This window comes from Callospermophilus lateralis, chromosome 5 (genome assembly GCF_048772815.1).
Source record: "Callospermophilus lateralis isolate mCalLat2 chromosome 5, mCalLat2.hap1, whole genome shotgun sequence".
NCBI lineage: Eukaryota > Metazoa > Chordata > Mammalia > Rodentia > Sciuridae > Callospermophilus > Callospermophilus lateralis.
In genome coordinates, this window is record NC_135309.1 from 39,041,386 (window position 1) to 39,113,474 (window position 72,089).

Below are 72,089 nucleotides of genomic sequence, written 5' to 3' on the forward strand. Positions count from 1 at the left end.
TTTTGATAAGATTTAAACCATTAAGAAAAGGATTGGTATTAAATGCCCATGGACACACATTCAAACACACTCTCCTTAGGTGAAAATCAAACTAGAGACTAGGAGCTATTTGCAATGTACATAACCAACAGAGGATTAATATGCCAAATATGAAATGCATCCTGCAGATCTTTTAGGAAAGTACAAACATCCTAATAAAATGGAAAAATATCTCAGTAGTTAATTCCAGAATAAATTTGAATGGACAATAAACAATGTGAAAAGACACTTGACTTTGCTCTTAATGAAATGCAAATTGAAATAACAATGAGAAAAAGTTTCATACCCATCTTATTAGCAAGGTTTTTTCCACCCTTTTTAAGGATAGGAACAAAATAACCTTCAGCAATGTAAAATATCTTCATGCTTTCGGACCCAGGATTCTACTCTGTGGTTAAGCCATCTAAGGAAACTCCAGCACACAGGTACAGGAACTATGTATAATAGTTTGCTGCCACATTGTTGAACAGGAAAAATATTAGACACAACACAGTGATTTATTCTTCAATAGTGATTAAACAGTGGTATGTTGATGCCATGAAATTCTATATAGCAATTAAAATGAATAAACTACAAAACCCTTCTGGCCCAGAGGAGAACCTTCTCAGGAGACCAATAACAGCCACTTTAACTTTTGCTCATTTCTTCACATTTATCCTCACTGCTATACATTTTAGTAGATTTGTGAAAGATTTTCATACTCAGAATCAAAGGAATTCATTTTAATTATGACTTGTCCAACCTACCAACTTCTTGGTTACAGACAATATTTCACATGATCCTGCATCATGACTAAAGTTCCCAGGTTTTTTTTTTTCTATTATGTATAACTGATGAAAAAAGTAGTGAAGCCTACTGAAGTTTTGTCCTGGACAATAAAAAACACTATTTGAGATTACACAGAAAGATAAAAGGAAAAGAAAAACTCTTGTTGAAAGATTTTCCAGGTACAAACTTTCCTTTCCAGGATCAGAGAGAATTGGTGATCATGCTAGACATTTCCTAAAAACAATCTTCACAAAGCAGTTGTGTTGGAACATTCTGCTATTGCAAAGGAAAAGTGAGTCTGGGTGTTCACATTCTCACTTACTGAGCTTACTTGAGGAGTAGGTCTCTAAGCGTAAGTCCAAATGGAGGAGATAATTGCATTCTTTCCACAAGACTGGTACCAATTTGTTTTAAGGCAGTCAGGATGTTTCTGTTCACAAGAAAAGACCTCAACTGTACTGGAAGAAGTTGAAAAGGACAAAGTCTTAAAAGACTTTTAACTTCATACTGTAGTTACTTATTATTTTAATTTATATGGAATAGACACTACGGCTTCTAGTCCTGGTCAAATACTGAGAGGGGTTTTGCCTGGTTTTGTTGCCTTGCATTGGCTCATAGAAAAAAACAGAATTGTTCCATTGATTACAGAACACATTCCGATTTTTCTGAAACTAATGATTGATAAAGCAAGTTGAGGTCCAGCAAAAGACTGTCTTTTTATTATGGTTGTGCCAGGTTCATTGAAAATATTACAACATAGCAGTAAGATTCAATGTGGTGGTTAGGAATTCATCCCAAGTATAGGCTGAATGAACGGCAGGCTGGAAACTGCCCAAGTCCAAAAGCATCTTTATTTCCTTAGTATCAAGATCTACTTCAGTGGTCTTGATCCTGAGATTTCAGAAACACTTCTCCTTTCTCCCCCTGCAGCTTTCTCAGGTACTTTCACTTCTTCAGATAACATGCTAGCCTGACATCTTGTAGTGGATTTTTTTTGCTAGGAATAATGGTGACCTGCTTGCACATGCTTGTTAGTGTGGGAATTGTTTCATGTGATACTTCTCAGTGATGACCTACGCCACCTTTTCCACAGTCTTGTGTTGGTGGATTCCTGGTAAAACAGCCAAAATAAGGCTTTAAAGAAGTCACTAACTGACTTGAAAATATGAAAATGACTGGTACATTGGTTTGACATTGGATAAAAAATTCAAGGAAACAATATTACAAAAAAAAGTCATATTTTTCCCCACTGTGATATGATCATAATACGGGGTTTACAGTGGGAGAGTACCTACCCTTCAAAAGTTGTTGATCCAAATTGGGAAGTTAAATGCTGACACTATTAGAGGTCAGAGAACAAGTCTTTCATGGGATTGCTTTATGCCACAAACTATGATGATGAACATTATATTACACAAACTCTTCCACATTTTTTTATGGCATGCTGGCGATGAAACTCAGGATCTTACAAATGCAAAGTAAGCACTCTACTACTGCAATACTACCCAATCCTCATCCTGTACTTTTCAGAAAACAGTACAAGCACCAGATCTTTTTCTAGAATATCTGATTTATTCTTCAAAACCTTTCCATATACTTTTTCTATTGGAGGCCATTTTGACTAGTACATATGATCTCATCAGTGAGGTATGTTTTAGTTTGCTTTTCAACACTGTGACCTAAAGGCTTTACAATAACAATTTTAGAGGAGGAAAAGTCCATTTGGTTCTAATAGTTTTAAAGGTTTCAGTCCATAGATGGCTGACTCCATTGCTCTGGGCCCCAGATAAGGCAGGACATCAAGGCAGAAAGGTCTATGGAGGAAAGCAGCTCAGAGTATGGCACCAGGAAGCAGAGTCAGCTCCCCTGACCACAGGCAAAATACAAACCCTGAGGGCACACCCCAAGTGACCCACTCCTCCAGTCACTCCCTACCTGCCTACAGGTACAGCCCAGTTAATCCCTATCATAGGATTAGTGCACCAATGAGGTTAAGGCTCTCATAATAAAATCATTTCACCTCTAAACTTTCTTGCATGGTCTCACACATAAATTTTTGGATGAAACCTAATATCTAAATAACAGATTATTTTTATTTTTTTCATCCTAGAAAAGAAGCAGTTCTTATAACTTTTCTGCCTTTTTGTTACCCTAAGTCAGGTGCCTAAGAAAAGCTAACCTCCATTAATATTGATTATTTTAATTATCATAATGGTTCTTTAAAAGAAATCCTAACTTTATGGATAATGTGAAAGTTAGAATTTGTAGTCCAATATTTTTGTCATTTGGATTGTGGTAGACTTTTGGTAAAACAAAAAAAAAAATGTGTAAGAGTAGGTAATAAGATTTTTAATGCTTTCATAAATATTTGACAAGTGAATTGCCTTACCAAATCAATAGATATATAATTTTTACACACTTAAGATATATATATATATATATATATATCAGTGGGGCTTTTTCTCACTTCTATTAACTTTTGAAGGTTTACAGCAGTTAAAGTATTTTTGCTTCTATGTATGAAGGTTAAAAAATAATTTTTTATAAAATATAAGAGCAACCAATTTCACCATCAAGTAAAAGTAAAAACTAGTTTTTTTTATAAAAATTAATCCAAAGTGACAATTAGGATACATTTAGATATGCTAATGAGTTTGTAAATGGGTGCTGTAGAGATTCTAACAGTCTACAAAAATCTGAATATAATGAGATATGTTATTCATTGCCAAGGCACAGAAGAGGAAAAAATTATCTGTTTAACTCCAGAACATGAGCAGAATCAATCTCATTTCACAGACAAAACGACAGAACAGGAACATGAGCTGATTGAGAGCATGCCACTCTTGGAATGATTTGCTAATAACTATAAAAAAATTGAAGCTATATTGGAAATTGTCACAGATAAGTCACAAGAAGTATCCTGATTTGTGAAGGGATTTGGTGGAATTGGAGATATCTTATGGAACCAAGTAGATTTCCAGGGAATGGAATACCAAGGAGGAGGTGATGAATTTTTTTGACCTTTGAACATTCAATGGATGTTCTATTGATTTTCATACATTGCCAGAAGTTCCAATAGAAAACTGATTGTTGTGTTGCTCAATATCTTTCAGGTAGCTGACAATTTGTGATCTCTGTGCACTAAGTCACTCTTCTCTTTCCTCTCTGCCATTTTTTGTTGTTATTTTGTGGATCTGGGAACTGAAACATTCCTCTTTTTTTTATCTCTAGAAGAGTAAAATGACTTTTAGAAATGTCTGTGTTTTTGAGGATTTTAAAGTATATGGTTAGCATATTTTTATTAAAATATTTCATTTTCCTAGGAACTACATAAATCAATCTATGCATACAATATCATATACAAATGTTTCATAGTAGTATTATTCATAATAGCCAAAGGTGGAAATAACAAATGTTCATCCATGGGTAAAGAAATGTGGTATATCTAGATAATCAAATATTTCTCAGGTACAAAAAGAATGATGTCCTAATATGTTCTATATTAACAATATGAAACTTGAAGTTATATTGTAAGAATCTATTTATGTGAAATGCTCAGGAAAATGAAATCAGTAGGCACAGAATTTTGAACCCTGACACAAATAAAAGATCACCAACTCCAATTTTAAATCAAATTAAAGCAAGCTTATATTTGTGTACACAAAGAGAGCTGATCAGCGGCTGTCTCTCCTAACATGAGCTAGGGATAAGCACCTCATCTTTCAGGGAACAAGGTTTTATAGCACAAAAAGTTGCAAAGGGAGTGTCTTGAGAACTTACAGATAACAGGATTTTGACTAGCATAATACAAAGGCAGATATTAGGTTAATGATCTACATGGCTTAACATTTCAAGGTAGGGAATAAATTTAGATCCCAACATCAGAATTTATGAGGCACCGCTGAGGTTTCAGAGCGGGTTGTTGTCTGGTCATCAGGAGCCAGGATTTATGAGGCATCAATAAAGTTTTAGAGAGGGTTGTTGTCTGGTCAGGGAAAGCCAGGCATGGGTGAGTGAAAGGCATGGGCAGGTTAGAAATTGCAGTAATTTATAGTAAAACAGAGAAACTTTTCATGACTTTGTGATGAATGCTTACCAATATTAAGATGGAATTAGGCTGGGTTCATCAAGAACATACCTGAAGTTGAAGTTGAGAATAAAGAATGATTGAAAATGTGAATTAAAGATATCATTTTTGGTAATGGAAATATTCTAAAATGATGAAAATGCAATTTTATGAATCCACTAGAGGTCATTTAATTGTACACTTAAATGTGTGAATTGTATGATAAGAATTATTGCAATAAATATGTGAAAGGTGGGGGCTATATGATAAGAATTATTGCAATAAAGATGTGAAAGGTGGGGTCTAAGGCTGTGGCTCAGTGATAGAATGCTCGCCTAGCACATTTGAGACCCTGGGTTTGATCCTCAGCACCACATAAAAATAAATAAATAAAATAAAGGTATTGTGTCCAACTACAACTAAAAAATTAAAATATTTTAAAAAATGGTGACTGTGATGGTGAAATTCCTAAAAAAAGATGTTAAAGGTGATTATATACCAATTAAATAGCAAACAAAACTATTGTATGAGGAAAATCCACCACTCTCATTTATTTGATGTACTCAACACTCCTCAGCCAATAGCATACCAGGATAATTTGGAGTGAACTTTTTAAAAAACATATATTCAGAAATGTTGATCTATCTTTCTCCTTTTAAAGAAATAATATAATACTATGTATATCATGAGGAACCTCTTTCCTCATTCACATCTGCGTGGAAAGTCTGGCACTACACGGGGTAACTGAGTAATGAAAAAATTTGCTTAAACCCTTTTTGACTTAGTGTCTCTTCTGAAGAATAATGATAATAGTGCTGTGCTTCTGTAATGTCCCCCGAATAATGATAATAGTGCTGTGCTTCTGTAATGTCCCCCAAAAGCCTGAGTGTTAAAGGCTTGGTCCCCTTCTTGGCACTATTGGGAGGTGATGGAACTTTAGTGGAAGGTTTTAGGTCATTTGAGGCATGCCCTTGAAGGAGCATGTGGGGTAATAGCCTCTTCCCCTATCTCTTTCATCCTAGCCATGAGGTGAATGCTCCCATACATGTTCCCTACATGATATTCTGCCTTGTCACAGGGCCAACAGAAAGGGGTCCACTAAACTATGGATTGAAACCTCCAGTACTGTAAACCAAAATAAGCCTTCTCTATTTATAAGTTGATTATCTTAGGTAGTTTGTTACAGAGAAAGAAAGCTGACTAACACGAATAGAACTAAAACATAGTGTCATTGCAAATATTAATCAGGATAATATGTACAGACAGAGTTCTTAAACTAATGTCATGCAAACTGTAAGAAATACATAGTTTTTGCTGTTATTTTTCTTTCCTGGGTCAGTTCATCAAAGAAGGCTTTCTCAATCCTTTTGGAAAGTAACACTTTCTTTCATAATTGTACATCCAAATAAATGGCATGTGTACTAATTATATGTAAAGTTGAACCCACTAAGACAATAATATTTTGAGTATTTTTTATGTTTTTCTTAACGGCTTTAAGCTCTCTGAATGGACAGAATATTGCACTTAAAATTGTGATTACAATTATTTCTGGGATATATGTACCTTGTTAAGTGTCAATTTCTTTGGAGTTGAGAATCATTTTTTGCATTTTTTTTCATGCAAAGAGAAGGTACTGAATAAATATTTGTGTTAGAGTAACACTAAGTCCATTGAATGAATGTCTACCACACACTAGGCACCTCATATACATTGTCATTCATCTACAGTGGAACAGGACAGATTACATTAACACATCTTAATGACAGGGAAACAAAGGCTCAAGCATGTTTTTTTTTTTCAAGTCATACAGCTAGTGACAGCAGAGTTGTTTTTCTCTAAATTGTATTATAATGCTTCAAGTAGATACAGGTAATTTTTAATGTTGACTTTTTGATTCCCATGGTTGATAGAACACTGTTCATTGATCAATAAATTTTTTAATAAATTGATGTTAATGCATGCTCTTTATAGATTTGATGTGAATAAAAACAGTTACAAAGAAACAAGAAATATTAATGCAGTAAATATTATTTGAGAAAAATAAATCATTCAACTTTCATCAAGGAAATCAATATTTAGTTGGACTTGTTATATACATAAATGAGACTATATGACCATCATATTAGGAGTCCAGAGAAGGAAGAGATATGAAGTGTGAATGTGATAGTTTCAATGAGACATGAAATTTGGCTTGATTGATAAAGGGTTGATAGGATTAGAATCAAAGTAGGTACAATCAGGGTTTCCTGCATGTGAGCCAAGTGAAAAGGTGTGTCCTGAGAATATGAATAAATCGGTTTGGTTTGGGATGAGTAGAAGGAATAGAGAGAGCTGAGGACTGAAAAGCAGATCTTAGAGAAAGTCAATTGACCTTAATTATCACATTGGGGCATGGAGGTCTCTAGGGCCTAATAAACAATACTCACTCCCCTGTTATTAAATAAGCCTTACCAATGCCCCAAATGAAGAATGGATGTGCCCAGGCTTAGGATCAACAGATGGTTCCATCCAGTCAGTTGGTCATAGTGAGTAAGTGAAGGTACAGTGGAAAGGAAACATGGTATCACAGTCTCTCCAGGACAGAACCTGAAATCCAAGTTTTCCTCCCCACAGATGAAGACAAGACCAAAATATAAGTTTCTTTTTTCGTGAATTGCAAGATTCCACCTGTCTTAAGAGGGTGTCATGTCACCTTTGAGGCCAGTAAAACTAAAGAAGGTAAACACAGTATTTTCTTTTCTGGAGCTCTGACTGAGTACCGACTGAGTAAGGTATTCTTCCTCCAGAGTAAACAAGACATTTTCCACTAGGTAATTCAAAATGAAATAACTGGTTTCTGAGAGAAAGACATGGGGACAGTACAGGGAAAACAAGGTGCTAGGGATCAGTCAGTCTCTAGATGAGTTCAATAGGATACTTTGGGTGGATATAGATGTTGGATATTGTGATTCTGCAGACCAGCCCATTCCCATTAGAACTGTGGGGATTAAAAAGCAGAACACAACTCAAAAGATCAAGAAAAGGACCAACCAATGTCAAGATCTCAGGAAGAGAGAGTCACAGTTTATGGGTCAGGAAAAGAAAAATATTTTTTTCCCTCAGATTTTTAAAATGGCTTTTATTTTTTAAAATATAATATGTGCATGGGATGGGTTGTGGCTTGGAAGCAGAACTCTCACCTAACATGAGGCACTGGGCTTGATCCTCAGCACCACATAAAAATAAAATAAAAGTATTGTGTCCACCCATAACTAAAAACAAATAAATATCAAAAATAATATAATATGTACATTACAGGAAAAATAAAAACACAAGAAAAGCACAAAGTCACCAATCACAAGCAACCTAGTTGGATGTGTCCCTGCAGATCATGCATCTACATACAATATCCGATTTTCAGTGATAGATTGTAGTGTGTATCATGATTTTCACACATCATGAATATTCACCAATTCAAAAATCCCAAAGGTACATAGGTATTTTAGGTATTTTTGATAACCAAGAATATACTACACCAACTCAATCTGTTACAAAAAAAATTGTAATTCTTTCTTGGGGACAAAAATTTCACTGAAGACAAAAATGGCAACAGTCCCTTAGATAGACATATTTGCAGAGTAACAACCAAAACAATGCAAGGAATAGAAAGATCTTTGACCCTGTAAGTATATAGTATTGGACTTCTCTTTTTGCACACCAGATTCCAAAAAAAAAAAAAAGGACCAGATCTCACAGAACCAAGACTACCTTCATGTCTCACTTTCGTAAATAAGATTGATACTCTAATCTGTTAAAAAAGAGTTATGCAGGTCAATGTAACGGGCATCAGGGGCTTAAATATTGAGTCCTTTCTCATTGTTCTAGGCACTAATTCTAAACATGAATAAAGGAAGACACAGCTCTGTTTCTTCAAAATGTGGCACAATAGGAGAATTTAAAAAAATAAACAAACTTAACATCAAACATGGTAATGTATACATGGGAAGATACAATGCCTCATATGATCCCATATCAAGGAGATTTCGTTCAGACCAGAGTGATCAAAGAATACCTCTAAGAGGATAGTTTCTCAGCACTATCAACATTTTGGGACCTGATGATTTTTGTATCAAGGGTGAGATATTTTGTGCATTGTACAGAAAAACTACTGGCTTCCACACACTCAGAAACTCAGTAGGCCTTGGCAAATATTCCCAAGGTGTAAAACCACTTCTAATTGAGAACTCCATCTTAGATGAAGTGACATGTAAGGTGTGCTTGAACAAAGTAGGACATAAAAGGTGTAACTATGGAAGTTTCTGTGGAATGCAAGCAAAGAGCATCTGGGGTGGAACTCTGAGAAGGAACCAAATCATGTAAGGATGCACATTGAAAGAAGAATATATGAAAGGGACTGAGAGATGGCCAGTGAAGGAGGAGGATATCCAGGACAGGGGAGAGGTTTTCTGTAGTAATGGTCAGTAGTCAACATGTAAAATTCTATGACCACAAAAAGACCTGAAAATTCCTATTGGGTTTTCCTACAAAAGAAGTTGAGTACAAAAGCCATACAGCTGTGAGTTGAGGCGTGAGGAGGAGACGTAGTGATAACACTGAGGGGATACAGGCTTTTAATTAAGACTTGGTTTCAGATTCTGTTTAATAGTCATGGATTATATGGCACCAAGGGGCTGTTGAGGAATGACCTTTGGTTTCCCTACTAACTTGAGAGGTCAAGGTTCTAATCTGTGCTTGCACTTGGTAAAATTCAGTGATCAATGTACATTATTGTCTTGTGCTGAGTTTTGGTCAATACACAACCAGGTAATCTTTATCTTCTAATTTTCTAATAAATAGTTGCCAAGTTCTCAAGTTTGGTTCCATCAATTCTATATTTATCCAACTGAGATTTTGAAACCAAATTCAATATCTCCAGTTTGATGTTACTGTTACCTCAATATCATATCTATTATAGTGGCCATTTATTGATATTTAGGTCCCTATGTTATATTAAAATCCTTTTGGATTAATATTCAATCACCTATTATTTTTTATTTTTTTGCATTACAATTCTTATTACACATATACAGCATATTCTTCATATCTCTGGTTGTATATAAAGTATGTTGACACCAATTCGTGTCTTCATACATGTACTTTGGATAATGATGTCTATCACATTCCATCATCCTTGCTAATCCCCTGCCCCATCCCTTTCCCTCCCACCCCTCTGCCCTATCTAGAATTCATCTATTCCTCCCATGCTCCCCCTTCCTACCCCACTATGAGTCATCCTCCTTATATAAGAGAAAACATTTGGCATTTGGTTTTTTGGGATTGGCGAACTTCACTTAGCATTATCTTCTCCAATGCCATCCATTTACCTGAAAATGCCATGATTTTTTTTCTTTTTTATTGCTGAGTAAAATTTCATTGTGTATATATGCCACATTTTTTTATCCATTCATCCACTGAAGGGCATCTAGGTTGGTTCCACAGTTTAGCTATTGTGAATTGTGCTGCTATAAACATTGATGTGGCTGTGTCCCTGGTATGCTGTTTTTAAGTTTTGGGGGGGTATAGACTGAGGAGAGGGATAGCTGTGTCAAATGGTAGTTCCATTCCCAGATTTCCAAGGAATCTCCATACTGCTTTCCATATTGGCTTCACCAATTTGCAGTAACTGTTTGAGTGTATGAGCGTACCTTTTTCCCCACATCCTCGCCAACACTTATTGTTGTTTGTCTTCATAATAGCTGCCATTCTGACAGGAGTGAGTTGATATCTTGGAGTAGTTTTGATTTGCATTTCTCTAATTGCAAGAAATGATAAACTCTTTTTTTCGTATATTTGTTGATTGATTGTATATCTTTTGGTACAGAAGAGAGGACACAGAGACTATTACAATTATCTTATGTTAGACAAAGGTGCCAAAAATATGCATTGGAGAAATGATATCCTCTTCAACAAATGATGCTGGGAAAACTGGAAATCTATTTGCAATAAAATTAAGTTAAACCCCTATCTCTCACCATGCACAAAACTCAACTCAAAGTGGATCAAGGACCTAGGAATTAAACCAGAGACTCTGCATCTAATTGAAGAAAAAGTAGGCCTTACTCTTCATCATGTGGGATTAGGTCCCAACTTCCTTAATAAGAGTCCTATAGTGCAAGAATTAAAACCAAGAAGCAATAAATGGGATGCACTCAAACTAAAAAGTTTCTTTTTAGCAAATAATCTGTGAAGTGAACAGAGAGCCTACATCCTGGGAGCAAATCTTTACCCCTCACACATCAGAGCACTAATCTCTAGGGTATGGGCCAAGGATTTGTTATGTTTTTAATTTTTAATGCAATTGTGAATTTATTAGGCACATTTATATGTCTCTAAAAACATCATTGATAAAAATATGGAGAAGGAATGGTGAAAAATCTTGTGCCACTAAATGGTGCAGATGTGTTATTTCCTTCATGTTGCATGGGAAACAAATAATTCTGGGACATTTATGTGCCACAGGAATAGTGCCAATGTGGGAAGTGCATAATTAATTCAAATGACAATATTTGTCAAGAGTCCTTTATTCTTCAGGCACTGCACTGGGAAGTGGGGATACTTTAAAACAGACCCTATTGTATGGTGAAGATTAATAATGTAAACAGATAAGTGTTAAAAGAGACATAAAGACAAGAGTTTCATGGTTGTTTTCCTCATATGAGTAAGATAAAAACAGCCAACCTAAATGTACAATAGCTACCAGTAGAGTTTGGTAAGTGATGGGGGAAGGGTAGGTACAGGAGACTGGATTTGATTAGTTTACACTGTATGTGTGTCTTTAAATATGTCACTGAACCACACTAATATGTACAATTTATACATGTCAATAAAATATAAAATAATGTTAAAAATAAGATATTAAAACACTGCAAACAGTGTATTCACTTACACTTGGGGTTAATTCATTGACTCCTAACCAAAATCCTATGAACTAAATGATTTTCTCTGGTTTATAGCTAAGTAAATTGAGACTCACAGAAATGGATTTTTTCAGAACAGGTAGTATCACTAGTCAGTGGTGGCATGGATCACTAGGGTCTTGATATGCCGCCCTCTTCTATGTTGCTCATTCAACAATCAGCTTTGATATATTGGTTAAACTACATGTGAATTAAGATTTATTATTCACCTTTTCTCCATCTTTTCCACAAGTGGAGACAGAAGCCCAGTGGGTGTGGATTTGGGCAGAGAACGTGGATTTCCCCAGAGCGTGTTTGTAGAAGGCCGGTGTGAGATCGGGAATAAAGAATTGCTGTTTGAATCTACAAGCTGTATGGTGGCTCGTGATTTGTGCCCAGCCAGACTGCGGCAACCAAATTCCTCAATAAGACCTAAAGTGCAAGAAGTAAAATCAAGAATGAGTAAATGGGATGGTAGCAAACTAAAAATCTTATTTACAGCAAAGTAAATAATCCAGAATATGAAGAGAGGGCATACAAAATGGGAGAAAATCTTTGCCACCTGCACCTCAGATAGAGCATTAATCTCCAGGACATATAATGAACTCAAAAAACTTTTGTACACACAAAAAAAACCCAACTAACCCAATCAATAAATGGGCTAAGGAACTGAACAGGTACTTCACAGAGGAGAAATATGATCAGTCAACAAATACATGAAAAAATATTCAATATCTCTAACAATTAGAGAAATGCAAATTAAAACTACATTGAGATTTCATATTATTGCAGTCATAATGGAAATTAACAAGAATACAAGTAACAATAAATGTCAGCAAGGTTGTAGGGGAAAAGGTACACTTATACATTGCTGGTGGGACTGCAAATTGGTGCAACCACTCTAGAAAGCAGTATGGAGTTTCCTTAGAAAACTTGGAGTGGAACCATAATTTGACCCAGTTATCTCACTTCTCAGTATTACTCAAAGGACTTAAAATCAGCATACTATAGTGACACAGCCACACCAATGTTTATAGCAGCTCAACTCACAATAGCTAAGCTATAGACCCCATGTAGGAGGCCTTCAACAGATGAATAGATAAAGAAAATGTGTCATATATACATAATGGAGTATTACTCAGTCATAAAAAAGAATGAACTTAAAGCATTTGCTGGCAAGTGGGTAGAACTGGAGACTATCATGCTAAGTGAAATAAGCCAGTCCCATAAACACCAAAGTCCAATATTCTCTCTGATATGAAAATGCTAATAAGAGGGACTGGAAAAGTGAGGAATTAAGGAATAAAATTGACCAAATTATGCTACTTACATATATAATATATCATAGTGAATTCCATATTTACATGTATCTATAAAGTGCCCATTAAAAAACAATAAATAAATATAAGAAATACCAATAGGGTAGAGAAAGAGGGACAGGAGGAAGAAAGAAGGGAGAGAAAGAAGTAGTACTGGGCACTAAAATGGAGCAAATTATATTCCATGTGTGTATGATTATGTCAAAATGAATCCCAGTATTATGTATAACTATGATTCAAAATAGTGCCTCACAAATAATAAATGCTGCATAGTTTTTGCTGGTATTTTTCTTTCCTTTTATCAGAGAAGGTTTTTCCCGTCTACTTGTCTTTCATAATTGTGCATAGCAATTTATAGCATTTGCATTAATTATATGTAAATTTAGTTACCTACATTAAATGTATGCAAAGTAAAGTGATAGTGTTTTAAGTGTTTTTAATGTTTTTTCTCAGTCATATTAATGTCTATGAATGAAGAGACAGACTATTGCAATTACTTGATTGCAATTATTTCAGGTGATATTTGTTATTTTGTCAAGTGTGGATTGCTTTGGGGCCACAGATTATATTTTCTATTATTGTTTCAGGTAAAGAGAAGGCACTGAATAAATATCTGTATTCTAGTAACACATATTCCATTGAATGAATTTCTGCCACACATCAGGCACTATCTACACACACACACACACACACAAGTGACTGCATGCTCTTTTTAAATTTGTTGGCTACAAAAACCGGTATAAAAATAAGTAATATTAAACAGTAAATATTATTTTAGAGAGAAATATAAAAGATCAAACATTTCATCAAAGAAATGAATATTTAGATGGATTAATAATACACATAAATGAGAATATATGGATATTATAGGAGGAGTCAGTCCAGAGAAGAAAGAGATATAATGAAATATAACATGGTGACTTCAATGGGGAAATGGAATTTGTCTATTGGTGAAGGGTTGGCAGAATTGGGGTCAAAGATTAGGGAAAGTGGGAGGAATCCCAGGCTGCAGAGGCATGAGAGCCAAGTGAGAAGATGTGTTCTGAGGATGCAGAATGCATCAGTTTGCCTTTAGAGGAGTAGGGTGGATAGAGAGAACTGAGGATGCAGAGCACATCTTAGCAAGTCAGTTGATCATAATTGCCACATTGGGGCCCAAAGGCCTCCAGGGCCTCTCACCTGATAAACAATTCTTTCTCCACTGTTATTAAAGAAGCCTTAGCAATGCCCTGAGGGAAGAATTGGTGTGCTCAGCCTTAGGGTCAGGAGATGGTTCCATCTGGTGTGAGCTGGTTAGATTGAGTGAGTGGAGGTGCAGTGGAGACTTTGCCCCCTCCTTCTGGATTAGGGGCCTCAGCAATCTCCTCTGCTAAAGGAAAGAACTATCTGTTATTCCTGGGCAAGAGCTGAAATCCAGGTTTTCCTCTCCACAGATGAAGACAGGACCAAAGAGGTAAGTACCTTTCTAAGGCATTGCTAGATGCCACCTATAAGAGGATCTCACATCACCTTTGATGCCAGTAGAAATTAAGGAGGTAAACGCAGTATTTTCTTTTCTGGAGCACTGAGTGAGTACTGACTGGGTAAGCTATTCTTCCTTCAGAGTAAACAACACATTTTCCACGAGGTAATTCAATTAACTTTGGGGTCCATTATGTTGGATCCCTGGTTTGAATGTAGACATGTAAAATTCAGGCATGAAGACATTTTATCATTGAGTCTTCCTCTATCACCCATCCACCAACACAATAATACACACATGTCACAAAATAGTCTCACCTACCTGTCAATTGCATGACATTAGGGAACTCACTAAACGTTTTTAGAACATTTAGTTTTCTTATGTTAAGTGTGACGATTGGCCTCATATCATTTTTAAATCCCTGCCAAAACTCAACTGCTATGATGCCGCACTAGTATACAAAGTAAAGTATAAGTATCAGAGCCAGGAGACAAAGAATAGAAAGATGGCCAGAGTTGTTGAAGGTCAATCAAGGAAGACCTCTTTCAGGACTAGAGAAGAGGGACAACATTAGGAGAAAAAGCTGTATGTGAGAACTCAGAGTTAAAACAATTTGTTAATCTAGCTTTTGCATGTAAATAAAGCTGGCAAGACTTAACTGTGGTTTTCTGGTCTCATACTACAAAATATTGATGTGATAGAAGATCCTCGAAGATCACACTAAAATGCTGGGGACAAGATGGGATATTATATGATTTCTTGTAGGAGAGGAAGCTTGAGCTGGAGAATGATTGAGTCTATAGAGGGAGACTGTGATGGAGAAAAGATAGATGGATGCATTGGTGCCCAGTGAAGATAAGTAGTGAGTTCAGTCTTATAAAAAAATACCAAGAGAATTCAGGCACAAAAACAGTAATTAAAGGAGGAAGCAAAATTTGATTCAGATTGAAGAATGAATGTTCTACCAATAAAGAAGATGAGGAGAGTTTATAGAACCTCCTTTGCTGAGACAAAAGATGAAATTTCTTTACTTGGATGTGGCTTTGCATAGACAGACAATGTCATTAAATTACTGGATTGGTATGAAGAATGCAATATTGCATGCTATTGAAAAATTAACATAATGTCTATTCTTATGAACTTTACCCTTTCAAAGATCATGCAGAGATATATGGATGCATGCCCAGAAACACAGGCAAAAATGAACACAATGAAGTTCAAAGAAAGTTAATAATCTCTCTAATGCAGAATATCAATAATATCAAATATGCAAGTGTCAAAAAGTATTGAGTGAATTAAGGGGAGTAAGAGTAGGGATTAAGTTTTAAAACAATATTTTAAGAATAGAAAATATACAAAAAATATAGAATATCATCTAACTCAATCTTGCAATTAATACTAGAACATTTTTACAACATCCTGAAAGTTTCACTTTTATCATCTGAATGAAAAGGTGGCTTTCTAGTGATAGAATAACACTTTTTTTAGGCAATTTATTTTTTATGCCACATTATATTTTTTCTTTATATTGAGCCACAATCTTTCCTCCTGTGTGGTTCACCAGTTTGGGCCTTTGCATCAAACAGAGGATGCTAATCATTTTTTGATGGATAGATCTTTAAACATGGTTACATCTGTCAAGATTGTTTTAAAGTATTTACTTCTATGATCTAAAAAGCATAATTAAGTTTGGGGTGCATAGACCTAGGGATGGCACAGGGAGAACAAGGTGAGTTGTCCCAAACAAAGGGAATCACTAGCCTCAGTCTCTGGGGAAGTTTAACAGGACACTTTAGGCAAGTATGGATATTGTGATTCTGCAGATAAGCCTATTCCTTGCAGGACCCTGGGGATTAGGAAGCAGAACACAAATAAAAAAAAAGATAATAATAAAAAAATAAAATAAAGGCAGGCCTATGTCAAAGACTCAGGAGAAGAGAGTCAAAGATGATGGATCAGGGACAGATATTAAACTTATTGGATGTAGCATCAGGCTTTCCTTATAGATCAGATTCCAGAAAAAAGGACAAGATCCCATTTTTATTGTATTTATTTATTTAGGGGTGCTGGGAATTTTACCTAGGGCCTACTACATGCTGAGCAAGTGCTCTACCACTGAGCTACATTTCTAGCCCCACAATAGTATCAGATCTCAAGGAACAAAGACTTTCTTCACATTTCACTTTTGTAAGTAAGTTTAAATTCTGTAAGACTTCAGTTCTTTCTAAGGATCTTATAGAGAGCTTATGTAGATTGTTGCTGTAGGTATCAGGGACAAAAATATGGAGTCTTTTCATGCCAGTCATTGTTTCAGGCACTAAAACTCTAACGTGAACACAGCTCTGTTCTTGTAAATTCCAGTGTGGTGGAACAGGACAATAAAAAGAAATCAGAACTTCAGCTGGGGTTGTGGCTCAGAAGTAGAGTGCTCATCTAACGTGCATGAGGCACTAGGTTCCATCCTCAGCATCACATAAAAATAACATAAAGATATTGTGTCCTCCTATAACAAAAAAAGAAAAAAAAAAAAGAAAGAAGAAAGAAATCAGAACTTAAAGTGCAACATGCTAATGTGTTTATGGGAAGGTACTATGCCCCATATGATCATGTATCAAGGAGATTTAACTCTCAGAATACCTCTAAGAGAATAGTTTCTTAGCACTATCAGCATTTTGGGACCAGATGATTTTTGTGTGTATCAAGGGATGAATATCTTATACACTGCAAAAGTTACAGAAAAAATACTGGCCTCAACACATTCAAAACTATCTGTAGACCTTGGAAAAAGTCCCTAGAGGTGTAAAATCACTCCTGGTTGAGAACTACATTTAGATAAAAAGGCATGTAAGGTTTGCTTGAATAAAGTGGAACATAGAGTTCAATAACCAGTTTTATGGCTTGGTGAACTTTTTGTAGATGTGGGGCCTTTTCCTAAGGATAGTGCATAAGAAGAAACAGTCTTGGAAGAGGAAGATGTGCTAATTTTGTGATGCCCAAAGATATCCAAGTGCAGATGACCAGTAAGAAGATGGTGTTTTATGGGTAGAACTTGTTATCATTTTTTTATTTTATTGATTTTTTAAAAAATAAATGATAGCAGACTGCATTACAATTCATATTACACATATAGAACACAAATTTTTATATCTCTGGTTGTATATAAAGTATGTTCATGCCAATTTGTGTCTTCATACATGTACTTTGGATAATGATGTCCATCACATTCCATTATCATTGTTAACCCCCTGCCCCCTCTCTTCCCCTCCCACCCCTCTACCCTATCTAGAGTTTGTCTATTCCTCCCATGCTCCCCATCCTTACCCCACTATGAATCAGCCTCCTTATATCAGAGAAAACAGCTGGCATTTGGTTTTTTGGGATTGGCTAAATTCTCTTAGCATTATCTTCTCCAACTCCATCCATTTACTGCAAATGTCATGAGTTTATTCTTTTTTGTTGCTGAGTAATATTCCAATGTGTATATATGCCACATTTTTTTATCCATTCATCTACTGAAAGGCATCTAGTTTCATTCTACAGTTTAGTTATTGTGAATTGTGCTGCTGTAAACATTGATGTGGCTGTGATCCTGTAGTGTGTTGTTTTTAAGTTCTTTAGGTATAGACTGAGGAGAGGGATATCTGGGTCAAATGGTGGTTCCATTTCCAATTTTCCAAGAAATCTCCATACTGCTTTCCATATTGGCTGCCCCAATTTGCAGTCCCACCAGCAGTGTATGAGTGTACCTTGTTCCCCACATCCTCACCAACATATAATAGCTGCCATTCTGACAGGAGTGAGATGAAATCTTAGAGTAGTTTTAATTTGCATTTCTCTAATAACTAGTGACGATGAACATTTTTTTATGTATTTGTTGATTGATTGTATAGCATAGTCTGAGAAGTGTCTGTTCAGGTTCTTGGCCCATTTATTGATTGGGTTATTTGTTGTTGTTGTTGTTGTTGTTTTTTTTTTTTTTTTTGTGTGTGTGTGTGTGTGTGCTTAGATTTTAAGTATTTCATATACCCTAGAGATTAGAGCTCTGATGTGTGAGGGGCAAAGATCTGCTCCCAAGATGTAGTCTCTCTATTCACCTCACAAATTGTTTCTTTGCTGAGAAGAAACTTTTTAGTTTGAATCCATCCCATTTATTGATTCTTGGTTTTAATTCTTGTGCTACAGGAGTCTTACTAAGGAAGTTGGGGCCTGATCACACATGATGAAGATTAGGGTCTACTTTTTCTTCTATTAGATGCAGAGACACTGGTTTAATTCCTAGATCCTTGACTCATTTTGAGTTGAGTTTTATGCATGGTGAGAGAGAGAGAGGGGTTTAATTTCATTTTGTTGCATATGGATTTCCAGTTTTCCCAGCACCATTTGTTGAAGATGCTATCTTTTTTCCCATGTATGTTTTTGGCACCTTTGTTTAATATAAGATAATTGTAGTTTTGTGGGTTAGTCTCTGTGTCTTCTAGTCTGTACCATTGGTCTACCAGTCTGTTTTGGTGCCAATACCATGTTTGTTTTTGTTACTATTGCTCTGTAGTATAGTCTAAGATCTTGTAGAGTGATACCACCTGCTTTACTCTTCCTGCTAAGGATTGCTTTAGCTATTTTGGGTCTCTTATTTTTCCAGATGAATTTTATGATTGCTTTTTCTATTTCTATGAGGAATGTCATCAGGATTTTGATCAGAATTTCATTAAATCTGTATAGTGCTTTTGGTAGTATGGTCATTTTGATAATATTAATTATGCGTATCCAAGAGCAAGGTAGACCTTTCCATCTTCTAAGGTGTTCTTTAATTTCTTTCTTTGGGGTCCTGTAGTTTTCATTGTATAGATCTTTCACCTCTTTCATTAAGTTGATTCCCAAGTATTTAATTTTTTGAGGCTTTTGTAAATCGGGTAGTTTTTCTCATTTCACTTTTAGAGGATTTGTCACTGAAATACAGAAATGGCTTTGATTTATGGGTGTTGATTTTATATCCTGCTAATTTGATGAATTCATTTACTAATTCTACAAGTTTTCTGGTGGAACATTTTGGGTCTTCTAGGTATAGAATCATATCATCAGCAAATAGTGCTAATTTGAGTTCTTCTTTTCCTGTGCATATCCCTTTAATTTATTTCATCTGTCTAATTGCTCTGGCCAGTGTTTCAAGAACTATAAATAGAAGTGGTGAAAGATTTAACTATGTTAAATCCCTGTCTTGTTCCAGTATTTAGAGGGAATGCTTTCAATTTTTCTCCATTTAGAATGATGTTGACCTGGGGCTTAGCATAGATAGCCTTTATGATGCTCATAGTTTTTCTAGTGTTTTGAATGTGAAGTGTACTGTATTTTGTCAGATGCTTTTTCTGCATCTGTTGAGATGATCATATGATTCTTATCTTTGAATCTACTGATGTGATGAGTTACATTTATTGATTTCTGTATGTTGAACCAACCTTGCATCCCTGGGATGAATCCCACTTAATTGAGGTGGGATCCCACTTAATTGTGGTGCACTATCTTTTTTATGTTTTTGTATTTGATTTGCCAGAATTTTATTGAGAATTTTTGCATCTATTTTTACAAGGAATATTGGTGTAAAGTTTTCTTTCTTTGATGTGTTTTTGCCTGGTTTTGAAATCAGGGTGATATTACTTCATAGAATGAGTTTGGAAGTGTTCCCTCTTTTTCTTTTTTTTAAATATTTTATTTTTAGTTGTAGGTGGACACACTATATCTTTATTTCATTTTTATGTGGTGCTGAGGGTCAAAACCAGTGCCTCACATGTGCTGGGTGAGCACTCTACCACTAGGCCACAACCCCAGCCCAATGCTCCCTTTTTTTCTATTTCTTGAAATAAATTGTAGAGTATTGGTATTAGTTCTTCTTTAAAGGTCTTGTAGAACTCGGCTGTGTATCCATCTGGTCCTGGGCTTTTCTTGGTTGGTAGGCTTCTGATGGCATCTTCTATTTCATTACTTGATATTAGTCTGTTTAAATTGTGTATATCATCCTGATTTAATCTGGGCAAATTGTATGACTTAAGAAATGTGTTGATGCCTTCAATATCTTTTATTTTATTGGCGTATAAGTTTTCAAAATAGTTTCTAATCATCCTCTGTATTTCTGTAGTGCATGTTGTGATATACCTTTTTCATCACATATACTGGTAATTTGATTTATTATTTCTTCCACTTCAAGTATTTCTGGGTGTTTTTTTGTTTGTTTTCTTTCTTTTCTTAGAACCTCTATCTCCCTGTTGAGGTGACCTTTTGCTTCCTGTATTTGTTTATGTAGCTCCTTGTCGAAATGATATTTCACTATTTGCTCTCTTATATCTTCCTTGAGTTCACAGAACGTTTTAATCATGTACATCCTGTACTCCTTATATGACATTTCTTCCTCTGGGGTTGCCATAGATTCTAATATATGGTAGCTTGCTTTGTTTGGGAAGTTTTTTCTCTTGTCTTTTCTGTTGTTTGTGTGTCTTCCTTTCCAGCTCTGTGGATCTGGTGTGTTATTGTCTTTGCCCTGCAGGTTTGTAGTGCTCTCATAGGGTTCCAAAACCTCTCCTTTTGGGGAAAAACAATGTTAACAAATCATACCGACAATATACCACCTATGAACAATTCCTTGTTATTAAGACATTTACAGTTTGGTTTCAATGTACAGAATTGTTGAATTCTATTATTAACTATAATATAATCAATAGTTTTGTAAAAGGGTTTACAGTTTCTGATAGTGGACAATGAACTGGGGGTGGGGCATAGGATGAGGAGGTAGGATGTGAGGATATAGAGTTAATATATCTTAGGAAGTGTAAAAAAATCTAATAAAGAGAGTTAGTAGCAAGAGAATAGACAGGAAGTAATTTAGGATAGACAAGTATATGGGAAGACAATAGAGTACGTAAAACAAACATACATATGTATTCAGAAAAATAAAGGATGTTAAAAAAGTAAAAATTGGAGAGGGAAAGGAAAATTAAAGAAGAAAGAAGAGAAAAAAGCATATACAGCACATCTTTATTATTTTTATTGTATTGTATTTTTATTTATTTCTTACATATATGACAATAGTGGAGTGCATTACATTCATAATTATCCATTCACAGCCCAATTTTTTGTAACTCTATATAGAGTATGTTCACGCCAAATTATGCTATTATACATGAGCTCTCCAATTTTTTTGCATACAATTCTTAATACACCTTTATACCACCATTTATTATATCTCTGCTTGTATATAAGGTATATTGACACCAAATTCACATCTTCATATATGTATTTTGTATAACGATGACCCTCTCCTTCCATCATCCTATCTATTCCCCTTCTCCCTCCCTTTCCCTTCCACCCCTATTCCCTATCTAGAGGTAATTTTCCTCCCAACACCTCTATATTATATTATTCGGATGTCCCAGTCCTCAAAATCCTTTTTCATACAAAGTTCTTGGTTTTACATACGTTGGGGATGTGACGGAGGGAAAATAGAGAGGGAGAAGAAAAAGAGAAAAAAATACTTGAATAAAGAAACCAGGATTGGTGCTAGTTTTAGAAATCTGTTTCTTTCTTGCTTCTCTTCTCACTCAATAGGTGGGGTTGTCTGTTGTAAGCTGGTGTCTCTGCCCTCAGGAGGGTGGAGGTAACCAGGGTGGGAAGGCTGGTCCTGGTGTAGGGCATCTGGAAGCAGGGAGTGACACCTACCAGTCCCTGCAGGGAGACTGCACCTCAAGGGTATCTTTTTGGGACCACTCATATGACTTGAATACTCAGTACTATCTCTCTTTTTTGCCTGGAAATTTCTCATTTCCTGGTCTCTCTGTTAGGCTCCAAACTTTAGCCCCATCTCCCTCTCCCTTAGCAGTTCCCAATTGAAGGATCTCTCACACGGGGGCTCCCAGGGGCAGTGCCCTGGTTGGGCTAGGCATCTAGTCCAACTGAGACCCATTTTTTGTTGAACATCTATTATGTTGGGTTACCGCTGCTGGGAAGAGGGGGAAGTTGGAAACCTGGTACCTGGCCAGTTGGAGTTCCAGTCTGGGAGCTGCTCCCACCAAATATGGTAAGGAAGTTGAGCCAAGATGGAGGCAGTCTGCTTCCAGTGCCAAGGTGTTGGGTGGGGTGGGGGGTGCCGGACGATGGTGTTGTGCTGAGGGTAGATAGCAGCTGAGTGACCTGTGTGGGAGCAGAGTGAAGTTTGAGTTCTGCAGCTGTGCTGATAGGTGATTCTGCTATTCTAGGCACCCACAAGCCCTGCATTGGCTAGAACTTTTGGGGGTGGAGTGTCAGGAGTCAGGAGTCCTGATCAAACAGGTGTCCTGCTCAACTGCTGAGGCCCAAAGCCCTGCACAGGGGCACAGTGCTGGTGATTTCTGTGCAAGAGCAGCTGAACAGGGGTCATCTAACACTCTCAGAGATGCAATATTCCCGTTAGGTGAGATCTATATCACAGAGTGACACAGAATACTGCCTCCCTCTGGCCTGCCATCTTCTTCCCCTCAGGCCATGTTATCATTAACAGTATAAGGAGGGCGGCAGACCAAGAGATGTTGTGATTTAACCAATAGGAGTTCATAACCCACTTGAATCTAATGTATGAAATATGATATGTCAAGAGCTTTGTAATGTTTTGAACAACCAATAAAAAAAAGGAAGGGGCATGGTGTGCTGCATGAGGCCACATGAAGCACCAGGTTTCATTAGGAAGCAGGGGGAGTGAATGAGAATGTGGCAAGAGCTATGATTGTGGTTTCCACAGTAAGAAAAAAAAAAAACAGGTGACACAATGTATACATCTTATAATTTGCTAGTTTGAATAATTTCAGCATGCCCTAGAGTATAAAGGCTATCCTTGTTTTCTGGTATTTAGCTATGGGGTTATTAAGACAGGTAGTTAATGTCCAAGATTGAGAATCCAATAAAGCATATAATTGGAATATGGGTTCTGGATTGGTCAGTTTGTGCATGAAAGTTCTGCTTTCAGCAAAGTCCTTTAATATCTCTAGAGACTGTGACACTGAAAGAGGCAGTTTCAACTAAGATCATTCAAACCCCAAATATCAAAGAAACAGAAATACCTGAAATAAAATGTCATGCTTAATACAGATGGATTACAGAAGTGTGAAGTTCATAAGTGAGATTGTGAGTAGAAAAGTACATGTGGGTGTTGACAAGACAGTGATTCTCTGATTCAGTTCTTTGGAGTGCGTGCATATTCCAGGGAGGTTCTGTGAATAGCTTTTTTTTTTCCTTTTTAAAAAATTTGTTCTAATTACTTATACATGACAATAGAATGCATTTTGACACATTGTATACAAATGGAGCACATCTTCTCCTTCCTTGGGCTGTACATGGTGCAGAGTCACACAAGTAGTATAATCAAATGTGTCCATAGGGTAATAATGTCTGTCTCATTCCACCATTCTTCCCATCTCCACACCCCCTCCCCTCCTCTCACTTTCCTCTGCCCAATCATTCTTCTCTATACCCTCACCACCACCCATTGATCAGTATCCACTTATAAGAGGATACTGATATTGATTTGGGGGGTTTGGTTTATTTTACTTAGCATGATATTCTCCAGCTTCATCCATTTACCTGCCAATGCCATAATTTCATTTTTCTTTAAGGCTGAGTAATATTCCATTGTGCATACACTTTGGGGGTAGAATTCTTAGAAGGAACCATAACATGTAAGGATGCACATTGAAAGAAGAATACACAAAATAGACTGAAAGATAGCCAAAGATAAAGGAGGATAACTAGGAAAGGGAAGGTTTTCTGCAGTAATGGACAGCAGTATACATGTAAAATGCTCTGACCAAGAAAATGTCCACCATGTTTCTCTACAAAAGTGTTGAATTATAACAGCAATATAGCAGTGAGTTGAGAGTGAGTGGAAGAAGAAGTAGTGGTAACACTGAGGAGAGAGAATTCTTGATAAACTATCTGTGGAGAGTAGAAAAGAAATTGAAGTAACTAAAAGGAGACCTAAGAAGAAAATATATACATATTTTTGAATTGGAGAGACTTTATCATAGGTCTTTTCAGTTGAGAAAAACCCAGTAGAGAGAGGAATGTTGAAGATACATTAGGAAGACTGTGAATTTTTAATTACATTTATTGGATGCTGGGATTATGTTTTCCCTGCAGAATTTTCTAACATGATTTTACTAATGGAAACTAGAGAATTGCATTCTTCCAGAATCTGAAGGGTGGGACTGTGACAAGTTTAAGTATATTAGCAAAATACTGACATGACGGATCAAGAAATAAAAGAAACAAAGTGGAAATAGGGATCTGATAGAAATAAAGGCTCAAAAGATTACAGATGGGAAATTTACACAGTGGCGTCATTAAATAAAAACTTTCTTTAAGATTTCATATGAGAAAGCTATGGATTAGGTAGCACAAGGGACTATGAAGAAATGATCTTTTGGTTGCTCTGCTAACTTGAGAGGCCAAGGTTCCAGTCTGTGCTGGCACTTGGTAGAATTCAACCATCAGAGGACACTGTTGACCTGAGGTTTTGGTCAGTACACTCCCAGGTTATCATTGTTTTCTAGTTTTGTAATACATAGCTACCATGTTTGTCTCCTCCATTCTATATTTTTCCAACTGAGTTGAAGGTAAACTCAATATTCCTTGTTTAATATTACCTTAATATCTTATCTACTATGCTGGCTATTTATTGGTTTTCAGTCTCCTGTCATCATATTGAAATCCTTTTGGATTATTATTCAATCATTTATCATTTTATTTATGTTTTTAGACTTTAGTTCATTTGTATATTAAGTACATCTATATTTCACTAAATATGTCATTGATTAAAAATATAAAATGAGAATGGTTAAAGCCCTTGTGCCAGTAAATGATAAAAGAGTGCAGATGTGTTATTTCCTTCATTTTTCACAAGAAACAAATAGTTCTGGGAAGTTTATGTGCTACAGGCATGGTGTCAACGTGGGAAATGAATCATTAATTCATGTAACCATATTTGTTGAGAGCCTTTTGTTCTCCAGGAACTATACCGGGAAATGGGGATACTTTAATGGTGAACAAAAGCAAACCCTATTGTATAGTGAAGATCAGTATTGTAGAAAGACAAGTGTTAACAGGCATATATAGACAAGAGTTTTGTATTCTTTCTCATATTAGGAAGATAAAAATAGTCAACCTAAATATACAATAGCTATCAGTAGAATTTGGTAAATGAAGGGGGGATAGGTAAAGGAGATAGGAGTTGGTTAGTGTATAGTGTATATATGTATTAAAATATCTCACTGAAATACACCAAAATATATAATTTGTACATGCTGATCAAAATAAAATAAAATGGTGTTAAATATAAAATATAAAATGCTGCATCCCATTTGTTTATTTTAATGTACAAATAACATTATATAATTTTAAAACGATCAAAAGCCTGTGAAGTAAGTTATTTCTTGTGTTTTACACTTAAGTAAACTGAGACTTAGAGAAGTGAATTTTTTAGAACAGAGAGCACCCTCATCGGTAATAGAGTTGATCAGTAGGGACTTCATATGTGCACCAATATGCTTCTCATTCAAAAACCATCTTTGATACATAGGTTAGACAACATGAAAATTAACACTTTGTTTTTATCACTCATATTTTCTCCATTTTCCACAAAATCATCATAGATAGCATCTAAATTTCTTATTAAAATCATTGATCCAGCATTGATCCATTAGTGATGATCTTCCAGTTCAGAAAACTTAACAAAAGAGAAAAATTAATTAATTTGGCAAAAGTTGCTAATATGGAGCTTATTTTGTTTGTTTTCTTGTTTTGTTTTTGCTTTCTGTCATACTTCTTATAATCTTATTTGGATTTTTAACTACAAAAATATCAGTCTTAAACAAAGCAACCTTAATTTCTATCCTACTTCTATGGCTTATTAGAGTGTATTAGCAGCTTATATGCAGGTTTTTCAGGTGAATTTTCACAAGATTTGAAGGGAAAGTCAAACATTTCATTTGCCAAAATGTATGCAACATTGTATAAGTTACAAACATTAATTTCCCAAATGAAATTAACATGTATTTATCACCTTTATATGCACCCTAAAAGAAGACAATATTTATTATTATATTTAGTATTTTTTTCTACCACTGAGGACTCAGAGAGAGGCAAGGACTTATGATTTTTATAAAAAGAATGAGATAAGAATGTCAAGTGTGGTAGAAAACTGCACAGTGAGGATAGGGCTGGAATGGATGGGAAAACTCCTTCTGTGGAGTAATGAATGATTTATCAGTTGAAGATGTGTGGAAGAAGGTATTCCAGGTAGGATCATTCATAATAATGCAATGTTTGTTACTAATTGCTATCACCAAAGAAATGGTTCTACACTATTCTCGGTCCATTTCTGGCCATGCATGGGGCTTCCAGGTTTGGTGTACTGACCATATTTATTGAGGAGAAGGAAGCAGACAAACACTTGAAATCTAAATTGGTATCTCAGTAGTATTTTAATCTCCTAAAACAGGTTATCTAATAAATCAAGGAAAGAAGACAGTAGGAACTGCAGGAAACTAATGCTGTGTTTTCCAGGTTAGATTTTTAAAAGTAGTTACCATGATCTTGGTTTTGTAAGGGAAACAATATATATCATCTCTACTTTCAGACAAGGAAGAATTGCATCCAAAGAATTGGCTGAGCTGGCAGAGGTCACAAAGAAAATGAACAACAGGACTAGAGTTCAAACTTAGGCCATATTATTCCTAATTCAGTGATCTCCTATCTCAAGAAGAGTCATAATAGAAGACTGGATATACAGAACTAAATAGAAAAATTTTAAAAAAACATGCACAATTTTGGAGAATTTAAGAAACACAGTGAAATAAATGTTTTAATGGTATTCTTCATAGGATGACCTGAATTATTTTCTCCTATTTGGCAGGTGAAAGGCTATGGGAAGTTTCAACACCAGTTCTGGAGAGAGCTTCATTTTGGTGGGCTTCTCAGACTGGCCTCAACTGGAGATCCTCCTTTTTGTCTTTATTTTGATTTTCTACTCCCTAACTCTATTGGGCAACACCACCATCATCATTCTCTCCCGAATAGACCTTCGACTGCACACGCCCATGTATTTCTTCCTCTCCCACCTCTCCTTCCTGGACCTTTGCTTTACCACCAGCACTGTGCCTCAGCTTCTAATCAACCTTCAGGGACTGGACCGGACCATCAGCTATGGAGGGTGTGTGGCCCAGCTCTTTATCTACCTTGCCCTGGGCTCCACTGAGTGTGTGCTCCTGGTGGTGATGGCCATTGATCGCTATGCAGCTGTGTGTCGTCCACTCCACTACACAACCATCATGCACCCCTTTCTCTGCCAGGCATTAGCTATCACCTCCTGGGTAGGAGGATTCATGAACTCTCTGATTCAGACAGGCCTCATGATGGCCATACCCCTCTGTGGCCACCGACTGAACCACTTTTTCTGTGAGATGCCTGTATTCCTGAAGTTGGCCTGTGAGGACACAGGAGGCACAGAGGCCAAGATGTTTGTGGCCCGAGTCATAATCTTGGTTGTGCCTGCGGCACTGATTCTAGTCTCCTATGTGTACATTGCTAAGGCAGTGCTGAAGGTCAAATCAATGGCTGGGCGCAGAAAAGCTTTTGGAACATGTGGGTCCCACCTGCTGGTTGTTTTCCTCTTCTATGGCTCAGCCATTTACACGTACCTCCAACCTATCCACAGTTATTCTGAGAAGGAGGGAAAATTTGTTGCCCTTTTTTACACTATAGTCACTCCCATTCTCAATCCTCTAATTTATACCCTAAGAAACAAGGATGTGAAGGGAGCTCTGGGGAAAGTACTAAGAAGAAGCAGAGACTCAGGTTAAGATGGGAAAAGAGAATGAGTAAAATTTTAAGTAATAACTCTCAGACCATGGGTCCTCTCTTGTTCCTTGGAAGACTGATGATCATGCACAGTCCTCTGTAATCTCTGTGGATTTAGTGCCTTCTTGGCTTGAATGTTAGACATAGGGACCTTTGGGGACTCTTTCTAGTTCATTTCCTGTGACTACTGTGCAGCTAGGAGTAAGTGTTGACTTCTATCACAACTTTCCAAAGGAATGAGGCTGGGAAGTGGGGGTATTGTGGTCACATATGGTGAATGGGCCTGAATTATCATCATATCTGAGCATTACAGAAGACTCAATGCAGAATGAAAACACCTTTTCCAAAGTTAATGACTCCCAATGTGGTGCCATGTAGATGACACTGTGCCCAAAGGCATAGGAGATGTGTTCACCCTGCTTTGCTAATTAGCTATGACTTTGTCATATATCCTTATTTTTCAGGGCTGATTTCTATGTTCTTATACAATGGTTACCCTTCCAAGGTATTTGGAGCAAACAAGGAGATCACAAACAGATGTACCTAGTAGATCATATAGAGTCTCAGATATGATGACATTTACCTACTTGAAAAAATGGCAGAATAATTGGGGGGATCCTGAATAAAAGAAGACATCAATACCTCATCAGCTGCATTGAGTTTTAGTTATGCTATGGTGTCATAAAATGAAATACTGTCCATGTAAGACAGAAAAGAATATTTAAGAAGTTAGCATAAAACAATGAACCATGAGGAAGTGACATAAAAAGAAGAATAGAAGGGAATGACATAAATATAAAAGTGAACAGAGAGGGGGGAGTTCTATGGTAGGGAATAGTAGAAGTTTCTAGAAATTTTGGACAAAAGTACAGACAGTGGTAACTTGAAATTCTATCACTATCGATCATCCTATGAACTTTTGTGTAACTGGCCCTAAGTATGAAGGCATATTGAAATTAGACTGTTGTATCCTAAGTCTGATTTATCCAAAGTTTTCATATTTTTTTATTTATCAGCTGAAGTCGTGAACAACAATTTGTATAGAGCAAATGTTTTTATATCTTATATTCTGTATCAAGGTCTAAGCAACTCAATTCAGGAATTAATATAATGAATAAATGGAATTATTTGCACTAGCAGGATATAATTTAATAAAATTATTTTGTGGTTAATGTGTTATTCTTTTACTTGGCATGCTGAGATCATGGTCATCTAGTTATATTAAAAACAGCACATTCCTTAGTTGAGAAATTTTAAGAAGCCACTGAAGCAACTGGGCACAGATTCCATTTATTTTAGTCAGGTTTTTTTTGTTGTTGTTGTTGCTGTGACCAAAAGATCTGATGAGCAAATAGTGGAGGAAAAGTTTATTTGGGGCTCACAGTTTCAGAGGATTCAGTCCTTAGATGGTTTACTTCAAAATTCTGGGCCCAAGGTGAAGCAGAGCATCATGGTGGAAGAGAATAGAAGAGGAAAGCAGCTTAGAACATGGCAATCGGGAAGCAGAGACAAGATATAAACCCCAAAGGCACAACCTCAGTGAGTGACCTTCCCCAGCCAAACCCTAACAGCCTATAGTTACCACCCAGTTAGTTCACATCAAGTAGATTAATCCACTGATTAGGTTATAGATATCATAATCTAATAATTTTACCTCTAAACATTCTTGCATTTTCCCACATATGAGCTTTTGGGGGATACCTCATATCTAAACTGCAATATTCTGTCTCTGGCCCCCAGTGACCTATATCACAAAACAAAATACATTTAGTCCATTTTTAAGAATACTCAGTAGTCTTAACAGTTCTGGTATTACCCAAAAGTCCAAGCCAAAAGGCTCCTGAGATACAACACAAACTCCCAGGAAAAGCCCCTGTAAAAATCAAAAGCAAATTACAAATATCCAATATATAATGGTACAGAATAAACACTTCTATTCCACAAGAGAGGAATAGGAGCATAGAAATAAGTGATTAAACCAAAGCAAGACCAAAATCCAGCTAGGCAAACAATACTATAGCTCACGTCCAGCATCTGGGGTACATTGCATCATGGTGTTCTCGCCAAAACTTGTGTGAATCCACTCATATGACCTTACTGGTTGCAGCTCACATGTCCTCTTTTGGCTTGTTTCTGTTCAATTCCCAAAGCTTTCCTCAATAGATATCCCATGTAATTAGCATCTCTTAATCTCGGGGGTCACCATTGCAGCGTCAGCCTCCTTTTCACATCTTCATGTGTCACCCTCTCAGGTGCAGCCTTCAGGAATTTTGATTCTGCTACACTTTCTCTGGCCTCCCAATTCTTCCCATGGCATCTTGGTGGAGGCTTTCATGACCCCTTAACTCCAGCTTCTGACATTCCTGCAGAACCAGCACCACTTATTGTCTACAAGGTCTGCTGCCATCTTGAGAAGTAATCCAGCCTTCTGGGACCCCAGTTTCAGCAGCCTCTGAGTGCCTGGGTGGCTGAGCATGGTGAAACAACTTCCCAGGCCCCTCTGTGCAAGCAGGGACCCCACAGGTCTCTTCTCAATGGAATTTTACTTTTAAACACTAGAGCCTGAGATGGGCTTGGTCTTGCCTATTAAGGAGATACCCTTTAGCCATCTTTCCTATTGTCTCTAGGTAAATTATTTAACATCTCTTTAGAGGCAGTAATGTCTTCAACAACCACAGCTTTCTTAGCTTCAGTTTTGCTTGCACTGTTCTGGTCAAACTTCAAGTTTTTTTCAAATCTTTCTGCTCTATTTTATGCTCCTGCTTATCACAGTAAACTTGGCTAAAAACTGCTAGAATATCATGCCATTGGCTAAATTCTGTTCTGTCTTAGAATTTTGTGGGCCTGATTAATTAGTTTATCACTTTCAAAATTCAGTCTTACAAAAAGTTTCAGGACATAAGAATAATGTAGACCACTTCTTTGTCAAAATAGAATCACACACAAAGCTTCACTTAAAACATTCTAAAACTTTTCCAGCTTATGCTGCGCCCCTCCCCTGACTCAGGCAATGGCAAGTCCCTACTGAGGTGGATGGCGCAAGGTGTCCATCCTCTGGAGGAGCACAGTATGTTTCTGGGAATGGGCTGGTTTGTTTTGTATTCCTTTAATAAGTATAGTTGCGACTTCTCATATGAACATTAAGTATGAAGGAAAAAACATGAGTTTCCCAGTATATGGACAGCTGACTCTCTAACTCTGGGCCCAGGTGAAGCAGAACATCATGGGAAGAATGTGGCAGAGGAAGGCAACTCAGGACATGGTAATCAGGTAGAAAGGGGATGGGTGGGGAGAGAGAGAGAAAGAGAGAGAGAGAGAGAGAGAGAGAGAGAGAGAACTCTACTCACCAAGAACAAAATATAAATCTCAAAGGCATGCTTCCAGTGACCCAGCTCTCCCAGCCACACCCTACCTGCCCAAAGTTGCCATCCACTTAATCCACATCAGTGGATCAATCCATTGATGAGTTTATAGCTGCCCAAATCTAATAATTTCACCTCCCAATGTTCTTCGTTGTCTCACACATGAACTTTTGGGAGACACCTCATATCTAAACCATAACACAATTGTTTTGTGCAAGTAAAATTTTTGTGGCAAGCAGATGCCTGCACCCCTTGGGTTTCTTGAACTTTCCCATCCATGGCAGTGGCTAATTGATCATTATAGTTCATTGGTACCCATAACTCTTCCAGAGCCAGTGAACAATTTCCAGAGATGATTTCCTACACTCAGCAGAATATTAACATCTTGGCACCTGCCTTCTTTGTCTTTTAGAGTTTAGTTGGCTGCCATTTGAAACCTATTGCTATTTGTTTTTCAGCTGATAAACTACCTAAATGAGGCTTTAAACAAGAATTAATGGAACATGTAAGACTTTAAATTAAGGATTAGCTATGAAAAAGAGGGAAACTTTGGGGGAAAGTGGTTGTGTAGGATTGACTCCTAGGGAAAAAATTCAGAGATAATTTTATAGAGGAGAAATAACAAGAACATAGAAATATTTCATTGAATTCCAGGAAAACTGTTATTATAGACTGAAATACATTCCTAGACATTATAACTTATTTTTGTTATAAGAATTTTATTAGTTTTACTAACACCACTTGTAATTAAAATCTGTAGTATAAGTTCAAGAACAAGACAATGGTGTTCATTCTTGTGACATTTGTTCAACATAACACTCAAGTTCTAGCCAGAACCATGAAGCAGGAGAAAGATATAAAAGACATTCAAATAGGAAAATCACATAAAATTCTCTCTATTTGTAAATGATATGATCTTATATACAGAAAACCCTATAGACACTACCAAAAAACTGTTAAAACTAGTATATGAAAGCAGTACAGTTGCAGAACACAAAATCAACATCTTAGATGACACAAATAAATTGAAAAAAAAGACTTCTATCATGGATCAGAATTGATATTGTCAAAATGCTTATAATATCCAAAGTGATCTACAGATTTAATGCAATCCCCATCAAGATACCAATGGCATTTTTCACAGAAATAGACACAATATCCTAAAATTCATATGGAACTATAAAGAAAATCAATTAGCCAAAGCAATCTTGAGCAAGAACAAAGTTGGATACATCACACTTATTGATTTCAAATTACATTATGAGGTTGTAGAAACCGAAAAAGTACGGTGTTGGCACAAAAAAGACCCTTGAGGAATTTTGTAATTTGTACAGAAAACTCAGAAATAAAACCATGCATTTATAGTCAACTGGTTTTTAATAAAGGAGTCTGGTCTACACAGTGGGGAAGGGATAAATTATAATAAGTTCTGTTAGGACAACTGAAAAAAAAACAATATTGGATTTTTATACCATACTCAAAAATAAACTCAGAATGAATTAAAGACAACAAAAGGACTCTATTAAAAACCCTTGTAAACAACAGAAAACCACTTTGATATTTATCTCCATCCATGACTTTTTATATTTGACAACAAAAGTTCACTTTGTTGATTGCTTTCTTTGCTATGTAGACAGTTTTAGCTTTATATAATCTCACTTACATTATTTTTTGTACCTATTTGCTGAACTTTTTGTGTCAAATCCAATGGGATCCTGGAGAGTGGGAAGAGCATGTACAGAGCTATATAGGGAGGATGTCAGAGCTCTCATCACATATAACTTGGGAACTCAGATTCATGAGAAACCTGAATAAAGTAGCCTTAGCACTGACAACACAAAACTAACAAAACCACACAAAACCACTATTTTGATCTCAGTTATCAAAGTTGCATTGGTAGAAGCTGCCCAATATTTAATGAACTTGACAATGATAACTAGCAAGTGCATTCGACAAGCCTTTATTGAGTAAGTACTGCATATCAGGGCTCATTCTGGGAGTCTGGGACCTAGACTCAGGCCAGTCCCTTTTAGTGAGATTCACCATTCAGCTTTCTAGGAGTGCAGTTTGCAGTAAGTCTTTATATTATTCAGGGTGAACTATTTTATGGCACTTTCTTGACATATTTTCATGTCCCAGGAGATAAATTGGTCCTATTTGGCTAAAAAAAAAAATTGAAGATTTAAATTGTTGTTTCTGTGGCTTATCATATAAAACTTGGCCATCCTAGGAGGCATATGTGGAAGTCATTAGAGACCCACTTTTTTTTTTTGTATCAGGGATTGAACCCAGGGGCACTCCACCACTGATCCACATCCCCAGCTCTATTTTGTATTTTATTTAGAGACAGGGTCTCACTGAGTTGCTTAGTGTCTCACTTTTGCTGAGGCTGGCTTCGCACTCACGATCCTCTTACCTCAGCTTCCCAAGCCGCTGAGGTTACAGGTATGCGCCACTATACCTGGCTCATATTTACTCTTGACTTCATTGTCCTGACTGGTCACCACTTCTTTGACATGGGAGTCTCCTGTTCAGCACATGTCATTGTTACTCTTGGGATTCTAAGCTTCTGAAAGAAGTCAAGATATTTTCCACTGTATGTAGCTGAAAAAGCCCTTGAATTTGACATTAACTGTCAGCACAAAGACCAAAGATACTTTGTGTGTATCTGCATCAATCTGAGTTCATGGAAACTTGTGTGAGCTTTCTCTCGTCCAGTGAGAAGGTCCACAGAACAGGGTATGGGAGAGTGTGGCTGTGGAGTTGCTAATCAAGACCTCTAGAGACCAAGCAGGAAGCAGGTCTGATTTTATTGTGCAGTTACCATGTACATATACTCAGGCAGTAGCCAAGCAGATTACAGGCAGCCACCAATACAATTTCTGCTAACTGTCCTTGTAGCAACCAACTCATGGAGCTAGTGCAGGAAATGCAACTTGCAGCCTCATGCCCAGGGCTGTGCATCAAATCACTCACACGCCTAGCATGGGGGAGTGGTTTGCCACTCAGACACCCTTAATGTATGCCATATATACAGTACTCCATGAACTTGTCCCCACATCTCCCCTCTCTGCAAGGACTTCAGTCAGCATTGTTGTTTTTCATTCAGTGGCCTTTACATGGTTACAGAAGCATCTCACAGCACAAGAAAATATTATCACTATTATAAACAATAGGGCCAGTGTAAGAGCATTATAAGGATTAGTTAATTTGGCTATCAGGATTTTCCAAAGTTCAATCAATCCCTAGAAGAAAAAAGAGGTTGTCAAGATGGACACCTTAGTCTCATTGATTTTGACAATTGCCTTGGTAAGGTTATGCATAGTCATAATATAGTTAGCATCCCAAGGGCCCTTGATATACTGAGAAAAATTGGACAAGTATAAGGCTATATTTTCAGATATAGAGTATTGAGTGACATGAATACTATGAAATTCAGGATCACAAGTGAACCTTTGCAACATAAATAGAATATCTAGTTGTTCCTGGTGGAGGTCTAGTTCTTGCTGAATGACTAAAACAGCAGCTCAGGACAGTTTATTTAAGTCATTTTGGGCAGCAAAGGCTTTTGCCATGGCAGTAGACAAATTGTTCACAGTCTGAGCAGTGTGGATACTCTGAGTGAGCAAAGCAGTGACAGTGGCTGTGATGGTGATGGTGGCTACCAGGGCAATAATTCCAGTGATGATGAGGCTAATTGCATGCCTTGTCTGGTGTAGGATCTCATTCAGAAGATTCTTCATCTTCATGTCCCATGGACTCCTCCACTCTCTGGACAGGTTCACTGGAAGCCACATTGCTAAGGGCACTCTGAAGATAAATATAAGTTCAGTTTTCATAGCAGCGGTTAGATAATTTGTGAGCCAGCAGGATGTATTGACTGCACAAGGGATCTCTGTATGAGTGGTATTTATGCCAGCAGTAACATTGATTATTAGCATAGCAAAGGGTGGCATAACACAAGCTTGTGCGTAGTGGGTATGGGTATAATTCGCACAAAGGCAAATCCATGGTCAGGGTCTGGACTCAATATAGACCCATTTATCCAGCCAGATGCTGCCCATTTGATGGTCCTAGAAGCCAGCAATATTGGTGTGACATTCATTATGCCATACTGATTTCCTGCATAACGGTTGGTAATGGCTTGTCCTGTGTAGCAGTTACTGCAGTAGCCCATATGGATTTTGGGCACATCAGTTACATTCCAGGGAGATGAACCTGCTCAGTTGCATAGATGTTGTTCTTCCCCAGAGAAATTCCTCTTATCAAGAACATAAGGTATGACAGTGACACATTGATTTCATGGGATGCTATCATTATCTGAGGGGGGCTTCCTAAAAAGCATTGTTGGGCGTATTGGCAGCAAGAGTTTCTTGCAATAGCCATGGGGGAGTCTATGGTTATAGATAGCATTAACTGTAACTCTAAGGTCAGTGAGGACAGCCCAACATATGACTTATTATAGTTATCTACAGTAGTTTCATGGTCAAGAGCAAAATGAAGGGGACTGCTTGGATTATAGGTTTTATTATCTACTATGGAGAAACAAATGGGCAGAGTAGGTATGAATATGCTGGTATTCCAGGTTATGGTCACCTCCAGGGATGGTATTGCCACCAGGCAAAAGGGCCAATTTGGTGGCTTATTCAACAACACCTTTAATGTCAATCCAGATTACTTTACATGAGGTCCGTTTGTGTTGTTGAGTCCTTTGTGAGGTTTCTCCTCCAGAGTTAGTTCCTTCATCTTCTTGGTTGGTAGTTCTGGGGGTCCAGAGCTTGACTTTCTGGCAGGCACATAGATGGGGTGAGGCTCCTATTAACATATGTAAACTCTCCACCCATGATGAGGAGGAGCCCCGGACCATCCCATACATTTGTTATGAGATCCTTCCATGAGACCATAGGTAGATGGGAGTACCCTGTGAGGGGGGCCCAATGCTTATGGGCTGCTATATCTGTAGAAAATTTTGAAATTGAAAGAAAATTTAAAGTAAATAAGATTCTTTTCAAGGTATCATGAGGGAACTTGGCATAGTTTCCCCCCTCTGTTTTGTAGCATGGTCTTTAATTCCTTGTGTGTTCTTTCTATGATGCTTTGAGTCTGAGGGTTGTAGGGGATTCCAGTTAAGTGAAATATATGCCAATCATTGCAAGCCGCTTGAAATGTCTTGCTAGTATAGGCTGGCCCATTGTCAGTTTTAATAAACATGGGAACATTCATAATTCGAAAACATTTAAGAAAATGGGAGATGACCTTTTTTGTGGTTCCTCCAGTTGAGGCTGTGGTCATTACACAGCCTAAATAGATATCAATGATTACATAAATATATTTTAAATTTCCAAAAGTTGCAGAGTGAGTGACATACATTTGCCATAAAGCATTAGATGTTAATAATTGGGGATTCACTCCAGCAGGTTGTAAAGGGCCAGTGGGGAAAGGAGTGCACATTTTTTACAGTCTCTAATTAGCTGTTTGCAAGCCTCCTTAGTCCTGCTTTTATTCAACTGCCATAATTGAGGCCAGCAGAGAGGCTTGAGTGGCTTGTGTCCCTATATCCTGGGTGGCCAAAATCCAGCCATTCAGTATGCCATTGTGTACTGGCACCACTGCTGCTCTATGTCCCTTATTTAGTCCATTCCAGATCAATTCCTTCATGAGACACCTTCCCTTTTACCACCTTGTTTACTCTGTCAGTAAACTGTGGCATGTCCTCAGTGGCTTTCTGGCTTAAGTCCTGTATAGATGCTGTACCTCCCCCAGCTCCCAGCAGCCAGTAACTTCCTCCAGGAACCCAGAGCACAGAGCCGCATCTGATCAAAATAATTTGGTGAACCTATAGCCTGTACCACAGGGGAAATGTAGATTCCTTCTCCCTTCAAGAATTCAGCTGGGGGCTGGGGATGTGGCTCAAGCAGTAGCGCGCTCGCCTGGCATGCATGCGGCCCGGGTTCGATCCTTAGCACCACATACAAACAAAGATGTTGTGTCTGCTGAAAAACCAAAAAATAAATATTAAAAAAATTCTCTCTCTCTCTCTCTCTCTCTCTCTCTCTCTCTCTCTCTCTTTAAAAAAAAAAAAGAATTCAGCTGGGAGGTTAACATTTATGGTGTGCCATTCACATTCATCATAGAAAAATGCTTTCCACTTCAAAAATGTTGTGGGCTCAAGAGTGGTCCTGGCTAGGTCTTTCCAGTCTTGAGGGAAATTAAGTTCCAGACTGAGTGATTTGAGCATTTGCTCTGCAAATGGCCCCCAGGGCCCATCCTCTTTTACTGCCTTCTTTAACTCCTTGAGGTTACCCAATGCATGTGGATATCAAGTGGTAGAGTGCTGTGGTGTGGGGGCCGTGTTGACTGGAAAGGCTTGCACCCCCTTATCCCACTTTTATCTCTTATCTTACATTGATCTTCAAAAGGATCCCTGGCTCCTGGAATGGGTTTCTGGGAGACCACGGCTTGGGCCTGTCTGGTGGCCTGGTCATTTCTAAGTTGTCTCACTTCAGCTTGCATGCATTTGCCTTTATCTTGTCCCATGTCCTAGGATCAAAAACATTAGCAGCATCAATCCACGTGTTAGGGTTTATATGCCAGAACTTCTGAGCTTCTCTCTTATTCAGCATTTTATTAATATACATTAAAGGAAACAATATTATAAAACTCAATGTTGTGTTGCTATAAGAACACTAAAACTCTTCTAGGAAGACTTAGGAGAAACATTTTTTTTTTTTACTGGTATCATGGCCAAGAGTGTTTTGAAGAGACAAAGAAAACTTGACATATGTACACAATGGAATATTGTTCAACCAAAAGAATAAAATACTGTCATTTGAAGTAATGTGGATGAAACTGGAGGATAGCATGTTAAGTGAAATTTGCACAGAAAGGCAAATATTATGTGTTCTCACTGATTTGTGGAAGGAAACAAAATTCTATCTTATAGAAGAAGAGAGTCACCAGAGATAAGAAGTGGTTGAGAGGAAAAGGATTGGAAAGAGATTAGATAACAGAAACCAAAGTACAGCCAGATACGAGGAATTATTTCTGGTATTCTGTAGTACGATAGGATACTGTAATCTACAACATTTATGATATATTTTAAAATAACTAAAAAAAGTCCAAAAGTACCCAGCACATAGAAATAAAAAGTTTAAAGAGACAGAAATTCTAATTATCCTGATTTGATTGTTACATATTATATACCTTTATTAAATCATATTGTACTCCATAAATACATACAGATATTATGTCAAATTTTAAAGAAAACTGCAACTTGTTTACCTAATATCATCTCCTTCCACTTTGGACTCTTGAAATCCACAAGCTAAATTCATATTCTGTGTCTACAAGTGTACCATACCATGTAGGATTCCTTTTGGGAGGTGTCCCCACTTGGAAATTCACATCACTTTAACTCGGATTCCAAGTTGACCCATTTCCCTTACCAACCTGGAAAAATTTTTATTTGTGCATGACTGAAACCATCTAGTGTTCATGCTACAAATGACATTGAGGATATGAACAAAGAAAACTGACTTATTCACCCTCTACCTGAAGATGGAGCTAGATCCAGTTATTTGATTAATAATTTTCCCTAGATTTTAATCTGGAAAACTATTGCTTAATTCCAGGATTTATTATCAGAGGTTTTTTTGAATACAAAAAGTACATTAAAACAATGCTTTTTCTGAGTGTATGTGACCTGGAGTATTACAGTCATCACTGTGCTCTGCCAATTCCACAATACTCTCTGAGTAAGCGAGATAGGTTTGAATGTATATCTATATAATAACATTGATCTAATAGTGCTAATCTTTTTTTGTTTTACTTTTAACAATTTAAATGTAATTAATATAAAGGCAAGGGGTTTGGGTTATAGCTCAGTGTTAGAGTGCTTGTCAAGCACATGTGAGGCAATAGGTTCAATCCTCAGCACCACATAAAAAATAAATAAATAAAATAAAGTTATTTTGTCCATTTACAACAAATTGTTTTTAAAAAGTAAAAAGTCTTTTATACATACCAACACATTTACATTTCCTCTTTTAAGCTGATAGTTTCTTTGAGCCTGAAGAATTCTCTCCAGCATTTCTCATAGTGTGGGTTTGCTGATAATGACCTCTCTGTGTGTTCATGTACATGGCAATGTCTATTTCACCTTCATTTTTAAAGTACATTTTAACTATATATATATAATAAGAGTGACCTTTTCCTCCTTTAGCACTCTCATTATCTTCTAGTTCCATAGTTTCTTTTTTAAATTATCTTTTAAAATTTATTTATTCTTTTTTAAAATAACTTTATTTATTCAATAGCTTTATTTTATTTATTTTTATGTCATGCTGAGGATCGAACCCAGTGTCTCAAATGTGCTAGGTGAGCACTCTACCACTGAGCCACAAACCCAGCCCTATTTATTTATTCTAATAAAGCATATATGACAGCAGAATGCATTTTGATTCATTGTACGTAACTACAGCACAACTTTTTATTTCTCTGGTTGAACATAATGTAGTATTGCACTGTATGTACAATCGTACATGTACCTAGGGTAATGATGTCCATCTCATTTCACCATCTTTCCTACCCCATGCCTTCCCCTCCCCTCCCTCCCCTTTACCCAAAGTTCCTCCAATAATGTTAATCTTTTATCTCTTTAAAAATATCTTGAAATATCCTAGATTATGCAGTGATTAAATTAATATATTTCTCTCTCCTCACTCCACTACTAAAATTTATTTTTAATTAATTATGTCAATTTTATTATTGCTAATTTTCATATTCTCAAGTGTATTTATGACTCTGTTGGTTTGTCAGTTTAATAACACCCTTTGGTCTTATCTATTAAAAAATATGAAAATCAGTGTACTTTATCAAACAAGATTTTTCTGCTTTGTCTTCCCAAAGTATGCTGAGTATATTTCAACATTTTCAAGGCAAATGACATTAAATGTTCTCTTCTGTCACCCTACTTTTTATATTGGTTTTATTTTGATTTGTTGTAATACTCTGTGAATCCTGTTAATCTTTTGCATGTGGGTTTTTAAATAATCTCTGGGCTCCTGGAGACTATATTCCTATAGACACTGCTTGTTGAAATTTGGATGGGTGTGAAATTCTTGGACTGCACATTTATCTTAAGGGTCAGTGCGGCCTTCATACTGAATCAAAGGCAAGGTCTCTGCCCTGGTCCCACTCCTCAGAGTACTTCACACTCTGAGTGCCTCCCTCAAATTGTTATCTCCCTCTAGTGATTGGAATCCTCTGGGAAGAGGTGCTATGTAGGTGGGTGCCTCACTCCAGGCCCCAATTGTTTCCAGGTCCTTGTTTCTCTTTGGGGGAGCTCTTTTTTTACTCTATCCTGCACATGAAGGTCTGCTAGATGGTTTGACAAGCTCTGTCATCCTTCAGCCTCATTGGGAAACATAACATTTATTTCATGAGATTAATATTTATTGTGGTTTAAAAAATAGTATAAAATTGACCATTTTTAGTGTACAATTGGGTGGCATTAGTACATTCACATTGCTGTATAACCGTCACCACTGTCCATCTTCACAAATTTTTCATCATCCCAAACTGAAATTCTGTATTCATTGAAATCCTAAATCACCATCCCCTTACCCCTTACCCCTGACAAACACTATTCCACTTTCTGAATGACTATTCTAGGTATCTAATAAGGGACAGTTATACATTATTTACCCTTTTGTGTCTAGCTTATTTCACTTCATGGTGTGACTTCAATGTTCACGAATGTTTTAGCACATATGCGAATCCATTCATTTTGTAAGGTTAAGTAATATTTCATTGGTTACATATGCCACATTTTATTTATCCATTCATTTGTTGGTAGACACTGGTTATTTTCTGCCTTTTGGCTATTGTGAATGCCACTAGTATGTATAGTTATGTACGAATACCTTTTCCAGTCCCTACTTTCAGTTCTTTGGGGCCTATGGTCAGAAGTGGAATTGTTTAATCATATGGCAATTCGATGTTTAGTTTTCTGAGGAATGACCACACTGTTTTTCATGGCAATGACACCATTTTTACCAGTGATGTACAAGGGTTCAATTTCTCCACATTCTCATCAACATTTGTTATTTTCAGGTTTATTTCTATTTCTTTCTTTCTTTTTTTAAATATTAGCCACCAAAGTGAGTGTGAAGTACTATCTCTTGCAGCTTTGGGTTGCATTTCCTAACAGTGATGTTAAGCATCTTTTCATGTGCTTACTGGCTATCTGTATCTCTTTGGAGAAATGTCTAATACAGTTATGTGACAAATTTCAAATTTGATTTTTGGTTATTGAGTTATAAGGTAAAATTCGGATAATAACCCTTTCTCAGATCTATTACTTTCCTAATCTATGGATTTTTCTGTGCCTTTCATTCTCCTGTTTGTTTTCTTTGATGCACAAAAGCTTTTGATTTTGATAAAGACCAATTTATTTATTTTGTTACCTGTGTTTTGGGTATCATAGCTAAGAAATCAAATTCACAGTCTGAAGCTTAGACCTTTTATCCATTTTTCATTAATCTTGACAAGCTTGTGAAATAAGGATCCATCTATATTCTTCTTCATGTGGATATCCAGTTTCCCAGCACCATTTGCTGAGGATTTTCTTTCTCCATCTAAAGATCTTGGCACCCTTGTCAAAATCAATTGACCAGGGGCTGGGGATATAGCTCGGTTGGTAGAGTGCTTGCCTAATATCCACAAGGCCCTGGGTTCAATCCCCACCACCACACACAAAAAAAGAAAATCAACTGGTCATATACTTAAGGATTAATCATGCTTTCCATTCATCTGTATTTCTGTCTTAATGTCAGGACCATAAAGTTTTGAGGGACTTATTCATTTACTTATAGACAGAGGCCCCAGCACACCCTGTGGCAGCCCTGTTGAGGATTTTGTAGTCAGTGTTCTAGGAACCTCTAGATGTGAATATTGTAGTGACGATGGAACTACTCTGATTTCTTTGTTTTCTCAAGTTATTTAATCCATTTGCCTATCTGTATAAAGCACTACAATTTTTCGATAATTTTCTTTCACAGTTTTCTAATTTCCTTGAACTTCATTTATTTCCATTTCAATTTGTTCATTTTCTCTTCTGTGTCCAGCATTGTATAGTATCTGAGTCTGTTCTTCCTGGTGTCCCATCCAATTTTGCCTTCATTTACCTGATTATTTAATCATTTTCTTTTACTCTGTGTTTCCTGATTTTTGTTTAGTATCAGTTCACATTTTATTTTCTTACCTTATCTTCTCTGAACTTTTGGACCTTTTCATACTTGTTAGAGACAATAGCCTTCATTACAGTTTTTAAAATTATCACTTTGAGTTCAGGGATGTAGCTCAGTGAAAAAGTGCTCGCTTAAGGTGTGAGGCTTAAGGTTCAAACCCAGTACCACAAAATACAAAAACAACACCAAAATTATCCCGTTGTATTAATTAATACTTGTCCTGATATTCCTCTGTTCTTTGGCAACATTAATTTTTCTGGTGTATTTTATCTGTCTGAACCTTATATTTTCTTTCTTGGGAGTATCCTTTTCTTCTGTTATTCTTGTATAGAGCCCCTGCTAGTTCTTTTTATGAGTTAATAAAGGCAATACATTTTTTTCTCTAATAGCTACTTGCATAAAATTTACATGAGAGACATTCTAGGGCTTCCTCACAAGACTGGATACTAGTTTTCTAAAGTGTTCTGGGTTTTTGTTTTGTTTTCCTAACCAAAGAAATTAGAACCTGTGGAGCTCATTAAATGTAAAGATTCATTTATCCTCTTCTCATATAGGGACAAATGCTCTTTAGAAATATGACATGCCTGTATTGCTCTTATTTGACCGATTCCTCGGTTTTCCAAAACCAACTTTGCCATCACCTTGTACATATGGTTACTTTCACCATAAGAGATTTAGGTTTTAGAAATAAGAGATTTAGGTTTTAGAACAAAGGGTGTGTTTCTCACCTTTAAGGTTTATCTTTTGCTACGTCTTTCTGGGTGTGTAGAATACTGTTTCCAAGGATCCTTAGTGCAGTCCTTCTCAACATTTTGTGGTTTTAGCTGTTTGGGTTTCTCTGAAAATGGGCATTCAATTTCTTATTTTTTTAATAGGTGTTGAAATATTTATTTTAAAATTTTTATTGTGTATTATAATTATATATGTGAGTGGATTGGTTGTTACGTGTTCATACATACACACAATATAATTTGGTCAATTTCATCTCCCACCAACACCTTTCTTCTTCCTCCCCTTCTTCCTCCACCTTACCCTCTCCTTCTACTCTGCTGGTCTCCATTCTACTTTAGTGAGATCCACCATTCCTCCCAATTTTTCTTCTCTCTAGCTTCCACATGTGGGAAAAACATACAACTCTTGACTTTTTTGATTTTGGGGGCTTTTGATTTCTTTTTCTAATTCTCCTTGTGGTCTTTGCATGTTTTATGCTATAATAAGGAGACTACTTATTTGAAAACTTCTTTTTAAGTTTGTTGAGTTGAATTGTCAGTGATCATTTGTATTTAGTCTTAATGTCCTTTGCTAAATTCCTGCCAATTTCTGTAAGATTGTAGGCTAGAGTTGAAAGTACGTTTTATGGCCAGGAAACAAAATACCAGCAGTCCCATGTGTATCTTATTGAACTAAGGTAGCACATGATTTTTTTTTTTGTTTTCATTAGACCCTTTCTAAACATCTGGAAAAGGAAATATTAAATGGTCAAAACTTCTTCATATACAAATATCCTTATAGAAAAAATTCATCTTATACTTTAATAGATTAAAATGTTAACCTATTAAACTACATTTAATTCAATTTTATTTCTCTGTGGTCACTAGTCGTAAATAAATTCCACATCCCTTGTATATATCTTATGCAAATATAGCATGTATACAATATGTGCAGAAATGTACACACTAATATGCATCATTAATGGCTTGGACTATTTAGACTGATGTCAATTTTCATTCAAAACAGGTGCTGACAATTCACAATAGCCAAGCTACTGTGAATGGATAAAGAAAATATGGTATATATTCACAATGGAGTATTAGCCAGCCCTAAAAAAGTACAAGTTTATGGAATTTGCTGGTAAATGGATGGTTCTGGAGACTAGAATGCTAAGTGAAATAAGCTAATCCCCAAAACCCAAAGGTTGAATGCTTTCTCTGATTTGTGGAAACTAATCCACAATAAGGCAGGGAGCAGAATAGAAGTTCAACGGATTAGACAAAGTGGTATTAAGGGAAGGGAGGAGGGATGGGTTAGTTAAAGACAGTGGAATGAATCTGACATAACATTCCTATGCACACATATGAATACACCACAGTGAATCTCATTATCATGTACATCTACAAGAAATTAATTTAAAAATAAACAACTATGGTGAAAGCAGAAAGCTGAGTGGAGTAGAGGGAAGGGAGCAAGGGACAGGGGCAAGGAGGGTAAGGGGAGGTACTGGGGACTGAATTAGGACAAGATGTATTCCATGCTTTTATAATTAATGTCAAAATGGATTCTGCTGTCATGTATAACGAAAAAGAACCAATAAAAAAGGGAAGGAAAGAAACAGGGGCTGAGAGATGAAGTAGGAAACGTCTTGAGAGGGAGAGGATGATAAGGTGTACAAGTCAGACATGGGTCATGGCCTGGGAGCTGTTTGCTAGAAACTGTTTCATGACATTTTACTCAACATTATAAAATCATTATCATATTTACCTCATCAACATGATAATTAAGTATTTCATTAAAAAGACTCCAAAATGCTTCCTTGAGTGTCTACTCAATTATTAAGATATCATAAAAGTACTCTGGAAAAAGTAAAGGATAGGAGTGATTCTCAAAGTGTCCCTAAAGGGACCAGTGTCTCAGCAGTTCCCAGCCAGCAGCATCTGCATCTCCTGGGAACTTGTTAAGAGCAAATTCTTGGACCCCAGCTGAAATCTGTTAATCAGAGACTGCAGGGAGGGGAACAGCAATTTGTGCTTAAAAAAAATAGCCTGGTGATTTGAATGCACACATGAGAATCACTGATACCTTACATGTTTCTTCCCCACACTCTTTTTTTTTTTTGTATGGAGAGTAGGTCTCCGTGGGGATTGAATGAGCTATTAAAAGATTGTAAAGTATACAGCAGTATAGGACTTCAGGTCTTTAACCCACCATAAGAGGAGAAAAATTGAATGGGTAGAGAGTCATGAATTAACCTTGATATCGAAATGAATGTTCTCCCGAAAAGTTACCAGTCATGGAAATTGCTATTACAAATTTGGAACAGCTTTTATTTTATGAACATAGATTCAGAGGAAATACAACTTTTATTCTTCCATGGTCTTATATTTATCCAGATACAACAAGAGTAGAAATAACCACTGATACAGCTGTGAGGGAGAAATGAAATACAAGAAGATATGATGGACAAGAGAGGGAAGGACTGACTCATTTCTTTGTTTGTTTTGTTTTGTTTTTTTGGTACCAGGCCAACAGAATAAGTATTTGTTAGCGTTGCCTTGTGTCACTTTTTCTGCATGAATGGAGTCACAGCCATCCATCAGCAGCCTGGATGTCCTCCAGACATCCTAGAGAAAAGTCATTCTAAGAGGGATGCCATTAGTGTAAGTAATTGCATTGCTTTTCAATTCACTGGGGGACTCAATTGATGTTTAGCTGACAACTAGATAGGAGTGCATAGAACACCAAAAAGGTAAGTTAGGGTGGGTGGAAAATAATTTTATGAAGAAGAATAATGCAATAATGCATTTAGGAACAGAAACTCAAAATGAGCATTTTTAAAGAAAAGCGGGAAGGAAGAATTGTGCTCTAGGCCCAAGTGACTCATACAAGAGCATGATAAATTTCTTCTCAGCTGGGGTAACTTTATGGCTATCTAAGGGAATCTCAAATTTGTCAGCTGTTTCATCTGAGGCATAAGGATGGGCAAATGAATGAAGAGGGATTTTTTATTTAAATGCACTCATGTACAGCATTTTCATATCAAAGGCAAAACACAATGTTCAAGTAATTTTCTTTTTCTCACAAAGGATTTTGTTCTTTCTTAAGAGTGAATAGGGGTTGGGGATAGAGCTCAGTTGGTAGAATGCTCGTTTTCTCGTGCACAAGGTCCTGGGTTTAATTTCCAACACCACAGGGGGAAAAAAAGGATGAATAGTATTCCATTGTGTTCCATGTTTAAAAAAAAATCCATTCGTGTGTTCAACTTTGAGCACTTCACTTGTTTCCATATCTTGGATATTATGAATAATGCTACAATGAACATGAAAGATCTCTCTCTGATATGCTGGCTTTCAGTTCTTCTGAAAATATGCTCATAAGTGGGATTGTGAGATCACAATAAACCTATCTTTAATTTTTTCTTGAAAGTCCACACTGTTTTCCAAAATAGCCGTACTACTTTAAATACCCACCAACAATATGCAGTTCAGTTTTCAGCATATTCTCACCAATATTTCTTATCTTTCCTTTTTTATTGGTGCATATTGATTATACAGAATGTGGGTTTCATTGTGGCATGTTCATATATACATAAAAACATAATTTGATCAATTTTATTTCCCAACACCTCCCCAACACTTCCTCTCTCCCCTTCCCCAATTCCCTTCCTTTATCTAATTGTCTTCCTTCTATTTTCATAAAAAGCCATCCTTTTTTCCCCCTGAATCTTGCTTCCATGTATCAAAAAAAATGCAATACTTTTTTTTCTAATTTTTTTCACAAAAAAATCTCCAGTCCCATCCATTTTCCTGAAAATGGCATAATTTCTTTCTTCTTTATTATGGCTGAATAAAATTATATATGTATACATACCATATTTTCTTATCTATTCATCTAATTATGGATGCTTAGGCTGCTTTTATAACTCAGCTATTGTGAATTGTGTTATGATAAATATGAGTATGTATTTATCTCCTAAGGTATGCTGACTTTAATTGTTTGGGATAAATACCAGGAGTTGTAGACTTGTTCTATTTTTAACTTTTTCCTCTTTCTAATATTTGCCATTCTACAAACTGGGAGGTGATATCTCATTGTGATTATAATTTGTATATCCTGATGATTAAGTGTGTTGAGCTTTTATTCATATACCTGTTGGCCATTTGTAAGTCTTCTTTTGAGAAATGTTTATTTTGGTCTTTTGCTCATTTTTTAAAAGAAAGTTATTGTTTATCTTGTTTTTGAGTAACTCTAGTTCCTTGTGTATTTTGAATGTTAACTCTTTATCCATTATGTGATTCACAAATATTTTCCCCTAATCTGTTGGCTGTCTTTCCACTCTGTTGGCTGTCTTTCCACTCTGTTAATTGTTTTCTTTGGTGTTCAGAAGCTTTTTAGTTTGATGAAATCCTATTTGCCTATTTTTGCTTTTGTCTGTTTTCTGGGGTCATGTCCCAGGAAATAATGCCCAGATCAACATTATGGGAGCTTTCTTCCTATGTTTTCTTCTATTAGTTTTACAGTTTTCAGTCTTAGCTTTAACTCATTTTGAGTTTATTCCTGCATAAGGGGTGGAATATGAGTATAATGCTATTATTCCACAAGTGGATAGCCTGTTCTCCTCACACTACCTAACTATATCTTTATGTTGTTGTTGGACATTGGTGAGTAATGTGGCCATAAACTTGTTGGACTTGTTCTTGTGCACATGTGAAGGACTATCTCGGAGAACACGTCTATGATGAAATTGTTGGTTGCAGGGAAGTCTTACACCTTTGAATTCCTAGGATTGTCCCAATTTGTACCTGTTGCCCTGGGGTGCTTATTTGCAGTCATTCTGATCATTGAATGCATGCAAGTTTGACTTTACAAGACTGATTTCTAAGTGGTTGTATAATTTTATAATTCAACATCAGAAAGTATAATTTATACCTATAGTTTAATCCATTATCCATATCCACACCAAGAATATTACAAATCTTTAAAAGTTTCTTCTAATCCAGTGGATCTAAATTGCACATAAGCATGGTTTTAACTAACATTTTATCTTACCATAAATAATGTCAATCATTTTTTCAAGTATTTATTTGCCATTATGTTTTGTTTTTTTTGTGCAATGTCTGTGGAAGTTTTTTTGTTTGTATTTCTATTATATTATTTTTATTTTAAAAATTAATGCTTGGGGGTTGGGGTTGTGGCTCAGCGGTAGAGTGCTCGCCCAGCACATGCAAGGCCCTGGGTTCAATCCTCAGCACCACATAAAAATAAATGAATAAAGATATTGTGTCCAACTAAAAAGTAAATATGTTTTAAAAATAATGCTTTAGATTTTTTCCTCCAAGTTTATGGTTGGTATCTAGTGGTATCTAGAGTGTATACGTTAGCCTCCTCCTGCTCCACAAACCATTGAAACAGGAATTCCTTTCATTCAAAATGTTGGATACACATAGATCCATTACACTGTAAAATTTTAGTCCATCTGGTTGGAGTAAAATAATCTCATAGTAAAATTTTAATTTATACTTCCTGACTGTTTGTGAGTCTTGATATTATGATACATGATTAGAAAAATAATTCATCTTCTGTGAAATACTTGATATCACTCTCTTTTGTTTTTTATTCTATAAATTGCATCTTTGATGTATTCCCATTATTATAGATTTATAACTATTTTATCTGTTTTTTAAGCAATATCAGAAAAAAGTGGAGTTACAAACCAAAAATAGAATAAAACTGATTTTATATTTACCAACACAGTCATCTTTACCTATTCTTTATTAATTTGCTTTTAATTACTGCCTGGTATTCTTTCATTTCATCCCAAAGTACTTTTTAAGCATTTACCGTGAGTCAGGACTGCTAGCAATAAATACCCTCAGTTTCAATTTACCTACAAATGCTTTAATTTTTTTCTCCTTCTGAATGATTGTTTTGTCTAATATAATTCTTTTTTCTTTTTTAAATTTTAATTTGTTATATATGACATCAGAATTCATTATGAATCATATAACACATATAAAGCACAATTTTTCATATCTCTGATTGAACACAAAGTAGAGTCACACCATACATGTCTCCATACATGTACTTAAGGTAATGATGTCCATCTCATTCCATCATCTTTCCTATACCCATGCCCTCTCCCCACTCTTCCCTCCCCTTTGCCCTATCTAGAGTTCATCTAATCCTCCCATGCCCCCAACCAACCACATTATGAATCAGCATCCTTAAATCAGAAAAAAATATTTGGCATTTGGTATTTTGGGATTGGCTAACTTCACTTAGCATTATATTCTCCAATTCCATCCATTTACCTGCAAATGCCATGATTTTATTCACTTTCAATGCTGAATAATATTCCATTGTGTATATATACCATATTTTCTTTATCTAATCACCTACTGAAGGGCATCTAGGTAGGTTCCACAGTTTAGCTATTGTGAATTGTGCTGCTATAAACAGTGATGTGGCTGTGTCCCTGTAGTATGCTGTTTTGAAGTCCTTTGGGTACAGACTGAGGAGTGGGACAGCTGGGTTAAATGGTGGTTCCATTCCCAGTTTTATAAGGAATCTAAAATACTGCTTACCATATTGGCTGAACCAATTTGCAGTCCCACCAGCAGTGTGTAAGTGTACCTTTTTCCCCACATCCTCACCAACATTTATTGTTGTTTGTATTCTTAATAACTACCATTCTGAATAGAGTGAAGTGAAATCTTAGGGGTTTTTTGCACTTCTCTAATTACTAGAGATGTTGAGCATTTTTTCATGTATTTGTTGATTGATTATATATCTTCTTCTGAGAAGTGTCTGTTCAGTTCCTTGGCCAATTACTTGATTGAATTATTTGTTTTTTTGGTGTTAAGATTTTTTTGTGTTCTTTATATATCCTAGAGATTAGTGCTCCATCTGATGTGTGAGTGATAAAAAAAAAATTTGTTCCTAATTTGTAGACTCTCTATTTACCTCACTGATTGTTTCTTTTGCTGAGAAGAAGTTTTCAGTTTGAATTCATCCCATTTATTTATTCTTGATATTAATCCCTGCACTATAGGAGTCTTATTAAGGAAGTTGGGGCCTAATATGACATGATGGCAATTTGGGGCTACTTATTTTTTTCTAATAGACACAGTGTCTCTGGTTTAATTCTTAGGTCCTTGATCCACTTTGAGTTTTTTTTTTTTGCATGGTGAGAAATATAGGCTTAATTCATTTTATTGCATATGGGTTTCCAGTTTTCCTAGCACAATTTGTTGGAGGGGCTATCTCTTCTCCAATGTATGTTTTTGGTGCCTCTGTCTAATATAAGATAACTGTAATTATGTGGGTTAGTCTCTGTGTCCTCTGTTCTGTACCATTGGTCTACCAATCTATTCTGGTGCCAATATCATGCTGTTTTTGTTACTATTGCTCTGTAGTCTAGTTTAAGTTCTGGTATAGTGATGCTACCTGCTTTACTCTTCTTGCTATGGATTGCTTTGGTTATTCTGGGTCGCTTATTTTTCCAGATGAAATTCATGATGGTTTTTTTCTGTTTCTATGAGGAATGTCATTGGGATTTTGATTAGAATTGCATTAAATCTGCATATTGCTTTTAGTAGTATAGTCATTTTGACAATATTAATTCTGCCTATCCAATAACAAGAGAGATCTTTCCATCTTCTAAGGTCTTCTTTAGTTTTTTTCTTTAGCATTCTGTAGTTTTCATTGTAGATGCCTTTCACCACTTTTGTTAGGTTGATTCCTAAGTATTTTATTTTTTTGAGGCTATTGTAAATGGGGTACTTTTCCTTGTTTGCCTTTCAGGGGATTTGTCACTGATATACAGAAATGCCTATGATTTATGGGTGTTGATTTTGTGTCCTGCTACTTTGATGAACTAATTTACTTGTTTTAGAAGTTTTCTGATGGAATTTTTGGAATCTGCTAGGTATAGAATCATAATGTAGATAAACAGTGCTAATTTGAGTTCTTCTTTCCCTATCCATATTCCTTTAATTTTTCTCATCTGTCTAATTGCTCTGGCCAGTGTTTTAAGAACTATGTTAAATAGAAGTGGTAAAAGAGGGCATCCCTGTCCAGTTCCAGTTTTAGAGGGAATGCTTTCAATTTTTCTCCATTTAGAATGATCTTGGCTTGGGGCTTAGCATAGATAGCTTTTATGATGTTGAGGTATGTTCCTGTTTTCCCTAGTTTTTCTAATGTTTTGAACCTGAAGGGGTGGTGTATTTTGTCAAATGCTTTTTCTGCATCTATTGAAATGATCATATGGTTCTTATCTTTAAGTCTATTAATGTGATGAATTAACATTTATTGATTTCCATGTATTGAACCAACCTTGCATCCCTGGGATGAACCCCACTTGATCATGGTGTACTATCTTTTTGATACGTTTTTGTATTTGCTTTGCCAGAATTTTACTGAGAATTTTTGCATCTATGTTCATTAGAAATATTGGTCTGAAGTTTACTTTCTTTGATATGTCTTTGCCTGGTTTTGGAATCAGAGTGACATTGGCCTCCTAGAATGAGTTTGGAAGTGCTCCCTCTTTTTCTATTTCCTGAAATAAATTGAAGAATATTGGTATTAGTTCTTCTTTAAAGGTCTTGTAGAACTTGGCTTTGTATCCATATGGTCCTGGGCTTTTTTTGGTTGGTAGACTTCTGATGACATCTTCTATTTCATTGCTGAAACTGATCTTTTTAAATTGTGTATATCATCCTGATTCAATTTGGGCAAATCGTACAACTTTAGAAATTTGTTGATGCCTTCAATATTTCTATTTTATTGAAGTACAAGTTTTCAAAATAATTTCTAATTATGTTCTGTATTTCTGTAGTGTCTGTTGTGATATTTCCTTTTATATCATGTATGTTAGTAATTTGAGTTTTCTCTCTTCTTCCTTCATTAGTATGGCTAAGGGTCTGTCAATTTTATTTATTTTCTTCAAAGAACAAACTTTTTGTTTTGTCAATTGTTTCAATTGTGTCTTTTGATTCAATTTCATTGATGTTAGCTCTAATTTTAGTTATGTCTTGCCTTCTACTGCTCTTGGTATTGATTTATTCTTCTTAGGGATTTGAGATGTAATGTGAGGTCATTTATCTGTTGACTTTTTCTTTTTTTTTTTTAAAGAATGAACTCCATGCAATGAATTTTCCTCCCCTTTTCCTTATTCTTTTTTCTTTCTCTCTGAAAACTTCACTTGGAGGATTACAGAGTAGATTTGAGAGGCAAAAACAAACAAACAAACAAACAAAACACCCCAGAATCATCAAATTTGAATTAAGTAAATTGAGATAATCTAGTGTGAGAAAGAACAAAAGAATCAGGTAAAGGGAATAGAGCCTAAAATACCTGTGGTTCTCCACCAAATTTTTCTACATATGCACAATGAGTGTTAATAAGGACAACAGAGAGAGAAGGAGTGGATGCCTGCAAAACTAATGGCTGAAATTTTAGAAAATTTTGATTTAATAAATTTTGTTGGAACATGGTCATATGCATTTCTTTGTATCTTTGTTCTAAAGTGTTAGTGTTAAGTATGTACTACAGAGATTGCATAGCCCACAAAGCCAAATATTTACTATATAACTTTTTGCTGATCCCTCCCCTGGAATGTCAGATGATCCTAGGTGGCCTTGTAAATTGCTGCCTCGTATGCTCTAGTTCCAGATTTAGATGATTTTTCTGAAACTAGTAATTAGTATTTTCTCAGACTGAGTTCAGTGAATTTCAATGATCTTGCATATATGACTAGTCTATGTGACTTGGAAATTAGATCAACATTAAAGTGATGTTGGAATCACGAGAGATGATATGAGGTATTATAAGTGGAAAATAAGAATATAATTGTCAAAAAGTGAAAAATACAAAGCTAAGTTCTCCTGACTCCAAGAAGCATATTCTTACTGTTACACAATGACTAATAAGTTTGTTAAAATAAGAATTTTTATTATGTTAAGAACAGTTAACATAAAATGTAACTTTATAAAATTTTAAGTGCATTATACAGTGTTATTAATTATAAGAACAATGTTATAATACAACTTTTTAAGCAGATTTTTTTATGCCTGCTGGTAACTTTTCCCCTAAATGTTTTTTCATGGACACCAAATCACAAAAGTTAAGAGGTCTTTTTTTACCCTATTAAGATATTCTCTGTTATTCATTTTTCTCAGAATCAAATTCACAAGTGAGTATATCAAATTACTTGTTAATAACTCAATATATAAAGAACAAGTTATTAATTTTAAACATTCAAAAGAAAAATATTTAAGAATTCTTTGAGGCTTGAGGTTAAGAATATACCAGTTACCCTGATCTGATTATTAGACATTGAAGCACATATCATACCACACATATCATACCAAAATATGTATAATTATCATGTTTTGATTAAAACTAACACAATTTCATATTCGTTGAGATGGTATCAGACTAAAAACCTTCATAGCAAAGGACATAATCAAGAACATGAATAGAGAACCTGTAGCATTAATCACCAAAATATATGAAGAACTCCAAAAGCTCAACACCAAAAAAACCAAATAACCCAATCAATAAATGAGTTAAGCAACTGAACAGACACTTCACAGAAGAAGAAATACAATCAACAAATAAATGAAAAAAATGTTCAACAACTCTAGCAATTAGAGAAGTGCAAATCAAAACTACTTCAGTCAGAAGGGCAATTATCAAGAATATAAGCAACAGTATGTGTTGGTTAGGATGTGGGGGAAAAGGTACACTCATACATTGCTGGTGGGATTGCAAATTGGTACAACCACTATGGAAAGCAGTATGGAGATTCCTGAGAAAACTGGGATCCACATAATGTACCACCACAAGACTGGGATCCTAATTAGAATAAGATATGCTCTATGTTTGTATATGTCAAAATATACTCTGCTGTCATATATAACCAAAAAGAACAAATTTTTAAAAATTTGTAGAACAGAAAAGCACCCTAAACTTAACTGACCCAGAGTTTGCCGTGTAATTAGTATTTGGAATGGGCTCGAAGTTTCTCAACTGGCAAGCAGAGATCTGAGGTAGGGTGCATCCTTGAGGCCATGCTGCAGCTTGCTATTGCCAGAGCCTGTCAGGTCATAGCAAATATTGCTGTACTGTCCTATCAAGTGCCTGCCTTGTGGCCTAGGGAGTACCTAGCAGAATATGAAGATTTTTACACAGGGGGCTTCAAATCAGCAATAGAGAGAGAAGTGCAACTTGCTTTCCCTTTGAGTCCAGCAGATCATGGAGAGGGCTGGGAAATTGAACATGTGGATGTGATTACAGTCAAGGACTGAGCCTGGGAGGGGGAGAGGAAGAAGAGAAAAGGGAAGGGAAAAGGTCAGTTTCAAAATAAGATGCAGTGGCAGAGCACTTGGGGTTAGGTTTAAAGTGTAAAGTATGCCCATTACGTGTCCCCACTGTCAATTTCTAAGGAAAAATGGGTGATAATTTCTCCAAGATGCTTCCTGCTGAATTTTGGCAAAGAAGGGAGTCTTAAAATGGAAGTTTTTTAACTGTTATCTTTTTTGTTCTTTTTGACATTTACCAGAAGGAATGAAGAGGTGACTCCAAACCTGAAAAATGCACGCTCATGTACAGCAATTAATATTTGACTGGCTGTTGTACATACACTTTTAATCTAACTTCTTTTGTTATAAATATATTGTCCCCTTTCCCCAGGATACAAGGAAGGGTCTCTGATATACTGTTTCTTTTTGGACTCAATTTAAGCCTGCTTCTGGGGACACTCTTATTGAAAGGGCAATTGACAGCAACTTAACTCATTGCAGATGGTTTTCTTGACATAATTTAGCCACTGTCTTTTTACCACATGATAGATCTTTTCGGTTTTTCCTGTTTTTTTTCTGTTTTGGAGTCTCAAAGATACATGTATCTTCATTGGCTATGCAATGCTTTGTTCACTTGTTTGGTCACTTCTGCAGTGGAAGATGGTCCACTGGCACTTTGCATTGAGGATATCTTGGGATCAACTCCTTCAAGAGGACTCTATTTCTGAGATCTTCTCTCTTCTGGTAGGATAAAGCTTCCAGAGAAGGTATCTATCTATACAAGAAAATATCTGAAGTTTCCCATGGCACAGGGCATTTGGGCAAAATCTACTTGTCAATCACCAGAAAAGTTGTATTTTTATATATTGTGTCCCTTTTACAGTAGGCTGCTTTTCAGTCTTCAGATTATTTCTGGTATATAAGACACAGCTCCAACTCATTTGGTGAATATCTCTTGGAGGCAATGGGCCTCACAAGCAGGGCTTCATAAAATTTATCCAGGTATTCCTCTCATAGTGCATACTCATCCATGTAGGTGCTTTACCAAGGGCCAGACCAGTCTTTCAGGCAGGAGGATGAGTCCATGGGAAATTTGTCTCCACCTGGCTGTTCTATTCCAGGAGTCAAAACTTCATTCTTTGGTCCATTTTTCATTCTCTTCATTATAAGAGGGTTTCTATTGGTCAAATTCAAGTTGAGGTATTGGGGTACCAATAAATGATCAGCATTTAGGTTGTCTGTTAAGACAGCCAGCTATCTATCTAACCTCTTAGCAGTCAGTCAGTAGTCATCCTTTTTTGCTATGTAGCCTTTTTTTTTTTTTTTTTGACAAAATAGGCTACTGTTCTGGTAGGATTTCACAGCATTTCTCTCAATATATGTAAGAGAATTTTAAGAGCTATATCTTGTTTCTCATCACATATACTCTGAACTCCTGGGACAGGGGTTCTGATGAGTCTTTGCTTTATGGCATCTTGGCATTCTGTATACAAATCAAGGTTCTATTTCTTTTCCATTTAAGGTCTTATATAAGGGTTTAGCTACCAGTCCAAAATTAGGGACCCAAATTCTGATATCCCCAAAAGCCCAAATAACTGTTTCTGGCTCCTGGCTTCTCTAAGGTCCATTGGCTAATCTGGAATCCGAAATCATAACTTCTATTTATAAAACTGAGTTTTCTTAGTTTAAACCTTATATCCATATGGGACAAGATGTTTTAGTGCAGCAATAGTGTTTCAAAGGCAGCATTCATAATTGTGGGTAATGAGCATATCACCCACATATTACAAAATAATTTCTTGATCCAGCTGCCACTCTCAAAGGTCTTTTGATAGACTCTCAGTAAATCGAATAGTAAAGATTTTAAATCCCTGAGGTAGATCAGTTCCACCATTGTCAGCAGTTACTTTGGGATCAGGATTCTGCCAGTCAAAAGCAAATAGTATTTGGGACTTCCTTTCTGGATGGAAGAGGAAGGATGCAAAAGAATGTACCCTTAGATTCTAGCACTGTGAACCATCCATAAATACCTGACAGCAGAATCAGTAGGTTGTATAAATTTTGTACTGTGGATTGAATATCCTAAACAATATTACGTATAGCTCTCAAGTCTTACACAACTCAGTACTTATTTCTGTGAGGTTCTTTACAGGCTGCATAGGATAATTGTAGGTTATCCAGCAAATCTGGCTCAATCCATGTTTTAAAATTTGTCTAGAAGAGGTTGGATCCCCATCAATGCCTCTCTCTTAAAATGATGTCATTTCTTCTTGGGGTGAGTTATCTCTTCCTTTAAAAAAGAAGATTTGTTAGGGTAACATTGATTTCCCAGGGGAAATTTCATTTCCAAATGATACCGAAACCAAATAAAGATACATTAAAATTCTACCAGCCTATGTATTTGAATTGGAGGGTTGATATTATTTATATTCAATGCTACTATAGAGAGATGTTTATTAATTCCTCTCATTTTTATTCTTTATTTGTTCTTTTTAGATATACAGAAGATTAGAGTATATTTTGACATTTATATATACATGGAGTATAACTTAGACTAATTAGGATTCCATTCTTGTGGTCGCACATGATGTAGAGTTTCACTGATGGCATATTCATATTTGAACATAGGAAAGTTACATCCAATTTATTCTACTGTCTTCTATTCCTATCTTCCTCCCTTCCCTTTATTCCCCTTTGTCTCGCTGATATGTGGATGCTGACACATATAAGGGGGGAATAGTGGTTCAGTTAATTTTGATTTATTGATAATGTTTAATTTGGTTCTGATTTTCATTTGTTTAGCTATTCTTCAAATGATATTTGTTCATTTGTGAACTCCAGTTTGTTTTTTATTCTGTGTAGAGCATTTATTTCAGTTCTGTAGTGTTGGCTTAGTTTTCATGATTTCTTTTACTTTCTTTTAATTTGAGAAGATTTGTATTCTCTTTTTGAGTTTGATGGATAGCTTTGGTGGATACAGCAATTTTGGTTGACAGGTATTTTTTCAGGACTTGGAACACACGGTTCTAAGACCTACTGCCTTCCGAGTTGTACTGAGGAACTGGAAATGATTCATATTGCCTCTAATATGACATGATATTTTATTCTTGAGACTTTAAAAACTCTATAATTATTCTCTGTGTTGGACATTATGTGTTGTGGAGAGGTTTTTTTTATATTTTCTATCTGGATTTCTGAATGCCTCCTATATCTAAATGTCCATCTTATTTTCTAGGTCTGAAATTTTTTTCTGTTATTATTTCCCTTAAGAGCTTATCCATCTCCTTAGCCTGCATCTCACAGCCTTCCTCAATATCAATGATTCTTAAATTTGGTCTCTTAATGTTGTCCCAGATTTCTCACATATTATGATCGTGGTTACTTACTGTCTTTTCTTTAACGGTGTCTTAATTTTCAGGGCTGGCCACTTTGTTTTCCACTTCCGAGATTCTGAATTCAACATAATCTGCTCTATTATATTTTTAATATATTATATTATATTTATAACTGCTTATTGAATTTCTCTTTCATCTTCCATACTGACTTCCTAAATTCATCCAGTTGTTTTTCTGTTTTCTCTTGGAATTCACTGATGATTTTTATAATTTTTAATTCTTTGTCTTATACTTCACCCACATTGCTATCTTCTGGATCAGTTTTTGATAAATTATGAATTTTAGAAGGTGTCATGTTCCCTTGGTTTTTCATATTTCTTGTTTTCCTGTGCTGGGTTTTATGCATCTGTGTGTTGGGAGGCATTTCTCTATGCTCTTATGCATTGGCCCTTTTAAGGCACAGACTTCACTTGCCAAATTGTCCTAGAGTGATCTAGATTGAGTTCACCTTATACGTGTGGTATGCACAGGTTTGTGTTAATTTTGTCTGTTTTGATATATCAGTGTATTTCATAAATGGGACCTGAGGGCCCACTCCTTGCCATTTCTTCTTGGGGCTGTTTGTTTGGATTTTTGTTTCTTTTATTCCTTGTATTCAAGTGTAGTTTAAATTTGGATGTTGTTGATTTGTGTGGGGAGCAAGGTGTGCTGTCTTTTGATTGAGTTTATTTCAGCAGAAGAGTCTCTACTGTGCCAACTTAGAGTGTTCCTGGAGGTTATCAGAACCTCACAGAATAGATGTAAGCAAACAATAGTAACAACCAATGCAAACAACATATACCATTCAAATAAATACCTACTATTTAAGCGTTCCTACTGTGACATTTACAATGTTAATAATCACACAAAAAAATTTTAAAAAAATGATGGAGTCAGCAATTGCAAACAGAAAAGTAAATAGGTAACCTGAATTAGATTTGGCATTGAAACAAAAAACAGATGTCAAATATGGCAGTAATCAGTAATAATTACCACAGCATGAATGTTGGGGGCAGGAGATATAGAAAACAATTAGTTCTAAAATATGGTTAAAACTTGGTCAATTAAGAGAAAAGAAAATGTGATAAGAAAGTAGAAAAGAGTTTATAATTTCAAAATGTGAACAGAGAGAATGAAGAATAGATGGAGCAAGTGATGGTTATAAAGAAGGGAAGGAAATATAGGAAGAACAAGTAGAGGGAGTGAGAGAGAACAAAATAATTTGGCTAGTAGTAGGGGAAGAAAGAAGTGAGGGGGCAAAAAAGAAAGCAAACAAATAAATAAAATCAAAGCAAAATGAAACCAAAATAAACAAGCCAAAGCCTCTGATCCTGAAAAAAAAAAAAGACAAGAAGGTCTGGGGTTGTGGCTCAGTGGTAGAGCACTTGCCTAGCATGTGTGAGGCACTGGGTTCCATTTTCAGCATCATAAATAAATAAATAAGGTTCTCAACTACTAAAATTAAAAAAAAATAAAGAAAGAAAAATAACTACATTTTTTAAATGTTAAAAATGAGGGAAATATAGCAAGAAACATGTACACACAGGGGAAAACAGAAGCTTCATAATAAAAGATGAGGGAATTATCTCTAGGAGCTGGTCAGTTGGTCAAAGTCAATGGGAATGGATAGTCATTGCCTATGCTCAGCTGTCCTTCTTTCCGTTACTTCTTGGTCTATGTACTGAGAGAAAGAAAGCAAGAGCTGGAGATTGTTGACCACTTCCTCTTTATGTATTGCTCACCTAGCTGCCATCTGCAGTGGCCTAAGACTGGAGCTTGTTGAATGGCTTTCAGTTTCCCTTCTCACCAGTATATGATAGTATGGAATGAAAAGTACTGTCAGTGGCACTTTGTCTGCACAGACCAGATTAATGTTCTCCCAGGTTGGGACTGATACAGAGTTTGGAAATTATAGAAGGAGTTCTGGCCACTGAAGCTTAGATATAATTAGACCTAAGGGGGCTTTGCTGGGTGTTATCTGCTCTAGAGAGATTAGATCAACACACCCTTAAGGCCCAGGAGTTGCTGATCTCTGCCAGGATCCTGGATCTGAGGAGCCTCCCAAGAATTCTACTTGCAGGGCACGGGAGCCAGTCCTCCACACACTCTGCTGCCCAGTAACAGAGACTTCTCAGGCTAGTCCTTGAGTGTACTCTAGTGAGTATTCAGATCCCTAATCTACTTCAGTGAGTCAAATGAGCTGCCTGATATAAAGGGAAAGTGAGTTGGGCTTTCCTTGTTTTTCTGACTATAATTACCACTGGATACAATTTTCTCTATGCCTGTTTCACTCACATTCTGCTAGTTACACCATAGGCCACATGGTAGATGCTTGCTGGGATAGTGTGGCAGTGTTTGCTATAATCTCCAGGCTCTGAAAAAGCATCTGTATCATGGCTGCATCAAGATGGCTCCTCAGCAAGTTGAGAAAGAGAGCACTCACTTTTCAAACACCAGTTCAGAATGCAGCCTCTGGATCAACTAAGTTCAGGCTGCTTTTCTTATCCCAGGGAATTTTTTGTACCAAATCTGTCCATTGTGTTTCTCTCTGTTGTTATCCCTCTCCTCCATGGTGAACCAGCACCACTGCTGCTAATGCAGCTGGTTCAACTCCAGTGTAACTATTTCTTTTTTGTTCAATGTACCCAAATTTCTGAATCTCTTAGATTCTCTGACTGCCCAATATTAAATGTTAGTGAAACCCCTCTTTCACACAACTCTGACAAGCACAACTTCCACTGAATCCTGAGCCATTGAGCAAAAAGTAATTCAGCTTTCTGCTAATCTGCCATCTTCAAGAAATGCCTCAGTATTGCATATGTTAGAAATGCTTGATACTTAAAGTAGAATAAGTTGAATAAAATCTTTGTAAATAGCTTTTTTAAAAGGCATAGAATGTTATTTGCTCTAATTCAGTCTCCCTTTTTCTCCCCTCTTCCTTCCGTTTCCTTCCCTCTACTGATCTTTCTACTACATATTTATAGTTTTTCTTGCTGTCAATTTCTAATTTTATTCCAACATGACTTGATAAGCTGCAATAAATCATTTCAATTTTTTTTTGTTTTGTTAACACTTTCTTTCTCACCCAAAATGTGATATATTTTGGAGAACATTCCATAAGTAGCTGGAAAAAAAGTGTATTCAGTAATGGTTGAATAAAATATTTTACAGATGTCTGTCAAGACCATTTTATCTATAGTATGTTCTAACTCTGTAGTAGCTTTGTGATTTTATGTCTCAATGACCTATTATTGATAAAGGTCTTTTAAAATCACCCACTCAATATTACTGTATTGCATCTAAGCTTTTATGTTGAGTAGTGCTTATTTTATGAAATTAGGTGCTCTGATATTTGGGGCTTATATATTTACTGTTGGTATATCTTCTTGTTAGATTTTTCCTTTACCAGTATGTAGTGACCTGCTTTGTATCTTCTTACTTATTTTGGCTTAAAAATCTTCTTTATCTGATGAAGGATATGGACAATGGGCCCCAGGGAACTTCCCTTATCTACAACTGTTCTCCTAACCACCCTCCTGCCAGATTTATATAAGGAGAAGTCTCTGGTAAATTGGAGCTTTTGTCATTTAGAAGCCCAGGCCTGGAGGGAAGGCAGGAAAGGAAAATGGAAGAGCACAGAAGGGACTCACACCTGGCCCCCACCTATAGCCGAACAGGCTCTCCTCAGTACAGTAGACCCAAGTGAACTTCCCTTATCTACAGCTGTTCCCCTACTTGCCCTTTGCCCTTCCCTAAATGAGCCCACCACCAAAATTTCTCCCATAACCTGGCCCTGCTAAACCCTATAAAATTGGGTTTACAACCCCCTCTTGTTGGAGACTGCCACCATTTTCCCTCCTGAAAATGTGTCCCTCTCTTGCTTAATAAAGCATCACTGAGCCATTGAGGTCTGCCTCCATTTTTCTTTTGTATTTTCATTTGCTTTCATCTGATAGGAGAGTAGTTATTCTACTTGTTCTCTGTCTCAGCAGTGCCATTAATAATTACTAGAGCTGGATTTTCTTTAAATATAAACGTGTATTTGATCACTCCAATCATTAAATACAAACAAAATATGCAAAAAGTGTTGGGTATTCTGGAGCACCCCAACTAGCACTCAATGCACTCTAATTAAACCCTGCAAGCAAATCACATAATTCTAGGGCAACCACAAGCCCCAGAGTACCTCTGATGTCATCCGACTTCTCTTAGCTGAAGAGCAGACACTGCCATTGTCCGGTGGTTCTCTCCAGCCAATGATTGGACATCAGGGAATGGTGGAGTGGATCTAGGAATGGACAGCAAGGTGGCCAGTCTCACTGATGTCATCAGAGCAAAAACTCTTTGATGTGGCAGGATAAGCGACTTATATACAGTCCCAAGTTAGTGCTCATTGTTATCTCACTTCAACATTGTTATATCTGTCTCTAGGTGATGGTCCTTATTGATGGCATCCAGACATGACTAAGCAAGCCAGGAACTTAGTGAGTCCCAGCATGCCTATGGCAGATGCTCCTTTCTTTCTCAGGTTCTATTTTCATGGAATAACATTTTACATCATTTTGCTTTCAGCTTTCTCTCCCCTCATCCTTCCCTCTGTTCCTGATTTCCAAGACCAGTATCACTTCTACCCTGCTTTTTCATACTTATGCCAATAGCACATAGTCATGTACTATTGATATTTTTGCTGTTGTTGTACATACATCTCTCTTCACTAAGACATATTCAAAATGCTAATTTTCAAGGTTAACCATCCTGTGTATAAAATGTTAGCTTACTACTTGAAAGCAAAAATAACCAACATGGTTTTGGCACCATTATGAAAACACAAATAACCAGGACGGGAGCAGACCTCAAAGGGATCAGCAGGCTTTTCTTTATTCTGCAGTGGTGTCCATCAATCAGGCACTGGGGGTGGTAGAAAAATGGCCACCAGTTTCAGAGGGGCTCTGAGTTTTGCAATTTACAATGAGGGCAAATTGATCATTGGACACTGAGGCAGAATATGTCAGTTTGGGCAGTCAAGAAAGAAGTTGTAAACAGCCCAGAACTCATTGTCACTGGGAAAAGCTCAGAACTTGGTGTTCACTGCTTATCTTCTTTCTCCAGGATTCATTGTTACCCAGAGCTTCACTAGTTGCTTTTCAACTTCTGGGACTCATCAGCAATGGGAAAGGGTAAAAGTCCAGGATCCCGCATTTTAGTATCCACCACCTCCCTTCAGGACCCATTGTGGTTGGGAAGGGATGAATGTTTGTTTTTTGTGGAGATGCTGGGGATGAACCCTGGAAGAACTGAAAGTTGGATTATTTTTCCTAGGGAGGGCATTGTTACTAGGAAAGGATTTACTGTAATATGATAAGCTAAGAACAGAGAGAAACTGGAAATACAAAATACTCAATTAAAAGCCACAAAATGTAGAAAACTATAGGACAAAATATGAATCAAAGCAAAGAAAAAAAACAGAAAACAATAACAAATATTGTATACTTTAATTCAATTATATTAATAATCACTTTAAACATGATAGTGTAAGTAGACCATTAAAAAACAGATCGGGATTAGACAGAGAAGAATGAAGGGAGGGGAGGGGATTTGGAGGTAGATAGGACAATAGAATGAATCAGACATTATGACCCTATGTTAATATATGGTTACATGCCTGGTGTAATCCTACGTCATGTACAACCAGAAGAATGAGAAGTTACACTCCATTTATGTATGTCTCAAAATGCAGTTTATTGTCATGTTTAACTAATTAGAATAAATAAAAATAAAAAAATGGATTGGGTCCAAAAAGACCAAATTATATGTTATCTACAATAAATTCACTTAACTATGACACCTATAGTTTAAATTAAAGGGATAGATATGACTCACTTTTGTCTAGTGGCTACATAATGATTCAAATTAGGAGTATATTAAAGTTTATTCGGTAATTCCTATATTGATGGATATTTAGGTAATACTTATTTATATCTTCGTTTTGTTTCTCATTACAACAAAAATACTGAAATTAACACATTAGTCTGAAGAAATTCAAATAGGGGGAAGTGAGAGCAATAAACTCTGGGAATCTGTGCCATCTCTAGAAACTACAAAAAAAATGTGAGACAAAAATTTTTTGAAACTACTTTATTTGAACTATGGAAGATAGGCAAATATTTATAGTAATGAAGCAAATGTGCAAAAAGTAAAAAGAAGGCAAGTGAAACAGGTTAAAGGAGATTTATAATACTTTCATTTACCCTTCCACACACACACACACACACACACACACACCATTACCTCCAGTTTTACAGGGGTCTTACTAATAGCAAACTACATTTCTGTCATGTAGTCCTAGTTCTGAACAAGAGGTCATTTCATGCTTTGAATATAATCCTTGCAAATCTATCACTGTAGCTAATTTTTAAATGGGCATTCTCTTCCCCTCCCCCTTCTTAACTATGGGTAAATTAATATTAATCTTCACATCCTAGACTGAGTTATCTATCCTTGCATTCACTGACCACAGGAATCCAGACAGGGGGGGCTGACAACAGTGCATCCAAAAATGGCTATCTCTCAAGGCTACAATAAATTATGACTCCTGGCGTGGCACAGCTGAAATGTAGCCATTTTATTTTCTTTCTAAAATCCCACTGTTCCCCCCCGGAATCACAACCTCTGGGGGTAGGAATTCCCTGTGTGTTCTCCTTTGCTAACAAAGCAACAAAACTTCTTTTTCCTTTTTCTCAAATCTTTGACCTTGTTATTGGATTGGCACCAGGGATAAGGAATGAGATTTTGGTATGAGTTCCTTTGTGAGAGTTCAGACTTTGTCTCCAGGGACTTGCCTTAAAAAAATGTATCTATCTCTGGCTTCCCTGAAGGACTGACCCGACAAAGGAGTTTGCCTTTGTTTTGCATAAATTGAAATTATTTCAGATTAGAGAAGGGGTTCCTTTGAGAATATTATTTAAAAACATTGAATGCCAATGAATAAAATACTTCTCATTGGGGCAAATAATAAGCAGATGGTACAAATAATAGTTATGCCAGAAACCTAGGAGGAAACACTGGGGAGAAAGAAACTTGGGCAGCTATGAGCTTTAAGAGTCTCCCATGCTTAAAGAGGAATCTAGAAGGTAATATATACCATGAGAATGGAAGCTATGAAAAGACCTTAAAAAAACTGAAGTTTGGATTACTAGCTGATCTACAGTACAATCAGCAAGTCAATGCTAAGGCAGAGTAGTAAATAGGCTTCAGTTACCACTCAGGTAATCCCTATTAGGGGGTCAATTCACTGATTAGGTTAAGACTCTCATAACCCAATCATTTTTACCTTTAAACCTTCTTGCATTGTCTCACACATGAGCTTTTGAGGGACACGTCACATTCAAACCATAATACCACAGAATGTAGATTTTATAAAATGTTTTAAAGGCTACTAAATTACCACAAACAAAAAAAATAAACTAAAAGTGTATTAAAGACTTTCATGAAAATCCTAAATCTTTAAATTGCTAAAAGAAAAGCTGCATGCTTTTGGTCTGGGAAAATTATCGCTTTATTAGACAAATAGATTGCAAATATGTTCTCCCTTTCCATAGGCTGTTTTGTCACTCTGCTGATTGTTTCTTTGTACAGAAGCTTTTTAGTTTGAAAAACAAAATGTAAAACTCTGTTCAGAAAATAACTTCAATGCACCAATCCTGGAAGTCATGTTCATTACCAGCTCCATCTATCACTTAGGACCAGGAAGATTAGAGATGCATCCCTTTAGGGCAAAAATAATTCATAATAGATACATTCCTTATGATGAGTCATCATCTTTGGAGTATCCCCACCTTTTTATCTAACGGATAAATCTATCTTTCAACTCCCTGGGAAGAGTCGTTCTCTCTTCTCTAGTCCAATCTTCTTTGCACAGTTTCTCTCTAGCACTTGTCACACCCACTTGACGTCTTTTACACTTTTGTATCACACTCCAAGCCGCGTGCAGAACACAGTCAGTTTAAAAATATTAATATCCTCTTTTTAGGGATAAATTCACTTTACTTTCACTTATGATATGCACTAGATGTTAAGGAACTTTTGCTGAGTGAAACATTTGACTCTCCTATCACATCTGAAATGATGAAAATCCATTTCCTCTAGGAACCAACACACTTTAATAAACTATGGCAGTGAAATATGCATAAAATTGCTTTTTACTTGAAAGATTGATAATTCTTATGGTTAAAATCTAAATGCCATATAAGAAAATTCAGCAGAAACAAAAAAAAAGAAAAAAAACCTAAACAGTAGAAGCCTCGCCTACATTCAACATGAGCAGTTTTTGTCAAATTAACATATTCTTCTTTTCGTTAAGTCTGCTGTACTGAAAGATCATTAACAGTGCTTTAGTGCTGGATGACTGATTCCAGTAGGTGTCTAGGTGCCATGCTTGGTGCCCTTGTTGAAAAGATGCAGAAAATGTGAATTATAAAGACAAAGTGTTAATACATATGTAATATAACCAACATACCTATGATGGGTTTTGGATGAACACCTTAGTACAGTACATTAGCTTATGAAGTCTGCAGTCAGATGCCTACATATCAACTTTATTACTTACTATGTCACCTGTTCTTAAAAAAATTCAGTTCTGTGATTCCCAGATCACTTAACTATAAAAAAGCAAAGCAAAACCTTCTTTCACAAGCTTTTGATTTGAATTAAAGTATCTCATATATCCCAAAGTGCACAATTATGTAATGTATGCTTTAACACTTGTCTGTCTACACTATCTGGTGTTCATATAAACACATGTTTTTGCTTGGCTCATGTGTCTCTGCAGCCTGGGATTCCTCCCACTTCTCTTCTTCAGCCCCAATTGTGACAGTCCTTCACCAACCGTACAAACTTCCATGACCCAACTGAAGCCATCATGTTCACAACACACTCTAAATATTTTTCTTCTCTGAAATCCTTAAATAATTTTCATGTTCTCATTTATGTGTATCATCAATGCAACAAAATGTTTCTTTCCTTAGTGACAAGTTCAGTGCTCTCTATTTTTCTTTTCCACACAATATTTAATGTATCACATTTTCATACTTCTTTTCTGGTTTTCTCCACAATATATTTAAACAACTGTAAATTTCTCAATGTATTCAAAAACATATTGAACAATTGACTGATGTATACAGGATGGGAAATTAAATAATTATCAAAATAATCGGAATCTACTTAAGGAATCATAATATAATGTGGAGAAAGTATCTCTGCCATTACAAACTTTTGAACTTGGAAAAATTTTCTTGACATACTTTAGCCTCATTGTCTCACCAGTAGGATGATGTTTATCTGACTGAACTTGTACCACTGCTTTGTGGATTTACACAATGTATGTGATGTGCCTGGCATATGGTGGATGTTCTTTCAGTGGTAATTAGTGTCACTGTAATACAAACACCTGCCCACGGCCATCTTTTTGCTGATGTAAATGAAGAAAATATAATATTTGATATCAAGGAAGCTGTTATGATTTGGATAGGAAGTATCCTCCCAAAGCTCCTGGGTTAAAGCAGGAATATTCAGAGGTCAATGATTAGATTATTAGAGCTATAACCTGACAGGTCCATCCTAATTTGAATGAACTAATTGAGTGGTTACTGTAAGCAGAAGAGTCATGGCTGGAGGAGGTGAGTCACTGAGAGTGTTCCCTGGAAGGGTCCCTTTTCCCAGATCCAGGCCTCATTCACCACCCCAGTCTCCCTGGATACCTTGAACAGAGCAACATTTCTCCACCATGTCCTTCTGCCATGGTGCACTGCCTTACCTTGAGCCTAGTGCAAAGAACTTGACTGGCCATGCAATAAAATCTCTGAAACCACAAGTACAACATAAACTTTCCTCCTCTAAGTTATTCTTGTCAGGCATTTTGGTCATAGTGACAAAAATCTAACTAATACAGAATTGCACACAACTAATGAGAGGTATTAGTAATGAAAGACAGACGACACGTCAAATAATTGCAGCCAAGATGATAAGTGCAAAAGTCTGTCCTTTCACTCAAGGAGCTTGAAACCTTAAGAGAAATACTGAAAATATTGAGAACATAGATACTTTCTTGGATTTCACTTTGTATATAATTAACGAAAGTGACACAACATACTATGTACAATTATGAGACAAGGGCAGAGAAGATGAATTCTAAGAGGATGGGAAATGTCCTCTTTGAAAAACTCATGCATAAAAGAAAAATAATAGCTAAACCTTGTAGTTTTTACTCTATGACAGGCACTTTTCCAGAACAACTAAGTGTAGAAATATTTGTTGCCAGGTGCTATGAGACAAAAGAAATATAAGCACAGATCTAAGATTGCATAGAGGGCAATTTATTCAGTGACAGAAGTGTGGTTCAGAGTGGCAGCAACACCAGTTGGATATTCCACCATTTGGGCCAGAAAGAGGAGCATATTTATGGGTTAGGACGAAACTGATTTCATCCTGACTGAAGTTATCTGGTTTATCATAAGACAATATTGAAGAGACAGGGGCAGCCCTGGAACCAGGATCCAGTTGTAAAGTTCTGCATATAACTCCAGTGATTTCATTTACTTATGGTTTGCTGAGAAATTATGCAGGAAAGCACAGCTAGGGTATAACTCAGCCAGGGTTACTCACAAGGAGTCGTGATGGTTACTCAAGTCTTGGTTGGAATCATGTCAAGCTGACCCTACCAGGCACTCCTCTAAGAATTTATTCTCACATTAACTTTGTGGTAATTACCACTGCCATTGCTATTCTACAGAAGATACTAAGGCACAAAAGGGTTCAATTAAGTTTTTCATGGTTATATTACAGCTGTCCATGGCCAGCCCAAGAAACTAAAACTAAAACCCAGGTATGCATAAACAAAGTAGAATCCCATTTGAAGTGATTTTGTTTTTTTTAAAGAAGGGAGGGTTTATGTACATAAACACTCTCTCTCTCTCTCTTACACACACACACACACACACACACACACACACACACACCACCATATGTCTTAGTTATGTTGGGCTAAACGAACTAGATTTCTGGAAGTACAATCCATAACGTTCACAACATGAAGAATTTGTTATTGGTAGCCAAGCCAAGGAATCTGCCTAGATACCAGCTGGTTAAATTTGGCTGCCAGTGCCCCCCACCCCATGTAAGGAATAAGCAAACATAAAAAGGAAAAATGATCTGGGCATAAAGGTGCACACCTGTAATTTGGGAGACTGAGGCAGGAGGATCACAAGTTTGAGACCAGTCTAAGGAACTTAGTAAGACCCCCAGCAGCTTAGTGAGACCCTGTTTCAAAATAAAATATAAAAAGTGTGGCGCAGTGATTAAGCACCCCTAGGTTCAATTCCCAGTGCAGAATAAACAAACAAACACAAAATACAAAATGAAAATATGAATTCATTGTGGTTTGACCAGAACTGGGGGAATACAGGTTGTCTGTCTCTCCATCGGTTCTAGAGGAGTGGTTATAAGCTAAGAGACATATAATGTAGATTTAGCTAGGTTGTGCTAGCCAAGGAACATGTCACAGTTCCTGTTTGCTGGGTCAGGGAGTAGACTCTTAGTGTCCATTCTCAGCATGAGTAAATTCAGAGAGAAAAAAATAATTTTTATCAGGAAACTGGGGATTGGGTACAACTTGGGGCTTTTAATTTTGATGGGTCCCTGTTACAACTCCCTCATCTTATTTATGCCTCAATCTTGCAGGAATTGTGATATTGTATCATCTGGCTGGCAGTTTATTATTGGATCAGTGTGTAGATACCATCAAGGATCTCTGAAACATGAGGAGCCAGATTCCTTTTCCTAAAGGAGACAAAGTCTAAAATATTGAACAGCTCTGCCTATGGGAAAAAATCTCCTCTTCAGCCTGAGTGGATTTTGATGGGGTTTGACAAGTGACTATTTAACTTCCCCCATCTCTGAATGATTTCCTCTGAAGATATTGATGATTATTTATCAACCAGGATTCCATGAAGCAGGAACTTTGTCCCACTCATTGATCTGATTGGTCTCCAGTTAGAGGGAGAGTAAGGCTCTTTGAATTAGCATCAAAAGACCACCCTTTTTATCTAAATTTGAACAAGAGATTTAGAAACAGCAGTTCTTAGGCTAAACTTAGTAGAAGTCCACTGCTAAGAATCTTGACACCAATACAGGCAAAGCAATTCCAGTTTGTATACTACATTTGAACTAATAAACATAATTCCTTTAGCTCTATAATTTTTATCTAACCAAAAAATATGTCTACAGAAATACTTCTTTCAGATTTTTGCAGTAATCAGTGCCTTTAGCTAAAGACTGTCTTATACAAACAAAGAATACTTATCATTTGAGTTCAAAACTCATAATCGCATTTTACAACATCTGTAGAATTTTTTAGATACATTCCACAGAACTGCAAAATTTTTGAATACAGACTGTAAGAATTAATTAATAAATAACACACATATCCATGCACACATACGTACATTATCATATCTTAAATATGCTTTGCAAACTGTCATAAAGTAAAGAGTATAAATGAGAAAACTTTAAAAAAGAATCAGCCTTACATATCTTATATTAATATCTTTAATGAAATTCATCTTGTGATGTAAGAGGAACAAGGCAAGGTTACCACTTATTAACTGCAGAGACATGGCTCATGTTATTTAAAATGACTAGAAACAATATATAAGATACTAATACTACATACTAGATACTAATACTACAAATAGATAGGAATACTACAAACTCTCTAAGATACTAATACTACATAGAGAGTTTAGCAATGCAGCAAAACAATGCTGTTACCTTTATGATATGTTAAGACAATGTTCGTGATTTATAGTTTTATATCTAGAATATCAGATGTCTAAAGCTTCAGAATATTTGTATCAACAAAACGTGTCTCATTGTTGTAAAAATAGTAGTTAATTTAAACAGAGTTATAAACCCTCCAAAAGACTTAACAAATAAATATTTGAACAAAACTTAATTTTTGTGGAACCTAAATATTATTTTAAGCAATCAAAAATAAAACCTAATAAAATCAATAGAAAATGTAGAAAATTAAATTGGTAAAACATAAAATCTTTGTTATTTAAGTCAGTTCTTTGTAAATATTGCTAAGAGCATAACAATATTTTAGATAAATCCTTGTTTTAAATATAGAGAACTAGAATTTGGTTTCATATTTGTGCACTATATTTTGATTCTTTTCAGTAATACATAACATTGGGATTCATTGTGACATAATTACAAATCACAGAAATAGTTTGTTCTAATTCAGTCCCCAGGACTTCTCTTTTCCCTCCTGCCCTCCTTCCTCCTGTTCACTTCCTTCTATTCTACTGATCATTCTACTATTTTCTTGAAGTTTTTTTTTAAATTAGTATCTTGTGGATATACATGATGGTGAGATTCACTGTAGTATATTTATATATGCATATAGAAAAAGTAGGTCATATTTATTCCACTGTCTTTAACTATCCCAGTCATCCTCCCTTTCCTACATTCCCCTCCGTCTACTCCATGATCTTTCCTTTGTTTTTTTTTTTTAATCCCCAGCTCCTTATTTTGCATTGGCTTCCACATATTAGAGAAAATATTTGACCTTTG

General features: G+C 36.3%; 1 protein-coding gene across 1 annotated transcript; it reads left to right on the top strand.

The window, feature by feature from the left end:
• The first annotated feature begins 27,524 nt into the window (after positions 1 to 27,524).
• Positions 27,525 to 28,460, top strand: LOC143399087 (olfactory receptor 2Y1-like). Its single transcript, XM_076855810.2, has one exon. The coding sequence runs from the start codon at positions 27,525 to 27,527 to the stop codon at positions 28,458 to 28,460; it is 936 nt and encodes a 311-aa protein (XP_076711925.2).
• Positions 28,461 to 72,089: the final 43,629 nt, after the last annotated feature.

What these genes read in the sequence shown, in the direction of transcription:
- LOC143399087 (XM_076855810.2), top strand. Translation starts at nt 27,525, where the DNA reads ATGGGAAGTTTCAACACCAGTTCTGGAGAGAGCTTCATTTTGGTGGGC.